At 34.8% G+C, this 65,604-nt stretch overlaps 3 protein-coding genes across 3 annotated transcripts; all 3 read left to right on the top strand.

Annotated features, from left to right (window-relative positions):
• The first annotated feature begins 13,559 nt into the window (after positions 1-13,559).
• On the top strand, positions 13,560-20,126 carry LOC110093188 (transcription factor bHLH68-like). The gene is made up of 7 exons (XM_020818000.2): positions 13,560-14,019; positions 14,563-14,863; positions 14,966-15,046; positions 15,544-15,609; positions 16,031-16,096; positions 16,685-16,735; positions 19,529-20,126. The coding sequence occupies exons 1-7, from the start codon at positions 13,820-13,822 to the stop codon at positions 19,658-19,660; spliced, it is 897 nt and encodes a 298-aa protein (XP_020673659.1). The 5' UTR covers positions 13,560-13,819; the 3' UTR covers positions 19,661-20,126.
• A 14,425-nt stretch (positions 20,127-34,551) lies between these two features.
• On the top strand, positions 34,552-44,627 carry LOC110093198 (putative E3 ubiquitin-protein ligase LIN-1). Its single transcript, XM_020818013.2, has 15 exons — positions 34,552-35,362; positions 35,582-35,818; positions 35,934-36,013; positions 36,199-37,350; positions 37,642-37,786; positions 38,239-38,496; positions 40,298-40,604; positions 40,988-41,112; positions 41,206-41,325; positions 42,257-42,388; positions 42,464-42,586; positions 42,822-42,932; positions 43,198-43,344; positions 43,872-44,114; positions 44,190-44,627. The coding sequence occupies exons 1-15, from the start codon at positions 34,637-34,639 to the stop codon at positions 44,205-44,207; spliced, it is 3,924 nt and encodes a 1,307-aa protein (XP_020673672.1). The 5' UTR covers positions 34,552-34,636; the 3' UTR covers positions 44,208-44,627.
• Positions 44,628-50,738: 6,111 nt separating this feature from the next.
• Positions 50,739-59,274, top strand: LOC110093189. The gene is made up of 3 exons (XM_020818002.2): positions 50,739-51,232; positions 57,838-58,150; positions 58,387-59,274. Exons 1-3 carry the CDS (start codon positions 50,791-50,793, stop codon positions 59,042-59,044), a joined length of 1,413 nt encoding a protein of 470 aa, XP_020673661.1. The 5' UTR covers positions 50,739-50,790; the 3' UTR covers positions 59,045-59,274.
• The last annotated feature ends 6,330 nt before the right edge of the window (positions 59,275-65,604 follow it).

Here is a 65,604-nt window from a genome sequence, read left to right as displayed (position 1 = left end):
GTGAAATGTTTTAAGACATGTGATAATAGTTTATTTAATTTAGGCATTGTTTGAGATAACTTTTGACAGCTATTTTTTCGATGCTTTCAATGAATTTTTATACGAAAAAGTTGTTTTAAGAAGCAGTAAAAAAATTGTTCAAAACAAAACTTCAATGTAACGAGAGGCTTAAGTTTTAGTTTGAAAATGAAGTTTACTACTAGTGTCATTCCCCTTTTGCTTCATTCTCTCTAATGGGTCATTGGTGACATTTATTGTGGTTGAGCAAAGTTCGATAGAAGAATCCTCAATGTAATACTATAATCCTTATGCCTTGTGATTTTGTATAAGCCAAATTCAAAGAGGCAAATAGTTTTAACACAAACTTGAGTATTTTCTTCTACAATCCTCAGTACAATTTTTATCAAAGTGGTATTAGAGTAAAAGTAATTGTGAGAAGACAAGTACCTCATCTCATATGAAGAGCTATTAGAAATGTCTTACATGTGAAAAGATTATTTGGCTCCTAAGACATTTGAGAGGTGGTAGAATTTTTTTTTTTTTTGGATAAAACTCACTATGGAGCCTGTCCATTAATAATAATAAAATAAGATTACATGTCCTTTAAAGATCGAATGCTCTCTACAGCCAAAAAATTACAATAATTCAAAATAAAAAAAACTCAGAGAGTCAATGCGATTCTATCTATTACAAGGAAAAATAAAAACTATATTATATCTCAAGATGATGCAACATTATCAATAATATAAAAGGACTCCTTCAAGAAAAGCTGAAAGAAGAATATGAATGCACTATTGTTCATCTAAGAAGCCTTAGATGTAGCAAATTTTATGAGAAAGTGGCTGGTGCAACCACTTCAAAGCAAGAATGAGAGATACTCAAAATGACCTACAAATTAAGGCTTAGAAATATTATAGAAGATTCAACTTCAAACACTTTGACTAGGTTTAAAGAACTCCAAATGAAGAAGGCTAAGAACATGTAGAAATATTTCATAAGAGTCTTAATTGTGGCTAATCAAATATAAAGATATAGAGGAAATTTAGAGGATATTCAATTGATATAAAAAAATAAAAATCTATGCTCAATTAATAACAAATTTAAACACATTTTAATAGTTATTAAAAAACCAAAAGACTTGGAGTGTTTACATTGATGATTCATAGGAACTTTGATGAGATATAAGAAACGACATAATAAAAAAAGCAAGATATTATTGACAAACTTTCCAATCAAAGCTCACATTGAAGAATGACAAGAAAGAGTACAAAATCAAGGAGAACTCGAGCACTTACTTTGTCTACGGGTGTCGTCATGCTCATGGTCTTGACTAAATAAGAGGTCGAGTATATGATTATAGTTGAAAGCTCAAGCAATGAAGATCGAAAGAAAGAGCCAAAATATCAAAGGAATAAGAAATCTCATGTTTATAAGAAAGTAAGTCATTATTCTTTTGATTGTTATTATAACAAGAATAGCTAAGAAAGAGCTAACTTGATTAAGAATCTTTCTTGTTGCTAACTTTTAAAGAAGAAGACAATGAAAAGTAAAATAATTTGTATTTATATACTAGAAGCACTAATTATGTACGTGTGGCTATAAAATTATGTTTATGGAAATGAAGGAAATAAAGAGCCAATTTTACTGGTGGATCCCCAAAAATTTTTATGAAGAAAAAAGATAAAAACCCTCCTTAAAGATGGAATTCATCAATTTATTTTGATAGTTATTATTTGACGGGTATGAAGAGTGACACTTTAAGGTTAGGACAATTATTTGAAATAGATAATGATATCCACGTGAAAGATAAGAAGCTCATTATAATAAAATACTTAAATGATTTAATTGTTTGAGATGAAATGATAAATAATAGAATACTTATTCAAAATATAAGAAATATTATAATAAAGTGTTTAAAAGGTTGCATTCATTTTATCTTTGACATATGAGATTTGGCCATCTAAATTTTGGAGGCCACAAAAATCTGTCAAGGAATAAGTTGGTGCATGGCATTAAGCATTTTGTAAATGAAGATTTAAGGCAAAGATGCTACTTCGACTAGTCTACATTAATATATGTTGACTGATTGCCCTAGAATTTTTTTGGAAAACATAATTTTTTTTTCAGTTTTATAAATGATTATTCAAGGAAGAGTTGAGCCTATTTTTTAAATAAAAAATTAAAAGTTTTTATGTTCAAGAAAAATCATGGAGAAAGAAAGTGGCTACATGATAAAAATCAATATGATTTGATTGGAGTGGCGATTGGGTTTACTTTCAAAGCATTTGAAGAATATTATTAAGGTTATGGTATTTGATGTCAGCTAATAGCACTATGTTTACTCCAGTAAAATGGAGCTATGAAAAGAAAAAATGCACTATCCTTAATAGGGAGTGAAGTATGATCAAGAGTAAAAATTTGTCAAAAGAATTTTGGGATGAGACAATCATGTGTATTATTTAAACCTTCAACTAATGTTCATCTTCAAGTCTGAAAGATAAGACACACATCAAGAAACGTGGGTAGGGGGAAAGTCAAATATCTCTCATTTATAGCTGTTTGGAAGTATTATATACGCACATTTTATTGAATAAAGAATAACCAAGCTAAATGATAAAAGCTCCTCATATTTATCAGGTACAAATCTAAAAATTATTTGACCATAACACTTTTTAAATTTATATTTAGTAGATATGTACACTTCAATAAATATAAAGCTTGGAGTTGGCAAAATGATAATGAAATCATTCAAGATAAATTGCAACTAAGCATGGAGCCACAAGATCCTTTGGCCTGTGGTGGTGTTTTTCCTGGGGCTTGGGTGGGTGTTGAGGTTTTGTATGGGTTTTTTTTCTTGGTATTTGATGTGTTCCGGGCTGCTCTATTCTAGGGTTGTTTTGTGGTTTCTTGGGTTATCATTTCTACATGGATGGTGGTGAGGTTTGCTCTAGTTGCTATTGTTATGTTTTTCTGGGAGTTGGGTTGGTGCTCTTGTACGTTGCGATTGGTTTTATCTTTTGGATATGTGGGTGTTCCTTTTTCTTATGTTACTTTCTTTTTATCTATTTTACTTTTCTTACAGTGAATTTATTGCATGTATTATCATTGGTACTTTTTTGGGACTAATCGAGGATCTAAGCTTTGGCTTTATTTTGGGGGTTAGCTCCTTGTCATCCTCCTTTCGGTTTTCTTCTATTTTGTATTTAATAGGGATCTTAGACTCATTAGAATTTTTTTCTTTTGCTTGTAGCACTCTGAGCATTCCTTGTTTTTGATCCCTTTAAGGACTTGTAACCTTTTTTTCTATTTTAACGTGTAGGAACTATATCGGGTTTTAATTAAAAAAAAAAAGCAAGTTGCTTTGGCACCTTCTCCATTTTCCAGCTCCTCACTACCTCCTTTTGTAGACAATCAAATTCAAAGAAAAACAATAAGGTTAAGTGAGGTTTATGAACTGATGAAGACATTGGAATTTCAAGAATCCATAAAATATAAAAAGTAAAAAAATGCAAAAATGATGAAGACATCAAGCATGAGGTTGAAGAAAAGCTAAACAAAGCATTTTTAGAAGACAAGTACTAGTTTCATTTCATTTCATTCCACACACATATTTCCTTTACATTAGAGATATATATAAAACATAGTAGTTATGAGTTGTTTTCAATATAGGTGTTGGAAAAAGAGAATATATATCGACTATAGTAGTGGGTAGTGGAGTTCTGCTGCAAAGAGTAGTGGAGTTATGGTTGCAAGTGTATCTGAGTTGTGCATGTATTAGTGGATAGCTTATCACCACCCAACAAATTAAGGATAAAAAATCTAGAGCGTTAATTTGTTGTGAAGTTGTTAAAAGTGAGGAGTTGGTAGATTCTTTGTAAGGATGTCAGCAGGCTGATCGTCTAAGTGAATGTGATAAACCCAAGTTTCTTTAGACTTGATTCAGTATTGAATGAAATGGAAGTCTATTTCTGTGATGCCACAAAATCTAATTTGAAAAAGTTATTTCTTTTAATCTTTTAATAAACAACTACTAGAGCTATCTAATACCATATGTCACTAATAAATAGTAAAATATATTCTATAATTTAAAACATCATATACATGTTTATATTCATTATCAAAAATCATATACACTACTCAGGATTTATACAATCAAATCATAATTATTCTATCATTAGTATAAAGAATAACTAGAATAAAAAGAGACGAAACCTAAAGAATCATGATCATCTCACACTCCTACTCCCTTGCTATGGCCTGAAATCACATATAATGAGTTTAAAAAGCATATAAAGTCACCATGACATATAACGATTGAATTCAAAGTATGTTAAAGGAGTAATATGCATGTCAACAGTTAAATCATAGTAGTTATATTTATATGATCATTGAATCAATGCAAAATAATAAAATTCATGTGCAGTAGTAGTAGAATCTATAAATAATAAAATATTATAATATAAAAGCCAGTAAAATAGAAAACCAATACGAGTGTCAAATCTACAAAATAATCATCTTATCCATAATATCGATCAGTATAGAAATTGTATAAAGCATCAAATTAAAATATCAGTAAAGACTGTCGAAATCTTGTTATCAGAATATATACATACTATCTAGTTATTCTATATCACGTGCTTAGTATATCACATGCTTACTATCAGTACAGTGAATCAATAGTATCAATATCTATATCAGTAATAGTAACAATCCAGTGGCAGTAGTAGTAAAATAATGAAATAATAATAAATCCGTACAATAATAATAAATTCATATAATAATAAAAATAATACCTCAAAACATGCATTTCAGTAGTCACACTAAACAAGTAAAAAGTCATGGCTATCACGGTATTTTTTAGTATTAGTAAACCGCTGGCTTAGTAAATAAAGTCGTCACTCTTTTTCCATTAAAAAATAGAGTAAATATTCCTTATAGTGAGTTGAGCAAATATCTCAACTGGCCCGACTAACAAAAATTACATCACGGCCTCCAAATTCGAGCTTCTCTTTATCTCTCTCTTACATTTTCTTTCACATTTTCTTAAACATTTTTCTGATGCCAAAAATGAGTGAAAAGGTTTTTAAAGGCTTTGAGTGACTTAAGATATTTTTGATAAAATAATAATTTATTATTATATAATTAATTTAATTAATTTTCTTTTGTATAAAATTCAAATAAATTATTTTTGGACTTAAAAAGTATAAAAAAATATCCATAAAATAAATTATTATTTTTTAAATATTGATGAAATTGATTTGTAAAACGGATACACGACGGTCCCAAAATTCTCACTTGTATCAACATGTAGGAATTTCTTAAGAATTTTTATCAGTGTCCAAAAATTATGAAAAAATTCATGTAAATAAAATATTACAATCAAAATACTATAGCTAGCAAAGACAATTTATAATTTGGAGTTATAATAACTCCAGAAAAAAAAATTATCAAAGTCAAAATATGGGTTATTACAATTTTGATGTGTTTGGTGCCAACTTGAAAAGCTGGGTTGTTCGTATGAGTAATGGAGGAGATGTTGTCACAGTGTAGTTGTGTTGCTGCTAAGGGAGGTATGTGGAAATCATAAATTAAGTAAATGTTGAAGCCACATGATATTGAAAGTTGTTGCTGCTAGGGATTTGCATTCAGCCTTTGTTGATGACTTTGTGATGGTGGAATGTTTCTTGACTTTCCATGAAACTAAGGTATTTCCAAGGTAAGAGAAGAATATAGAGATTGACTTGCGATCAATTAGGTCAAAGGCCCTTATTGATGGTGCCTTTAAGTATCAAAGGAGGTGTTTCATCATCTAAAAATGTTTGTTAAGAGGATGGTGCATAAACTGATAAAAATTGGTAGTGACGAAAGCTATATCAGGGAGAGTAATGGTGAGGTATTGGAGAGAGCGAGCAATGGTCATATAGAGTACTGGATTGATGAATATATGATCACCGTTGACTATGAAAGGTGGTTTCATAGAAGATGGTGATGCAAAAGTTTTATAGTTTTCTAAGCTGGATTTATAAAGGAATTATGTGGCATACTTTGACTAATTGAGAATATATGAGGTGGGGGTTTGGGTTATATGAATTCCAAGGAAGAGGGAAGGAAGACCAAGGCCTTTGAAAGAGAATTGTGTTTGGAGGGCGTGAATGAGAGATGTGATTTTGGATTGATGAGTATCGGTGATGAGGATATCATCTACATATAGAAGAAGGTAGATGATAGTGGTTGGAGTGGAGTGAATTAGCAATGAGGGGTCAGCTTTGCTAAACTAGAAAACAAATTGAAGAAGAAAGTCATATAAGGTTTGAAACCATTAACGATGTGTCTATTTGAGACCATAGCAGGCTTTGTGTAGTTTGTAGACATGTGTTGGGAGTAGAGGATTAATGAAGCCAGGAGGTTATTTCATGTAGATTATATCATGAAGTTTGCAGTGAAGAAATGCATTAGAGACATTTAGTTGACGAATTGGACAATTATTACATAGTGTGAGAGTGGGGAGTATACATAATGTGGGCCATTTTGGCAACTGTGCTAAAGGTTTCAGAGAAGTTTACACTAAGTTCTTGATTCAAGCCTTGAGCGATAAGGCGAGCTTTGATATAATTGATAAAACCATCCTGATGGAGTTTCGTTTTGTAGGTCCAGTGACAATTGATGATGGGATGATTGACGTGAGGTGGGACTAGAAACTAGGTGCCTTGATGCTGTAAGGAATCAAATCTATGGATATAGATTGTCTCCATTCAGGGATTTTGGAGGCTTGTGAGTAGCATGTAGGAGCGATGGTAGAGGAATTTTGAGTTGTTAGGGTGAAGATGTGTTTGGGTTTAAGGTTACTAGTTTTTAAGTTAGTTTGCATGGGGTGTGTGGAGATTGTTGGTGGTTGTTCTGGAGGGGAGACTTGGGAAATCGATGATGGATAACCATGTGTTGAGGTTGGTTGAAAGCAGGTTAGTTGAGAAGGATATGTATGGGAAGATGTTTGTATGGTGGGAGAGATAGTTGCGTTAGCATTAGTGTTTGAGTTACTGGAGATTGACGAAGGTGGAATGAGAAGAAGTTTGGACGAGGTGGTTGGTTGGGCTAGAAGAGAGGGTAATATCTGATATAGGAAGGATTGTTCATGAAATTTAACATGACAGGATAGGATGATTACCTGTGATGGAATTGTAGCAGCGATAACCAGCAATGGAGGTTGAGTAACATAGGAAATACATGGTGTGGATCGAGAGGAGAGTTTGTTGGTAGGTGGAATCCATAGAAAATTGAGGCGATCAAAGGTCCTGAGATGATTGTATTTGGGTAGTTGTTTGGCAAGGAGTTGATAAGGTGATTAATGGTTTGTGTTTTGGATGGGAGGCTATTGATGAGGTAATTGGAGGTCAGTAGAGCCTCTGTACACAAATGTGGTGGAAGATGGGCAGCATTTAGGAGAGTTCGGGTTGTTTTAAGGGTATATTTGTGTTTGTGTCCAGAGAAATCATTTTGTTCAAGAGTGTAAGGACATCTAAGTGGGTGGACAAAGCCTTTGTTTGTTAAGTATTATTAAAATTGGTGAGAGATGTATTCGCCACCATTGTCGGAGCAGAAAGTTTTCATTTTTTTTGTTGTAGAGATTTTCAACCATAATAGCAAATTGTGAAAATTTGCTAAAGGTTTCAAATTTATTATGCATAGGAAAAAGCCAACAAAATTTTGAGAATTCATTAATGAAAATTACATAGTAACAAAAACCATTGAGGGATGTTTTCAGAGATGGACCCCAAACATCACTATGTATTAGATATAACAGTTTAGAGGTACAAGAGGACTTAGAACTAAATGGTAGTTTGTGACATTTAGATACATTGCAAGAAGTACATAAAAAATGATGTGAATTGGTGGAGGAGATTTGTAGAGTTTTGGCCAACTTGTTGGTGACAAAATTGTGCGGGTGACCCAACCGTGCCAGCCATAGTTGGAGATTGGATAGTTGAGAGACGAAGGCCTTGGAGGAGGGTGATGAGCTTGTCGTTGGAATATGATAAAGTCCATTACTGCTGAACCCAAGATACAGTATGACATTTTCAGGGCATCTCTGATGACAAAGCCATGTAAATTAAAAGAAATGAAGTAATTGTTGTCATATGTAGGTTTGTAAATTGAAAGAAGATTTTGGGAGATTGCATGAAGAATGTTGTGAAGAGAAAGCTTACGATTAGGAAATGGAGTTCGTAGAAGAATGGTCCCTATATTGGAGATGGGAATAGTGGAGCCATTGTTGATAGTAATGGTCTATGTGCCATTGTATTTGGTTGGTTGTTGAATGTTGTTAATGTCTGAAGTCATGTGATCTGATGCAGCAGAGTCAAAGTACCAATCAGTTGATGGATGGTGATGGGAGAAGAGGGCTGGTGTTTCTTGGGAGGAAGGAGAATTATATTGATGATTACTGCAATGCCAACAAGTGACTGATATATGACCCAATTTCCTGCAAATTGCTCAAATTGGACGGGGTGATTATTGTGGAAGATTTCCTCTGTTAGATTGAAAGTTGGTATGAGAGTTTGAAGCTGATTGATTGTGAGTTTGAGTGTTTCACCCACACTAGAAATGGGACCTTTTTCCTCTGGTTGCTGTGAGTGTGATGGAAGAGGAATCATGTGCAGATAGCTTGAGATTTTCTAATGTAATATTTATCTCTTCACTGGAAAGTAGAGAATAAAATTCATCAAGAGAGATGGGGGTTAGTTTGGTGTGAATGACAGTTTTGAAGGATTGGTAGGGATGTAATAGGCCATTGAGGGTGTATAGTATGATGTCTTCCCAATCAATGTGTGAGCCGGCTGGTAAGATGTTGTCGACGAGTGATTTGAGGTTGAGAGGTATTGAGACATAGCGAGTTTCTTCATAGAGATGTTATGATTAATCTCATTTTTGAGCTGGATGACCTATAAGCGATTAGTGGGTTGTAGGTGTTTCTCCAATATTATCCAAATTTCATTGCAGGTTTGAAGATTTAGGATGTATGTATAGTAGAATCAAGGTGAAGATGGTGGAGTAGAGGGCGGCTGAAAGGTTTTGGTCAAGCATAATATAGTTGTTGTAAGTTGGGTTTGGTAGTAGTTTATTGTTGTTGGAGGACAAGAGTTTGGGTGGACAATAGAAAGTGCCGTCGAGGAATTCATCAAAGTTGTTCGCAATAAACATCTTGAGTATTTGAAGCTGCCATATAAGGTAGTTGTCGCTATAGAGCTGAACATGAACATTGCTTTTGAAAATGAACATGAAAAAATTGATAGAATAAGGTATAGAGGACTCGAACATGGTGGTAAGTGGATTTTGGGAGATAGTTGTGGCTGTATTGGAGTTGCTGGAAGATTATGTCATGGACCGTTGAAGTTGAAGAGCAATGTCGTTGGGCTATGTGGCTCTGATACCATGAAGAAAAGCTAAACATAGCATTTAATTTGAGAAGATAAGTAATAATTTCATTTCATTTCATTCCACACACATATTACCTTTATATTAGAGATATATATATAACAGAGTAGTTATGAGTTGTTTTTGATGTAGGTATTGACAGAAGGGAATATCGGCTGTAGTAGTGGATATTGGAGTTATACTGCATAGAGTAGTGGAGAGTTGGCTGCGAGCGTATTTGAGTTGCGTATCAATGATTAGCATATCAGAGGTCGCATATGAGCTCACAATTCCATCTCACTATGGGAAAACACGCGATTACCGACGGATTTTCCGGCGGATTAATTTGCGTCGGTAAATACGGCGTTTGTACCGGCGCATAGTGAGAAAGGAAAGTTTACGGCGTTTTTCCGGCGCATGGTACGCCGGAAAATTTCAGACGTCTAATGCGCCGGTCTAAACGTCGGAATATACCAGTATTTTACTGGTTTCGACGCACTTTACGGAGGAAATCGTCCGGCGCATTTACTGGTGGATAATAAGACGACGGTTTTAAACTCAACGACTTAAAACCGGTGCAAAATGTGCCGAAAATTTTTCCGGCGTCTTGGACGCCGGAAAATCTGCCGGCGAAAGCCCTATTTCCGAACCCGAGCCCCTCTGGCTTCTCATTTCATTCGTTCATTTCTCTCGCATCTCTGCTGTTTCCCTCGTCGCCCACCGTCGCTCACCGTAGATCGAGGTCGCCGAGCTCTGTTGATGGTCACCGGACGTCGCCGACGATCATAGCCTTCATCGCCGGCGAGAGCTCTGTTGACGGTCACCGACGTTAGATCTAAAGGATAAATATTTTTTTATGTAAATTAAGTGTACTAAATTAAAAAGAAGGCAAAGGGAGAAATTTATATATATATCGATGTTAATTATGCCTTCTTAATTAAATAGATCTATTAAATAAAAAATATATATCGAGTGACCTAAGAGATATATTAAAAAGGGTCATGAGTCAAAACATTATAAATTAAAAAATGAAAATGCTTTATATGACCTAAAGCAAAAACCAAGAGCATGGAATGCAAAGAGTAGTGATCCATACGTCAAGCAAATTGAGTATATTTAATGCTCATATGAAGATGCATAAAAATTAATATCACTTTTTTTTTTCCTTTTATGTAGTTTATCTTATCTTTACAAGTTATAAACCACTTATATTCAAAGAATTCAATCAAACCATATGCAAAAATTTGAATTGAGAGACTTATTTCATATTTTCTTGCGATAAAAGTGAAGCGAAGTAATGAAGATATCTCTATTTCATAAGAAGTCTATGTAAAGGAGGCTCTCATGAAACTTAAGATGTAGAATTGCAAATTAGTTTAAAAAGATGAAAGTAAGATGATTGATCCAAGCAATCAAAATTTTAATAAGAATGTAAGATATTTGAAATAAGTGGCCTAGAGATCAAGATAATAGAAAATGCACAAGTGATTTTGTATTTTTTTTTTATTCAAAGAAGTAATAAATAATTTCCTTGTCTGCTTGTTAGGTTAAATTTATTGATTCATCTTGTGTATGTCAATCACTACAGGAAAAATGGCTATTACCGGCGGTTCCAACCGGCGGTTTATGTACCGCCGGTGTTATCGGCGGTTAAACCGCCGTCTTTTAACGGCGGTCTGCCGGTATTTTTTATACGTTAAACCGCCGGTATTAACGGCGGTCAAAAAACCGCCGGCAAACCGCCGGATTCTAATATTAACCGGCGGTTTAACGGCGTCCTGGACCGCCGTTGATAAGTAATTTTGTACCGGCGGTTTGGACAGCCGAAAAACCGCTGGTTAGTGCCCTAAAACGACCAGGCCCGCAACTCACATTTCATTCTTTCTCGTTCTTTCTCTCTCGTTTCCCTCGCCTCCGCTCGCCTCCGCTCGTCCGAATGCGACCGACGAAGGTTCTCCGATCGCCGCCGACGAAACTTCTCTTTCCGCCGACCCAGATCCGACTGGCACTCCGACGTCCGACCTCGCTGACCCAGTCCGACCCCAAACCGACCGCCGACTTCAATTTTTCACCCTAGATTCCTATTTTAAGGTATATTTTATATTTTTTCTTTGATTATTTTTTCTCACTAGACATAAGCAAGTGTTAGAGTTATTTTGGATGATTTAGATAGTAATGCAAGAGGTAATGTTGTAATAATTTTGGTAGATCTAAATTTTTTTTAGGGTAGATCAAAATTGTTGATTGTGACATTTATTATAAGCCATTTAGTGTTAGATTTGCTTGCTATGATAAACAACTCTAACCTAGGTTAGAGGCAATTTCGGCGGCTACCGACGGTCACCGGCGGTTTAGATCGTCGGTTGTACCAATGGGTTGAACCGCCGGCGTTCGCCGGTAAAAGATCGGCGGTCTACCGGCGGTTTCAAAAACAAACGACGCCCAACTAAACCGCCGGAGAACCGTCGGTATATTGACCGCCGGTAAGCCGTCGGTCAAATAACCACCGGCGTCACGGCCGATAAACTGCCGATTCAAAATCTGGTTGTAACCGGCGGTGTAAGCCGCCGGAAAACCGCCGGTAAAAAACCACCGATACAAGTTTCCTACGCGATTTTTTTCGGCGGTCAGAAAACCGCCGTAAAGCCGCCGGTAAGGCAAAAAACCGCCGGTTAATATAGAGTAACCGTCGGAAAAAACCGCCTGATTTCGGTGTTTTTCCTGTAGTGAATAAATATAGCTAAGGAAGCTAATATATGAGATTTAACATTCTCCGAGTGATCGAAGCTACACAAGTCTATATAAATAATAAGTCAACAACCAAACTAGCGAAGAATCCAGTGAATCATAAAATAAGCTTGCATATTAGTGTTCATTATTAAAACGTAAAAAATCAGCTCGAGGAGAAAAGAAATTTGAATAGCGAATGTGAAAACTGGAGATGAACTTGCAGATACTTTTGCTTGAGCAATTCATAAAATGGAAGACAAATCTTAATATAATCAATGAAGTAGTTTTTTTTTTTTTAATTTAAAGGAGAGAATTTAAAATATAAACCAAAATTAATAAGTCAATATCTTTTGAGTATACAAAAATTTTATATGAATATTATTGTAGAAATCTTTAGAGCAATATTTCGTGTGGGACAACTTTTTTATTGCCTTCTAAAACAACTTTTCAGTATAAAAATTTTTTAGCTATATTTTTTTTTACTAGAAAGCTACTTTAGAAAGTATTAAGAAAGCCGCCCCAAACGAAGGAAGATTAATCCTTCATTTGCTAGAAAATTATAAATGGAAATATTCTAGAAATATCTAGAATAAATTAGATAGTATGAAGTAGCCATAAGTTGCATTTAGCTAGAAACCTTCACGTATAAGTAGAAATAGGCCTTAGAATTGACCATTTTATACATTTCAAAATAAAGAGCGAATAATTTTAATATGAATACAAGTACTTTCTTCCGCATAAAAATTCTATCAAATACTTGAGTTCATGTTGAAAAACTTCTATTTGAAGAGATGTAATCATAGGTGTGAAGATCTCTTATATAGAAGAGATTACTAAGAAACCTCATAATATTATATTTAGGTTTCTTTTGGGACAACTTTCTACCTGCTTTCTAAAACATCTTTTCATGAATACAAAAAAATTTTGAACTAAAACATTTTGTATTAAAAAGCAACTAATTCAGAAAGCAATACGAAAGTTATCTCAACCGAAACTTTAATTTCTCATCATATGGATGAAAAGTATATTGGTGTAAAAAGAAAGCAATTGACCCTCTCACTAATTTGCATTTGAATTGAAAAAGAAAGTTGATATGAGACCCAACTTTAATCTCAAATTTGGATATATCCTCCCAAACAATAAGTGCCACCATCCACCAAATAAACAATTATACCCTGGTGGAATTAACCTCCATGCTAGTCATAGCTTATTAGCTAGTAACTTCCAACCAAATTAATTACTACTTAGCACATCCACAAAACACTCCTTTTGGTCTGAAAACACTGCCATCAACTTTCTTGCCATGCTTTCTCATAAAGCAAAAGGGGAGATAAAAAACAAAAAATAAAAAAGAAATGAAAAGCAATGGAGAGAAAAATATAAAGAGGAACCGAAAAAATATTAAAGAAGGAGAGGAAGGGAAAGGAGACAAAAGTAAAGGACTCTCACTCCTCTTGTAAACTAGTCCTTTGCCTCTAAAGCTTTGTCTTCTCCCCCATACCACAGCCACAGAAGCAAAGGAAGCAATACCTTCAAAGACTGATCTAAGAGTGGTAGGAAAGAAAGAAAAACAACAAGAATAGATGGAAGAAAAATAGAGAGAGAAAGAGAGAGAGAGGAAGAAAGGGAGGCCTTAGGGTGGAATAGAGGTATATTTGAGAGTTCTTAGGTGCAGCAGATGATGGGAGGGTGTCCTACTTGGTGGAGCATGAGCAATTTGAGGAGAACTTCGTCTGATGAGGCCTCTCCACTTCTTCAGTGTCCTCTTCCTCCCTCCTTAGCCTTCTCACAGCAGCCTCATGAGCTTTCTAATTATATTCCTATGAGCTCTTGTTGTGAAGATCCTGAGCTTCCACAAACATGGAGTCAAGCGCTCATGTAATCTCTCTCTCTCTCTCTCTCTCTCTCTCTCTCACTATATATATATAGTGATTGTTTATTTGTTTCTTTATTTAGCTTCTACTAGATGTTATATGGATATTTCTTCTCTTAGTAGATTATGAATTGGTGCAAGTTAATGGAATTAATATGCTCCTACTCTCGAGAAGAAAAAATATATTACTGGTTTTCTTAATTGATCAAACAAAGCTATTACTTGATCAGACTAAATCTTACCTACGTGTGATCTCTAGTTTTAGGTAATTAGTTCATGGGGAAGTTTAAATTGAACTAGTAAAATAAATATTCATGATACTTTCATAGATACAAAATAGAGAAACAGAAAAAGAAAAGAGTTCATATATAGTCTCACTGTGGCTTTCCCTCTATACGTTTTTAATGAATTTGTTTTGGTGTATTCTCTTCAAAAAAGAAGAGCTGATTAGCCACCATAAATTTTTACTTATTTTAAGCATTTCCTCTGACAGAAGGAATAAACTTAGATTTATTTAATATAATTAATTGATAATTATCATCTTGCAGGGGAGGACTAGCTACTCAAGAGGAAAGGTATAGTTTAAGCACTCCTTTTCAAACCAAAAAAATGGAGAATTTAGAGAATCAGCTGATTTACCATTCACAAGGAGCTCAAGTTCAAGATCTGAAGCAAGAGAACTCTGAAGATTCTGGTTATGCCTTCAGCCATGTAAGCTCAAGCTCTTGGGGTCCGATTGTAACAGTATCTCCTAGATCTTGTGATACTTCAAGCTTCAGCAGAAATATGCTGAACTTCTCTAACAAAAAGACAGACAGAAAGCATCAACTAACTGATCACTTTTCAGAGGTTAGATAGATTAAAGAGAGGATTAAACATCTTAATCTCTTAAGAAAGCTGAGTTTAATATAGTTATCATTCTGAATCATTAATATTCTTTGGATTCTGAAGAGCAATAGCACAGAAAATGGAGGAGTTTTGAAGAAGGCAAGGATTCAAGGGTCCTCATTATCACAGCCAAGTACTTTAAAGGTTTCTAATTCTTGAAGTCTACACTCCCTTCTCTATTTTATGAGTGCTGACAAAAGTTAGAAGCCGTTTATAACTATAATTTAAGATAATTTATTGCGGTTTAAGATAATAATCAAAATTATTATTTTTCTCAACACAAAATTTTGACTGAATTGTAATTTTTATAAAATTTCTATATTTATTAAATTTCCTGTCCTTCGATGATGACTGGATTTTATTTTTTTTTGGTGATCCTCTACACTACAGTCATCTTAATAATTATAGAACTGTTGCTGGATAACTGATATTGAATCCAATTTTCTTACAGATTCAGCCATATTAATCACTCAACACAAACGCTAAGAAAATAATAATAATACTAATATTTTTTGTCATTAAGAACAAATCGTTTCTTTTACTTTGATTCTTTGAAATATATGTATATATAGCTCTTCTTTATTATTTTTCTATATTGGTTTTTGCCTCTCAGTAAAAAATGTTTATTTTTGCTTTCACAGGTTAGGAAGGAAAAGCTAGGGGATAGAATAACAGCCCTTCACCAATTGGTTTCCCCATTTGGAAAGGTGTGAGGCTGTGAGCAATACTTTTTTAAGTGTTTTTCTAGATGTGTAAAAGCATATTAATTATTCTATACGGATGTTGAACGTCGTTCGGAGTTCAATCAGAATATGTAATGTCATCCCTTGCTAGATACCACGGCTCGGTATTGCTGGCGTGACGCATTATGGTTGGTCTCCGGACATCATTCTATATCCGATATCCGCACAGAAAATTTCTCGTAAAAGCAACTCTAGACTCACAGTATCTACACTGTTACAAATTTACTTTACTAATTAATGAAATTAACCTTCAGCATTTACACATTTAACCGTACTTTCACTTATATGTTCATATTTGATTAATTATTCTATATCTACCTTCTTCTACATTTCCATTTCCTATTCAAGAATAAAGAAATCTGACTTGGGCTACCTCCTTTTGCAGACTGACACAGCTTCTGTACTGCTTGAAGCCTTCGGCTACATTAGATTCCTTCAGAGTCAAATTGAGGTCGTCCAACACCCCCACCCCCCTCTCTCTCTCTCTCTTTTTCAAATGTTCTTCTGCTAATAATCTTTAACATGAACCTAATGATCAATAGTTAGTGCGAAGATCAGCCTGTAGGAAGATTGTAACCTATAATATATTACTGTAATTTCTTCATTAGAGAGGTTTCTTTCGTCAAGTAAAGATATAAATGTGGATAGAGTTGAGTTCATTGTGATCATATTTTGAAAATGACAAAGAAAATCCCACAGTTAAAACACCATTAATACTACAGGAACATGGAACTCACATATTCAAAGAGAACACAACAAGTACCAAGTACTCTCTTTCTCTCTCTTTCTCTCTCTTTCTCTCTACTTTTAAAGTATGGTGTTTCTGAAAGCTGAAGTGAAAGAAAAGGAGGCTAGCTAGATTGATTTCAGAGCACGCAATTAAAGTTATGGGATGGGCACAGATTTATGTTTTGATTCATGTGGCATCTTTTTTTTTTGTTTTGTTTTTTTGTTGTCTAGTGTTGTCATGTTTTATAGATATTATTATCCTATGCTTCTTTACACTGCATTCCATCACTTTTTTCGTCTATTTTTGTAGGCTCTCAGCTCCCCGTACTTGGCAAGAGGATCAGGCAACATGAGGCAGCCTGTAAGTTCCTCTCACTCTCTCTCCCTCTCATATAAAATGTTGAGAGATAAATCTTAAAGTATATGGCTCTGAATCATAATTCTCCAATAATCATTAAGCTCAAATCCTTTTCACTCTCTCTTACTTTTTTTCTCTATTTTTTTTTGTTTGGGCAAGAAATTTAGTTGGCAAGTTGTGAATAAATGTGCATAAGGCATACAGATCGATACAATAGTGTTATTAGTTATCAGATATGGTAATTAATGAAACTTAGGTTTCGTTTGGGACAACTTTATTACTGCTTCGTAAAGCAGCTTTTTAGTACAATAATAAAAAAATTTATACTAGAAAGCTGTTTTAAGAAGCAAAAAGAAAGTCATCCCAAACAAAATCTTAGGCTTCGGTTTGCACTAGAAAACTGTTTTAAGAAGCAGTAAGAAAGCCATCCCAAATGAAGCCTTAGATTTTGTTTGTCCCTACTTTTTATTGCTTCTTGAAGTAATTTTCAAGTAGAAACATTTTAATTTTTGTACTAGAAAGCTGCTTTAAGAAACATTAAGAGAAGCCTTAGTTGCATGTATTTTAGTATCTAGCAAGATGGAGAAAGGTGATATGTATTTAAAGAGTAATTAATCATAAACTCCTCAAATAAATTAACATATAAAAGTTAATGATTGTTTGAATATTTATGTGATTTTTTTAAAATTAAAAAATAATAATTAGATGTAGATATTGAATGTTGAAATCATGATGCCTAAAAATAACAATTTCAAATTTTAATGTACTTAATTTGTTTTAAGTATGAAAATTTATTAGCATTTTAAGAATGTCTTGGTCAAGTATTGGCTCCATATGGCTTTAGAAAGAAGAGGAGAATGCTTAAGAATCTTAGGATTGGTTTGGGATAATTTTCTCGTTGCTTAATTCGCTTTTCAGATAGCTATCATAATTTTGTTTGTCTACTATGCACTTTCTTGTAGTTTTTTCACTAATTTTCAAAATTTTCTATTGTGAAAAACTGTTGTTTACTGCAGAGTAGCTACCATAACAACTTCACATCAAACTTAATAAAAATCTACAACTGTCGCAAATAGATCATTTGTTTGTCTTTTTTTTCTCCAATTGGCTAGTCAAAAAGGTGAAATTATTATGTGCGGATATGGACACTGTTCCGGGTCTAATTAGAGCTCACTACATCACGTACCCCTTTGTTGTGTACTGCGGCTGTGTACCCGCTGTATACCAGGTGACGTGGCATGCTCTAATTCGCCTCGGAACATTTCGGTGTCCATACAAAATAATTTCTCGTAAAAGATAGCCTATAACATCGACTTTACATAAATTGCTTTGCCAATGAAAGTTATGTGCAGTAGACATTCTTATTATTTTACTAAATTTTTTTAAAAAACTAATCTTTATTCATATTATTTTCAACAATTAGGACTCTAAATACTTTTGTTAGGTGCAATTTTTAATAAAGCGTTATTATTATGCATGTCATAAAAATTTTATTACATTTTGTAAAAGATTTGCTAAGAGAAACCTTTTAGCTAAACTTTTTTTTTTTTATCATTCCTGCTTTATTTTTAATAAAATATAATTATTATCAGTGTAATAAAAAGTTTGGAAACATTTTAGATTTTTTACCAAAGGGTTTGCTTTTTTGCACACTTTATGAAAAATTTTGATAAATTTTGATTTTATGTCATACTTTTTTGAAAAAAGATCTGGAAATAGGTTAAAATTCTTTTTAAAAAATTTTTAGCACTCCTATACTTCTTTTAGGGCTTTCTTTAAAGCAGAAAGGCACCAAAATCACTTTACAGCGATTAGGGACTCTTCAGTGAAGGCCACAAAATTTAAAAGAATTGCATCTTCATGTGCTAATAATTGCTTCCTTTTGCTTCCTGATTAAATATTATGAAATGGATATCTAAGTCTTTGTTTGGGACAGCTTTTTTATTGTTTTTAGCAATATTTTTCAGTTAAAAAATTTATTGAAAGCAACGAAAAATAATGACCGAATGCTATTCCAAACGAAGCCTAAGTTGACCACAATGTATGTGGATAGTGTCACATAAATCATTATTATAATGAGCAATCATCAAAGTTTTTAGATCCGGATCGAACATTAAACCGCCGGAAGGAAAGAATCAAGATTCAAAGGTTCAACATGAATCTTACTAGATTACTAGAAGTTCAATCATGATGATGTAAATATTATTAAAATTAATCAAAATAATTTAAATAAAGTAATATTCTTAGTAATGCTGATAAGTGATAACATAAATATAAATAATATATATCATTAAACATATGTAACATATAAAGGAGTCAAACAACTAAATTCAAACTAACAATTTTGGACTATATAATATTTCTCATATCATATATATAACATATTAACACTATAAAAACATGACGTTTTCTCAGCAGTTCATAGCGGTAGTTTATAAACTGTTGTTATAGATAGATATATACATTAGTTTTAATCGCTATTAAAATATCTCAAATATTCATAACTTTAGCAGCCAATTAATAGTGGCGATCTTAAAAGCTGCTGCTATAGGATAAATATATTTCCCCCGTTGTATTGTGATGCCCTAGCCTCCGATCTCGCCCTAGCCCGTCATCCCAATCCCTCTCTATCATGCTCTCGATCACTCCCTCTCTCTCATTGTTCGTACGAGAGCTCAAGGCGATCAGCATTCGGCTTTGGGAAGTCGGTTGTAGGTGTTTAAACCGCTGTAGCATGTCCTAAAAAGTGCTGCAAAAGCCTGATTTATCGTAGTGTAATCACTTGCATTATTACAGGATGGAAATGATGAACAAAAGAAGGATCTGAGGAGTAGGGGACTGTGCCTGGTTCCAGTTTCTTGCACAGTGCACGTTGAGAGCAACAATGGTGCAGATTATTGGGCTTCATCACTACGTGGGAGCTATTGATGTAGGAGATTATTATAAGCATCCTTGAGATATTTAGAGCTTGATACAATTGTGAATATATATAGCATCATTAGCAGCCAATCTTATAAGGAAAGAACAAGGCTGATTGCTCATGATGCTATATATGCACAAAGTAAACAGATCAAGAAGTGTGCTAAGTGAAGTTTTAAAGAGTATTGGAGGGTAATGAATTGCTGATTTAGGCTTGATCAATTGGGACGGTTTTCATATTGCTTCTTAAAGCAGCTTTTTAGGGCAAAAATTAAGAGAGCTGCTTTAAGAAGCAGTAAAAAGCCGTCCCAAACGACGTTTTAGTCTTGATTTGATGATATGTGCTTTTATATTGGTTGGTAATAGAGGACAGTTTCCTTAATTTGTACACTATTTAGTTTAGAATTAACATTTTCTGGTCTATTTCATTCAGTTTTAATTAATATGTAAGTAATATTATGATGGCTTAAGGGTTTGTTTGGGATTGTTTTCTCTTTGTTTTGTTTTTTAGATAGCAACCATAATTTCGTTTAATGTTTCGTTTGGGACGACTTTCTTTCTGCTTCTTAAAGCAGCTTTTTAGTAAAAAGCGGCTTTCTAGTGACAAAATTTTTTAGTTTTGATTACTAAAAAACTACTTTAAGAAGCAGAAAGAAAGTTGTCCCAAACGAAGCCTAAATATTGCTTTCTCGTCGCTTTTCTAAAATTTCTAGAATGAAAAGATATTTTTTTGTAGCAATAGTAACTAAGTTGATTTCCTCATAGCAACTTCACAACCAATTTTATAAAACATTATAGTTGTCCCAAACAAGCCGTACGTTAGGATCAAGTGAAAATTGGATAGATTTTTTTTTTTAATTTTAGATTGTATTTTTACATACAAATTTGTTAACTTAGATTAAGCTCACAAATACAATTGACATTCCACAACATTCAAGAATGTGATAATTTTTAATGGTAATAATTATTTTTTTTTCAAAAATGTAAATCTCTTTAAAAAAATTGCATAGGCCTTCTATGTTTGGCCATTAATATTCCAGTCATTTTATGTGCAGCTTAGATGAAATAAACATATATAACAAATGTCTTGTATATTTTTCCAAAAATATATGAGAAAATTATACTAATTATATTTGTAGATTTATCTCAGAAATAAGTTCTTTTACAAACTTAATATTTCACAATAAAATCTTATCAAAAAAATTTTCTAACAAGTATGATGGTAATGAAAAATGAGATAAAATGTTTTTAGTTCGATAATGCTCAGAAGAGCGATAAAAAAGAAAAAAAAAACTTAAAGCCTAAAATCACATCTAAGTAAAAGTAAAAAAGAAAAATCTAAGCAAAATCATGGGCTGTCACGAGCCATCACTCAAAAAAAGGCGATCAATATTATCTTCCATCTAAAAAACTAATCTACCAAAGGTTAAAGAGGTTCAATACACCATCAAAAAGAAACAAGCAAGATAACATCAATAGCTGCAAAAGCCCACGACAGTAAAAGTGAAACAACATGACCATATATCAAACACGATCGGCAGCGGCAGAAAATGGCAACCAAGCCAATCAAACCCAAAGGCAAGAGCCTTCATCCGAACATGCAGGAAAAGACAAGACTCCAAAGAACATGAATAACAAACATACAACAATTTGGACCACATTCAATTAAAAAATAACATGAACTTTTGGACTAAATTACCTCTCTTGTTTATTAAATGGCAAATAGAGAGAAGCAGAAAGTGGGAATTGAAGAAGCCAATTTTGTTAATCCATTAAATATATTAATTGCTTAAAATATATTACTAAGTCTTAGAAATTTTTTTTTTTAATGTATATATTGAAATCAAATTTCTTTAGGCCTTAAATTAAATAATTTTAGTTCGAAAAATGAAAAAAATTTATCACAAAGAATATGGGTTTTAAACCTCTAAAATATATTAATCTTAGGTTGAAAATTAATATTTAGATTATTATTCTAATAGTTCAATAAGTAAAGCCAATCTTGTAAGTGTAAAATGAATTGTCTATTATGTTGCTATTACTCCTTCGTTTTGTAGGGTTGAATCTCAAATATGAATTCAAAAAGCTGTAGCAAGTTCTGTCTTAAATGGAAAGATGTGGCAATGGAAAAAATGAAGGAGTAGAAGATAGAGAGTAAGAAGAGAGAAATCAGTGGAGAACTGTAACTATTGCTGTATATATCAACATAGATTTACAAAGTGGTTGTATATAAGCTATTAAGAAGATACAAATTGTTAGAGATGAGGGGTTGAGATGAAATATTCTCTCTACTATGCATGGAGCGTAGAAGGCACTGAGGCGGCGGCGTCAAGATACAGAGATAGTGGAGAGGAATGTAAATGCCCATAGATGAGCTTGCTAACATTCATGACTAAAACAAAAAAGATATGGGCTTAAGGCTGATCTTTGATGTAATCCAATTGAAATAAGGAAATATTTGGTCAAACTACCTTGCATTTGAACACAAACAATAACTCCTACATACATACCTGTTGCGTCCTGGAGTATTCTCGGCGGTAGAGAAATATATAGTTTAACGTCTTAACATTGTACGAAGATATAACACACAAGCAGATAAAAGAGAGGGTGTAGCGTTCTTAAGAGATACCAGAGTTTTTACGTGGAAACCCCTAAAAAAGGGGGAAAAACCACGAGGCCTGACACAGTTTGAATGAATCCACTATAATTTGAAGTTGATTACAAATGAGGCTCTTCTTAGGGAGAAGGCCTTGGCTTGATGTTACAAATGTACGTCATATAGAGCGCATTACATGGTGGGAGTTACAATAATCAACATAGACATACTTATTTGGTTGGAAGGGCCATTATCGGTGATGGAGGTCGGAAGGACCATAGTCGGTAAGAGACAGAGGTCAGAAAGATCATTGTCTGACAAAGTAAGTTTGAATGACAGTAGTCGGCAGGAGACCGGGGTCAGAAAGACTGTTGTCTGGTGATGGAGGTCGGAAGGACCATTGTAGGTGACGGGGGTCAGAAGGATCGTAGTTGGCAAGAGACAGGGATCAGAAAGACCGTTGTCTGGCGATGTAGGTCGGAAGGACCATAGTTGGCAGGAGAAAGGGATCAGAAAGACTTTTGTCTGATGATGGAGTTTGGAAGGACCATTGTAGGCGACGGAAGTCGGAAGGACCGTAGTCGGCAGGAGATCGGGGTCAGAAAGATCGTAGTAGGAGGGCGGTACTTCGGGAGAACTCTCGGTGTCAAGTGGTGGCCCGGAAGAAGTTCGCGCGTCAGGTGGTGGCCCAGCAGAAGTCTGGGCCTCAGGTGGTGTCCTAGTGGAGCACATGGCCTGAAGTGGCGGTTCGGTGGAAGTGAGAGCCTCAAGTGGTGGTCCGGCGGAGCAACGACGTCAAGCAGCGGTCCGGCAAAGGTGAGGGCCTCAAGTGGTGGTTCGGTGGAGCAACGACATCAGGCGGTGGTCCGGCGGAGGTGAGGGCCTCAAGTGGTGGTCCGGCGGAGGTGAGGGCTTCAAGTGGTGGTCCGACGGAGCAACAGTGTCAGGCAGTGGTCCGGCGGAGTAACGACGTTAGGCGGTGGTCCAACGGAGGTGAGGGCCTCAAGTGGTGGTCCGGCAAAACTCCGACGGTGGTCTAGCGAAACTGCGGCGAAACTCCGACGGTGGTCCGGCGAAACTCCGGCGGTGGTCGAGGAGCTTCTTCCTTCTCTTCTCTTCTTCTCTTCTTGCTTCCCTCCTCCTCTCAAGAGACATAAGGGGTCTATTTATAGAATTTTTGGAGTGGCATGACCCATAAATAGGTGAGAGATCAAGGGCAAATTAATGGGGAGTGGGTGGATATACGGTCGATATTGAATCCCTTGATCATGCATTGTTCGTCAGGCATTTGAAGGCCTTAATAATGTCAGAATTAGACGATCTTGGGCTCACTGGATTTGTCTCGTCGAGCCGCTCGATTAGACTATAAGCTCGTCAAGTTTGGAAAACGTTTGGTAACTCAAACAGTGGTACGAAGCTTCCAACAGCGCTTCGGGTCCTTAATTTGGACTCATTTGGGCTAGGGTTGAGTTGAATTTAGTGTCGATAGGTTCTTATTTTTGAGACGCTCAGTTTGACTATAAGTTTGCTAAATTCGGAGTTCAGGTGATCCCAGATTTAATCTTTGAAGTTTCCGGCTTGATTTTTGCATCAAGATTCGTGCCTGATCAAGATAATTTTTTTGACAACGTATCAATACCTATTGCAAATGCACTCAAATGTTATCATTTGAACACAAGTAATCTCTCTCTACCCTTATCAACAAGAAGAATACATCAACAAAAAGCATACACCATGTTACAACCTTTTAAAATGTCTAGTGAGAACATTCATGATTAAAATAAAAAATATAGGGGCTTAAGGCCATGTAATCCAATTGCAATAAGGAAATACTTAGTCAAACTACCTAGTATTTGAACACAAGGATTTTACCTATAGCAAAGAGGAGATCTGACGACTAGGGTAGAGGAGGTGGATGAGTCTGACGGCTGGAGAAGAAGTTTGGGGTGTGCAACTCAAGGAGACCAGAGAGGAGAACGGTTTGGCTTGGGGTCGAGATCTTCAGCCGAAGGGAGAATGTCGCGCCGAATTCCTGTGCATGAGGCGCGATCGCGAGAAGGGGCGAGCGTCTGAAGCAACGAGAGAAAATGCGAAGAAATGAGGAGGAAGGCTCGGGATGGGTAATTTTAGGTGTTTTTCCGGCAGTGTTCCAGCGGTTTAGACCGCCGAAAACTAAATACTTAATACAGGCGGTCTTAGCCACCGCTTCAGGCACCGGTATTAAGTTAAACCGACGCCACAGCCCGCGGTTATTAAACCGCCGCTAATTCCGGCGACGGTTTATTAAAAACCGTCGGTTAAATTGCTGATTTATATAATACCGGCGGCTATAAGACCGTCGATAATAGCTGAATTTCCTGTAGTGTTTATATTTATTTTGTATTTCCTTGCATGCAATTCGTTAGCTTATATTGATGATGATCTGATTATAAATTATGAATATTAACTATTAATTAAATTGTAAGAAAAACAATAAATGAATAAATGAAAAAAGATGAAATTCTTCCACTTTAGATCTCGGGACGTGATATTGTGTATTTATAATACATTCAAAATGGATGAATTTCAAATTCAAGCCAAAATTAACTTGCTTTTGAAATGCAGTTGTCTAAACACCCTAATTTCAAAACCTTGCATTTACTTTACAGTTAAAATGTTGTTAATTGAACACCTCTTTATTTCTACTTCACAAAAGCTAGTCTAATTAGCTCTTCCTTAGCCTCCAATGTATAGGGGTGTAAATGATCAGTCGTGCCGAGCTCGAGCCCACCTTAGCTTGAGCTTGATCAATTTGTCAAGTTTAAGTTTATGCTCGAGCTTAATTCTACGAGTTTGAGTTTGCTCAGGAGCTAACTTATTAGTTATAAAAGAGATAAAATAAATTTGTTTTAAGTAGCTAGTTATTGTGGCAAATTAATAAAAATAATGAGAAGTTAGAAGACAAATAATAAAAAACCACTTAATATAAGTAAGTCAAATATAATTTTTAAATAATTTAAATAACTCATTACTTAACTTTCAAATTTAGTATATTTAAGTGTATTTAATATTAACATTTTTAAATGAGCCGACTCACAGAGTTATCTACGATAAACTCAGATTTGTTAGCTAATTATTAAATTCGGTTCATAAGCTATTTATCAAGGCGAGCCGAAATAGCTCATAAATCCGCTCGACTCATTTACACCCTGATGTACTGTAAAGAAGCTAAAATATACATTAATTTCGACAATTATAAACCATATAAACAGACAATAAATATCACAAAACTAATATATTTTCTGACAAAACCTTCCATCATCTTATTTTATTTTAGTAAATTCTTACATCAACTGTTTAATTAAAACTCACGGAGGGACCTACGCATTAATTAAGGGTAAATAATACAAAGTCCTTAAAAGATCCTCGCATTCCCTACTGCTCATAATAAAAAATTTATTTAAATATTATATAAATAAATATTAATCAACCTTAAAATAAGCATCATCACTTTCTCATATGATTTGATGTAAAATGTCTTCCTGTTAAAAAAGTAAGAGGAAAAAAACGTAATTCTAAGAAGAAGTGAATTGATGCTGTCTATTCTTCTTTTCAATGGTGCTCTTTTCTATTGCTTGCGGTCTGCTTTGCCGATGGTTTTTTGATGGCTGCAGGTTTTTTTTCTGGGCAATGATGACGAGGCTTCGTTGCCACTTGGGCCTCGCTTGTTGGCAACCTTTATGGTCCTTTTGCGGTTTGGGGAATTGCGGCTTTGTCTTAGTTTGCTGCCTCCAATGGAGGGCCCATGCTTGGCTTGGGTTGGGTATGCGTTGCCTCCTGAGTCTGGTTCTCTTCATTTGTTTAGTTTGTATTTTGGCTCACACTTTGTGTGTGGCTTGGTTTTTGGCTCCTTAGGATTCTTTATACTTCTCTTTTGCAGTTTTGGGAGCATTAGCGAGCCCTTTGGTTGTGTTGAACTTGTTTCTTTTTCTTGAATAATTAAAAAAGAAAAGGTTTGATGTCATATATGCTTCATGTTATTAGAGACTCCATGGTTAAATAAGGCATTGATGTTTCAGATATGGTTCATGTTATTTCATTGCCTTTCTCTCCTATTTATAAAGATGTTCATATTGGTGGAGGTACGGGATTGAGCATTTTGATGACCCTATGGATCATTCTGATTGGATTGGTTGTTTATCTGATGGAAATTGCAATGTTGGGAGGTCTGTTGCTAACTCCTTTATTAACTTGTGGGATGAATGTGATTTAAATGTGGTTAAGGTGGATCATAAGGGATTCTTTTTAACCTCTGGCAAGAAAGGGAAGAAAAATAGTCGTAAACATGTCAATTTCAAACTTAATAGCGGTTATTAATTCCTCTTGAACCATTGTGGGCTGATTATGGTTTTTTTTGTTTTGTTTTTGGTGTTCTATTGTTATATGTGTTGTTTTTGGCTTTGCTGTGGTTGGCTATGCAATTGTATCCTTCTTTTTTAGCCAGGGTTATGATGAGGTGGCTTTCAGCTTTCTCTCTGGCGATCTTGGCTTGTTGGCAACCATTAGTGGGGCTTACTCCTTTTCTGATTAGTGATCTTTATTTCAGATGTGGGAGGATGATGTTCCATATGCGCTTTCATCTGTGTGGGTTGTTTGCTTCCTCATCTGGATGGTTCTTGCCTGGCTTATGTGAAGTTGTAGGAAGTCTTTTTTGTTATTATTGAGCCTGACTGACTTATTCGTCCTCTTCACTGTTTGTTTTCTCTTTTTGGATTATTGTTGTCTTGTACTTTTTTGATTTGTCCTTATTTGGACTTGTTTATATCTTCATTTTTATGGTATGAAATAAAATTGGGTTTAAAGGAAAAAAAAAAGGTTGATGTCAACATATAATACTAAATAATATTATATTATAATATATTTAAAATAAAAAACTTTGTCTTATAATATATTAAATAAAAACTAACACTTTAATGGTATGGCTTTTGTGTGATGCAAATTCTTTAAGTCATTAAGCTAATTAGTGACACAGTGATACTATAAATCTGAATTGACATATTATAACTTATTATTTGAACGCTTCTGTATGTCAAAATCTATAAGGGAAGACAAAAGAATGTAAATAAGAAGGTATTGAGAAGCTTCGCCATTTGTCTTCAAAGCTTAATGCCTAATGAAAAAGTCAGCCTCTTGTTTGAGAAACACTTGCATGAGCTGGTGCTGAGCTAATGTAAGAGATTTTGTCTCAGTATTATTTATTATTATTATTAAACATGAAAATAGGGTGTCAAAATGGAACTTTTATTAGGTCCGGTGTAAGGACGTAGAGGAATGTCCGGTCGGAGGCAAAATCCCGCCAAAAAACTTGGTATTTGCTCGGTATTGCTAGGTATTATTTGATAATAATGAGGAATACCGCTCTATGAAGATCAATACCGAGCTATACCGAGCAATACCGAGTTTTTTCTAGGAAAAACTCGGTACAACTTTTGTATAACTCGGTATTGCTCGATATAGCTCGGTATAACTCGGTATTAGGTTTTCACGTGATGGTATTCCTCGTTTATTGTTTGGTATTGCTCGATATTTGCTCAGTATTTCTCATTTTTTGGCGCGATTTGGCCTCCGACCGGACGTTCCTCTACATCCGGTCGGAGGACGTAATAATTGTTCGTCAAAATGGGATAATGGGTCTAATTTGAGTCCGACTCGAAATTGACTTGACTTGAATCCAAACAATCCTATATGATAGACATGTTTAATAAATCGGTCAAAAGATGAACATGAGCTGACCCGCTGGCAACCTGAATGATCAAAATCTGACCCGATCATTTATTTTGATTTTTTTTATTACTTAATTATCAAATGTATAGTCTAGATTAATTTATCATTATTAAGAAGATCATACCAACAAACAAAATAATTAAAAAAAAAAAAAGTATTAGACATGACAAAGTTGGGCCGAGTCAATTTTTTTACACCCCTATATGAACCATTAAACTCAGAAATAATTAATTAGAAAAAATAGAATATTCTCAAGGAATTACTGATGGCATTAGAGAGAGAAGATTAGGTATGAAGAGTTCTATGGTAAATTAAAGAAGTGGAACAAATTTAATATGCATATAGAGTCTAAATGGTTGCAAACACATTTGTTGGTAAAGGCGCACAATTGCAAATTGTCCTCATTAGCACTTTGCATGCATTCACAAAAAGGTGGCATCTTTGAATTTGTATAATTTTTGCAATCATGGTCATTGTTATATTTGCATGTTGGACCTCTAACTTAATGGACTTTTTCATAATATTTTTTTTTATTAATTCTTAGGATTGATATATCATCAAAAAATTATCTTGATTGGACAATAATCTTGAGGCAAAATCAAATTGAAAATTTTCAAAATTAAATCTGGGACCATCCGAACTCCGATTTCAACAAACTTATAGTCGATCTGAACGTCTAAAAAATACGAACTGAACAACACCAAATTTGACTTAATCCGGGCCGAAATGGGTCCAAGTCAAAGGCCCAAAGCACATTTGGAAAGTTCAAATCATAAATTGGATGGTCAAAAGATTTCTAAGCGTGACATGCTTATAGTCGAATCAAGCGGCTCGACTAGAAGAATCCAACAAGCCCAAGACCGTTGAATTCTAATATCATTAAGATATTCAAATGCTCAATAAATGATCCAAGATCAAGGGGATCAACATAGGTCATTTATTCAAATCACTTCAAACTTATCTTTGATCTCCCTTCTATTTACTTGTCATGCCACTCTCAGAAAACTATAAATAGACCCCTCATTTCATGGAGGGGAGACCGAAGCAAGGAAGGGAAGGAAGAGAGAGAAACTAGAGTTTTCTTGCCACCATACTCCTCGACCACCCTTGAACTTCTGCCCGACCACCGACTGACATCGGACTTCCACTCGACCATCAAATGATGCAGGACTTTTGCTCGGCCATCGACTATCGTTGAACTTACTCCCGACCACCGATTATCATAGAACTTTCCCCCAACAACTGTCACCCGTCGATTACGATCCTTCTAACATGTGTCAACATACAACAATCTTTCTGACCACTGTCGTCTGCCGACTGAGGTCCCTTTGACCTCAGTCGATTACAATCCTTCTGACCTCCTTCGCTATACAATGATCTTTATTACCACTATAGTTTGCCGACTACGGTCCTTCCGACCTCCATCGTCATACAATGGTCTTTTTGACCATTATTGCCAGCCGACTATAGTCTTTTAGACCTCCATTTCCAAACTACACGCTTTTTTATCCCCATCGCATGCCGACTAAGGTCTTTTTGATCTCCATCGCCAAACAATTATCTTTTTTACCACTGTCGTCTGCCGACTACGATCCTTCAGATCTACATCACTAGACAACAATCTTTTTGACCATTAGCGTTCACCTACTATGGTCCTTCAAATCTACGTCGCCATACAACGGTCGTTCTAACCACTATTTCCCATGGTAGTAGAGGATTGATTGATAAGACTAGATAAGATATTTGATAGTATGTAGTGTTATTATATGTGTAATTTATAAATTAATAATTTTTCTATTAGATGGTGGGTAGAGTGCTGGTGGATGAGTAAATATGAAGAAAAATTTTAAGAGAGATTGAACTATTTTCTTAGTTGGCATGAGTTTTTTAAGACATTTTGAGACTAGTTTGTACCACATTCTACACATCAGTAGATATAGGAGATTTTTTAAGATTGGTTCAGGAGAACATAATAGTTATGCAATACGAGGCAAAATTTATCGTGTTAGCCAGATATGATCTATAATTGGTTAGCACTCTTAAGAATAATTTGCATAAGTTTTTGAGAGAACTCTAAGATAGTTTGAGATAGCCACTAGTCTAATATTATATCTCTAATTTCTCTAAGCTTGTAGAGAGAACTCATTTGATTGAGAATGATTTGATAGCTACGCAATAGTTGTGGACTACTAGTAGAAAAAGATTTGGTGGCAGGATTTTTGGTAGTGAATTTTCTGGAAAGAAGAGCATGTTTGGACCAAGAGAGTTTAGGAGAGGGGGGCATTATGTAGCAATTTATAGTAGTGGTAGCGTAGTTAGTTTTTATTCTATCAGTAGATCACATGTGGGTCATAGTTATGGAAGATGACATTATATGCAGCGTTATATGATGAATGGACAATATTTTCAATATGGTCAGATTAGACATAGAGTAGCTGAGTATCCATAGATTGGATTTTACTGATGATATGAGCCCAGATCTGAGAGTTTTATTAGGCCACTAGGGAGACCAAGTACTTTATACTCTTCTTGAGAGATCTTCTGGTAGAGGTAGTGATTCTGGTTATGTGGTAGGTTCTGTAGTGGGGAGACCATCTTGTATATAGTGGTCAGATAGTGCCTCGTAGTTCTGTTACGCTAGCTTTAATTCAGGCTGGCATTTATGATTAATAGGAGGCTCGAGATGCTCCATATATTATGACTAATATGACTTACATTTTTGGTTAGTCATGTCATATTTTATTTGATTATGGAGTTAGTAATTCATTTTTTAACATTATTTTGATTTACTACAATTGCATTCATTTTTACTATCTTTTTCTCTATATGTTACTTTATTGACTAGAAAGGGATGATAACTAGTAGGATTTGTTTATATTATATAGAGATATCTAACAAAAAATTGAGATCTAGTTTATTTTTTTACCCTTTTAGAGTTAGAAATTATTTTGGGTATGGATTGGTTGAGTCGCTATAAGACTCAAATTAATTATTTGAAGAAACGAGTCACCTTATTTCTGGGAAACGAGGGTATTTATTCATGGTGTTGAAGGAGTTTGTCACATCTGGTCTCTTTTATGAAAGTGAATGTATTGCAAAAAAAGAGTTGTAGGTTATTTTTGACATTATAAAGGGATAATATAATAATGTATGGATCTATTTCTGATATTCCAATAGTGTGAGAGTTTATCAATGTATTCCCTATTGAGTTAATCAATTTTCCTCCGAATAAGGATAATGAGTTTTGTATTGATGTATTTTTAGGTACAACCCTAATATTTAAAGCTTAGTATAGAAAGACACCCAAAAAACTTCAAGAGTTGAAGATGCAACTTTAGAAGTTGGTTGATATGAGATTTTTCCATCCTAGTGTGTCTTCATGGGGAACATTTATTTTGTTTGTAAAGAAAAAGGATGGTATGATGTATATGTATATTGATTATAAAGATTTAAATAAATTCACTATTAAGAATAAGTATACTCTGCTAAGAATTGATGATTTATTTGGTTATTTTGCAAGATCTATATTTTATAAGATCAATTTAAGATTTATATATTATCAGGTGAAGATAAGAGAGATTGATGTTATTAAGACTACTTTCAGTACTACATACGATATTATGAGTTCTTAGTCTTGCCATTTGGTATGACTAATGCACAATACATTTTTATGGATTTGATGTGCATGGTGTTCATAGATTTCTTAGATCAGTTTGTGATTGCCTTTATATAATATATTTTGGTTTCTTGAGCTTCTGAGAAGGATCATGCACATTTGAGGATCATTTTGGAGACTCTGAGACAGTATTAGTTATATGTTAAGTTCTTTAAGTGTGACTTATAGCTGAAGAGTATTTCTTTTTTGGGGTATGTAGTGAGTAGCATAAGTATTTTTGTAGATCCTCAAAAAGTTCAAGCATTTGTTGATTGATCGATGCCTACTATAGTATCTCAGGTATACAGTTTCTTGGGCATGAATAATTATTAAAGGAAGTTTGTGAAAAGATTCTCTCAAATTTCTACACATCTGATGAGACTGAATAAAGTCAGTTGTTTTTGTTTGGAGACCTGATTAAGGGGCTAGTTTCCAAAAACTAAAGAACTGTTTGAATTCTGCTCCAATTTTGACTCTTTCATATGACACGAATGAATTTCAGGTGTTCATTGATGCTTCTCTAAGAGGATTGGAATGTGTCTTGATGCAGCACGATAATGTTATATCTTAGGCCTCTAAGCAGTTGGAGCCATATGAAAGGAACTATCCAACACATAATTTGGAGATCTCGAATTATTTTTTCCTTGAAGATCTAGAGATATTATTTGTATGAAGTCAAGTGTGATATCTTTATTGTTCAACAAAGTTTAAAGTATATGTTTGAGACAAAGAAGTGGCTTGAGTTGATTAAATATTATGATTTGACCATTTAATATCATCCTGGAAAACCTAATGTTGCGAAAGATAGTATAAGCAGAAAATCTTCTAGACTATCATAAATTCAGCATACTTTTGATGATATATGATTCATGATATAGAAAAGCTACAATTGGAAATGATTTCTCATATTGATATAGATTTTTGTGTTTAGACTCGGATGATCATCCAACCCTCTTTACAAGAAATGATTCAAAAAATTTAAAGATCAGATGAAGAATATTTAAAGATGATTGATCAAATCAAATTGAGTAAGAAATATGAAATGTGAGTATCTAATTTTGGTATTATTTTTTATAGAAACAGATTGTGGGTACCGAGTTCTTTATAATTGATGTAAGAGATTCCGCGTGACGCTCATTATATAGGTTATACTATTCATCCAAAAAGCAATAAAATATTTAGTGATTTGGAATGTTTATTCTGGTGGCTTGGATTAAAGATGGATGTTTCATATTTTGTTTCTGAATATAAAGCCTATTAGTTAGTGAAAGCATAATATCAACAATGAGGAGGTTTTTAGTGGAAGTGGAAAGAGATTACGATGGATTTTGCTATGAGTTTTTCCAGGTCGAGACATGGACTTAATCCCATTTGGGTTATAATGAAGCGTATGACAAATTATGCTAATTTCATTCTGATTTGACAGTATCATTTAGTTGATCGGTTGACGTAGGTACGCATATGTACGTGAAATTATCCAATTGCATGGGATACCAAATATTATATTTTCTAGCATAGATAAAAGATTTACTTCCAAACTGTCGAGTAGCAAGGTTTGGGCACGAAATTACATTTTAAGTACAAATTTTTTTCTTAGATTGATGGACAGTCTGAGAGGGTTATACATGTACTAAAAGATCTTCTATGATTATGTGTTATAGATTTTGGTGGAAGTTGGGAAATCTCGTCCTTATGATCAAATTTGTTTATAATAATAGTTTTCAATTGAGCATATGTATGACCCCTTACGATGCTCTTTATGGTAGCAAATGTAGGACATCTTTATCATTCACAGAGGTGGGCGAAAGAAATTTGATTGGGTCAAGTTTAATTGATGATGTTATTGAAAATATTCGTTTGATTAAAGACAAACTAAAATTTGTTCAAGACAAAACATTATTTTGATGCTAAGCAACGAGCTATAGATTTTCTTATTGAAGATTTTGTATATGTGAAAATCAGGCTTATGGAGGGCATCAACAGGTTTGGCCAGAAAGGTAAGTTAAGTCCAAGGTATGTAAGACCTTTTGAAGTTATTAAAAGGATTGAAAATGCCAATTTAAGCTTTATATATAATTTAGATTAAATAAAAGGAAATGATAAAATAAATAATGGTGGATAACTGTCATGAGAATATTCACTGTATTTGCATCTTGTTTCTATTGAACCTAGATTTAAAGTAAAAAAGGCATGCTAAAATTACAAAAAGCAAAGAGTTTCATAAGAAAAATAGGAGCCATTAAATTTTACCAACAAAAATTTAAAATGACAAAAAAAACTAAAACACAAGGTATAGATTTCTCATATAGAAATACATTCATATGTGATAAACTATTATTATCATCCATATTTAGAAAAGAAAGAAACTCTCAACAATTTAATTATAATTCATAGATATATAAATTTATTAATTAATTTTTTTAAAAAAAGATATTACAACAACAACAACAACATCAAGCCTTTATCCCACTACGTGGGGTCGGCTACATGAATCCTTTTTCTCCATTGTGTTCTATTAAAAGTCAAATTCTCATTTAAACCTAATAAAGAATTATATCATATTATATTATATTGATAAGAATTATACTATACTTACTTAAAATTTATTGAATTTATTTTTAATTAATATAATATAATTTTTTTATAAATATAATATTAATTTTAAATAAATTTTAAATTTATGTTAATATAATTTATATTAAAATATGCTGATTTAATTTTTAAATAAATTAATTATGAAATGTTAGAGTATTTGTTTTTCCTTTAGTATTTATAATTTTTTCTAAAAAGTCCAATAATCAGATGCCATTTTCGTAATAATATCAAAAATCAGCCTTTATTCCATAGTATACAAAATTCTTCATCTCTGAGTCTCCGCCCTCAGTCCCCAAATCCTAAGGGACGGCCCCTTCTCTCTCTGTCCTCCCTCGCCGATTCCCCAACTACTCCAATCCCATCAGAACCCTGTATAATGACCTCCGTCACCGCCAGCTTCGTCCTCCGGCGCGCCACCGCCTTCCTCGAGGACGCCCTCTCCAACCTCGAGGTCCGCCGCCGCGCCCTTACAGCCGCCCGCCGCCGCCTCTCCTCCCCCGCTGATCCCTCTACCCTGCACGCCCTCTCCCTCCTCTCCGAAACCCTAGACCCCTCGGCAGCCGCCGCCACCTCTGCCGCCTATGCCGCCGCCGCCGCTGCCAATCCATCCTCCCTCTCCGCCCTCCTCCTCGCCATATCCCTCGCTCTCCGCCGCCGCCATGCCGACGCCGCACGCGCTCTCATCGACGTCTTCGTCCTCGATCCAGCAGCCGCCCGCGCCGACATCGCACCGGAGCTCTTCGAAGAGCTCTTCCTACCACACTTGTTCCCGGCGGTGCGATGGTTCGCGGAGCGGCGATCAAGGATTCTCTCATCGATGGAGGAAGGGAGGCCGGCGGCGGCAGCGATGACGTCGCTGTCGAGGATGAGTGACGGGCAGGCGGCTGATCTCCGGGAGCTCGAGAACACGTATGAGGGGGTGATGGATGAGAATTCCAAGGTTTATGCTGGGTACCTAAAGGAACTTCTGAAATCGGGGGATGGGATAAGTCCGCCGGAGTTGGTTCTCCCGACGGTTAATGGAGTGGAAGAGGACATCGACGAGATGAAGGATGAGACGATTGGTAGGGAGGAGATAGGATCGACAAATGAACACTTTAATGTGATGCTTCTCTTCATAGCTTCTTTATTTATTAATTTAGGAATCTTCCATCATTTTCTTTTTCTGATTATAGTTGGCTGATTACTCGAATTGATTTGGTTAGATTTAGATAGTTTGATTTTTATTATTTTTGTTGATAAACATTTGATGTAACTTGCAACTTCTTTTCCATCGATTAGCTTCTTCAAATTTACAGAGCCTTTGATTTCGTTGTGGCAGCCGATTTGGGCTGAAGCCGATAACTCTACAGATTTTTCTGATGGACAAATCAACAAAGGACAGTGCAGCTATACAAGGGCTCCATCCTTGTATCCTCAAAGAGTCCCTCCACAGATTTTCAGGCAACCTTCGACAAAAAGTATAGATAACAGAAGAAATATCATATCCGAAGTTGGCCAAGCATTTTCATCTGCTGAAAACTCTGATGAATCTTCTTCCGATCCTGAACCTGATATGGTAATCAAAATCTTGAAGCTGAAAATAAAATAATACTTATCTTTACTTTTCTGTGCTATCAATCTAGTTTCACGTGTTTTCTGGCCATTAAATTTCTTTCATTGTTTGTCTGCAGGAGGAAGATAAAAAGAAACCATCTTTCAAGCCCAAAATCGAATACCAGGGGCAGAAACAGACGTCTATGAACTCTACTTGGTATGTTAGGTCATTTGCCAAGTTTTACTCTCGTGATCCATGCGCCTGTTGTTATAGTGATTCAAGCATTTAGACTGTTAAGTTCACTTCGAATCTCTTTAAATGAGATTATGCTTTTGATCAGTGTAGTTTTGCAAAAAGAATTGAGTTTCATTCACTCTGACCTCTGTCTTGTCTTGTTTCAGCTCTATAGATCTTTCAATGATTGATGATGATAAATTTCTTGCTTCTAGCAACCAAGCTCCACCGAAGGATTTTGTGTGTCCCATAACCAGTAACTTATTTGATGACCCGGTAACATTGGAGACTGGACAAACATACGAGCGTAGAGCTATACAGGAATGGCTGGAGCGTGGGAATATGACATGCCCAATCACTCGGCAAAAGCTTCACAGTGCCAAATTGCCAAAAACAAATTTTGTGCTCAAAAGACTAATAGCTAGCTGGCGAGAAGAAAATGCTTATTCAATTGCAAGTCCTTCATTAAGGAGCCCTTCTCCAGAGATTACTCAACCAAATCCACCAAAGCGCTCACCTTCACCAACTAGTGTCATCACTCAAGCATGTGTTGATGGCACTACATGTGATCTACGGCTTGCCATTAATACCCTTTGTACATCCGACGTTTTGAGTGAAGCAGAGACGGCTGTCCTTCAGATAGAGCGCCTCTGGAGAGAAACTGGTGCAGAACCTCAATTGGTATCAGCACTTTCGAAACCTTCTGTGATTAATGGGTTTGTGGAGATATTATTTAACTCTATTGATCTGCAAGTTCTTAGAACATCAGTGTTCCTATTGTCTGAGCTGGCTTCAATGGATAAACTTGTTATTCAGACGCTGACTAGCGTTGATTCAGATGTGGAATGCATGGTTGCACTGTTCAAGAAAGGATTGTCAGAGGCTGTTGTGTTGATTTATTTGTTGCATCCTTCATGGGAAAGACTTCTAGAAATGGACATGGTTGAGGCCCTGCTAATGGTTTTGAAGAGCGAGGAAGATGATTCATCCAATTCATGTCTAAAGCCAAAGACTGCTTCTATTCTTCTTTTACAGCAGATTCTGGCAAGCGATGATAAAATTTCAACAGAAGTTGTTGATGCCATAATTTCTGAGGGAGTTTTTGAAAATATTATTCAGAGTTTGGCAGCTGATATGGAGGAGGTGAGGATGGCTGCAATCAGGATCATAGTGAGGTGCATGGAGGTTGATGGAAGTTGCCGGCACTTGATTGCTGGCAAAGCTAAACTGGAAATCATCTTAGAAAACTTTGCCACTGTTGGTGACATGGAACGGTTTGAGATTGTTCGCTTCCTTTTTGAATTGGTTAAATTAGACAGGTAATGTAAATTATTTTCTTTATGCTTCTTTTGAAGTAATCATTTTATTGGCTGTTCATCACATCAGCTTGTCAAAATTGCAGATTGTTTGACCTTAAGACTGCTTTTGGGATAGCTTTCTTACTGCTTTTTAAAATTATTTTATAATACAAAATTTTTTAATTTAAGAAAATTTTTATTAGAAAACTGCTTTAAGAACAGTAAGAAAGCCTTCCCAAATGAAGCCTAAATCTTATTGTTTTCCTAGTATGTATGATATGGTTGCTGATACAACTGTTTCCCTTTTTCAAGGAGGACGTATAATGAGAAGCTTCTGCACAGTATAAAAGATGGTGGTAAATTTAGCACAATGCATGCACTCGTTGTTTATTTACAGACAGCTCTACAGGATCAGTCTCCAATCATTGCCGGTCTTCTTCTTCAACTTGACATTTTGGTATTGGTCTTTTATCATGACCATCGTCCTCATCATCCTTATTACCATTGTCATCATCATCACCACCTTTTACCCTATCACCACTATTTGGAATCTAGTTAAAATTGGGACGTGCAAGTTAATTTTTGCATATATAGAGGCAGACACATGTCATACTGTATTTTATGTTGAAGGAACATAATCCTGTCAATTATCATGTTTTCAAAAAACTTTGTTTGTAATTATTTAGGCTTTATTTGGGACTGCTTTTTTACTGCTTCTTAAAGCAACTTTTTTACGGCTTTGTTTGGAACGTGCAAGTTAGATCCACTAGCATTTTTTTTATAAGCAGGTCTGTTTTTCTTTCAAGTAGATCATGACATTTGCGTAGTTAAGGAGATCATTCCATGCACGCATCATTGGACATGTTATTATTTGCGCTTTTCTCAAAGCTAACAGCTTGATTCTCATAGGTGGAGCCAAGAAAGTCAAGTATATACCGTGAAGAAGCCATAGATGCCCTCATCTCATGCCTCAGAAATCCAGACATTAACAATAGTCAACTTTTAGCTGCCGAGATAATTGTGTCACTTCAGGGAAGGTTTTCTTCCTCAGGAGAGTCTGTTACACGAGAGTCTCTTTTAAAACGTGCAGGGGTGAAAAAGAGGAACAGGCCAACAATGGGATCAGACCAGATTGACTATGTTCATGATAATTCTGAAGAAAAATTGGTTAGCCTTTTTTTTTTAACTAATAATTATGATAGTTATCATTTTTTTCTAATTATAGTTCAAATGCAAATATTGAACTTATTACACCATGGAGACCTCTGAAACCTTCTAATTTGCTAAATTAACCGTTATCTTAACTCTAAGATTCATTTGTCCTTTCTTTCTTTCATGTTCTTTTTTTTATTTGATTTTGCTTTTTGTTAATTTGAGTTAGAACTATGAAGTATGAGATCATCAGAGAAAAGGATTATTTCTAAACTTTTGTAGTCACAAGAATGATCCTGCTTTAGTGTTGCATTTTGTGGCTAGGAATTAAATATTGTTCTATTTGACAGCTTTTATGCAAAAATTCAGGAGATATAAGATCCAAAGCGTTGAAGAAACCAATTCTCATAGTTCAATCATAGGAGCCAACTCTGTTTGCTTGGAATGAACAAGTACTGGAGCACCAGCTTGCCCTCCCAATCCATCTATATGCTGTATAAGAAATACACATTAATGATTAAAATCTTCCGAAATGTTTAAAAATATCAAGTAAGAAATAAAAATTTGCAGAAATAAAGAAAAATTCTTGTGGCAAGCCTTGGCAATGATGAAGATGGACTAGCAGTCGTTAAAGACATCTCTATCACTCGATTTAGGCTGGATCTAGACTCTTTGACGGTTTCAACAGTAGCAAAAACATGAAGCGTGTTACACATGGAGATTGCCTCATTCAAAAAGAGTTAGATATGCTTGCAAAAAAAAAAAAAAAAAAGAGTGAACGAGTAAGATAAGTTAAAAATTAGAATCATTAGATCACATATAGTTTAATTTGTCTAGTGGATCAAATGGGGTTTCTCTTTAGGATTGTATTATGTCTGATAGATCTCTGTCAAAATAATTATTTTTTATAAATTTTTTGATGAAATAACAATATAAACCAAGGTTTCCAATTAAAAAAAAATTAACCTTTTCTACTTAAGTATACTTGTAAACTTCGTTGGTGGTTGAAAACTTGTCCAGCATAACTGGGTTAGACTTAGTTATAAATTTCGGTCATCTTCCATTTCATCAAGAAGCGCCTTTACATAAAGATTAGTTTGATGTGATTATACAGTCAATATTTCCCTTTATACTGTGCTTGCTTTCAAGGCTAACCCATATTCTATAGTCGAAAATGGTGTGAGAACCTTCGTGACCTGCAAGAACACAGAAAACAGAGAAAAGAAATAGAGAAATAGAGAAAGGAAGAACAGGGGAAGAAGAAGGTTGGAGGTAGGAGAAATAGCTTCAGCTTTCCGTATATCATTTTCTACCCGAATACTCCTCCTTTCTACTACATATATCCTCCTCTTCTATTAGAGAAATAACTATGAAAAGAAAATGCTGAGCTGGCCACTAGACTGGCATATAGCAGAAAAGAAACAGAGAATATTCTTAGTACTAAAGATAATTTGGGGAAGTGGAGGTCGTAGGTAGTTAGCGGTCAGATGTGATGTTCCGTGGGACCTGGATAACTCACATCAGAAAATACTTATCTACTTTAATTGTGGGGAAATATCAATATTTCTTATCAAGCCTGTATCATGTTTCATGTTTGAAATGCTAATCTCCTCTTTTCTAACATAAAAAAGGGTATGGAAGACATGGAACGAAGTTCAAAGTTGATCGGACTAATATTTTATGCATACCTTGATGCCCTGCTTTTCCTTTTTAGATCAATGCGTCTTCTACAATCTTTTCTTTTTTGCCTTTTGTTTTTTTGCCATTTAGGATTATTTCATTTTGTAAGAATATTGAGTCTCATTATGCAATGTAGGAAGACGATAAGGTTACCGATGACTGGGAAAGAAAAATGGCGTATGCCTTAGTCAGCCATGAATTTGGATTATTATTTGAGGCTTTAGCTGAAGGACTTAAGAGTGAACAGAGAGAGTTCTTCTCTGCTTGTCTTGTCTCTGCAAGTTGGCTGACTTACATGCTGTCCATTCTTCCTGATACTGGGCTGCGTGGTGCTGCTCGGGTTTGCTTGCTCAAACATTTTGTTTTGGTTTTCAAGTCAGCAAAAGATGCTGATGACAAAGCACTTGCTATGCTTGCCCTTAGCAGCTTCATGAATGACTCTGGTATGTCCTTTTAAATGATCGTAGAACACTCCTTAAATATTTAATATAATGCTTGTGAGGAAAGCAATATTGCAATATGTGTTATACTGACCACTATGAAGGCTTCGTTTGGGACAACTTTTTTGCTACTTCTTAAAGCAGCTTTCTAGTAAAAAAGGAAAATTTTTGTACTAAAAAGTTGCTTTGAGAAGCAATAAGAAAGCCGTCCCAAATGAAGCCAAAGTCCTCCCAATGCATGTAAAGTTATGCTATGGAGCCTTTGTTTTGTTGCTAAGCTGCTTTCAAAATCATGCTACGCTAATGAAAATTCATGGTATGCAAGCAATGATGTGCGATTGGTACTTTTAAGTATCTAATTTTGCTACATCATTCCCAATTTTCAGAGGGCATGCATGACCTTACTTTCCATATCAAGGATATAATAAAAACTCTCAGAGAGCTGAAAAAGTCTTATGTTTTGGCCAATGAAATGCTAAAACATTTATGTCGTGGGCAAGAATCATGCATGGTGAGTTTGATATACCTATTACCCATTTTCTGAGATGCTTTTAGAATAAAAAGTTATGGAACGTTTACAAAAATTCTCATCTATTTCTACCAGCTGGAGATGTGGAATCATCAAGTTTTGGCTCAGGTGGACTGTAGCATGCATGGGGAAGTCTTATCAATAGCTTATTTCAAGAATAGGATAATTTCAGGGCATTCGGACGGAACAGTTAAGGTAAAAGGTCCTGCTATTCAATTTGTCTTTCAATTCATCAAATGGTCGTTCAATTCCACTTATCTTTATTAATATGATTATTTTTTTAAGCAATGGAATTAGAAGAGCCTCAAATTGTAAATAACATAAATTATGCTAATTGCTTGTTAAAGTTAAAAAGTTAAAATATGCTTATTTAATCCCATAAAATTAACTTTGATCTATTATTTTTATTAGTTTGTTGAAGTATGTTTCCGTTCCAACAGAAATCCATGCAATCTTTGTGCTTTGTGATCTGTGCTTTGCACAGTTCTTTGACTAATATTTGATGTTGAAACCGAGTAAAATATTTTTGCTTTAGAAACGTTTATTATATTTTCTCTAACAGAATAATAGGGGAGTTTTTAACACAAAATATTTTGTTTCTTTCTTTCTAACTAGTAGTCACTTTGATGTTGAACTTGGATCTTTATCTCTAGTGTAAACCAAACAAATAATGAGAAGACAGCAGTGTTGTGTTGTACAACAAAGCCACATCTTTCGTACATGATTTTTTTTTGCATTTCTTTGTGCTTAGTCATTTTCGTATTTGAACATTAAATAGAAAACCGAATATGCCAAGTTGACCCCTTCAAATAATACTTGCTTCATGGAATGTTATTGAAGAATTTTACGAAACTAACATTTAATTTGTGTGTTTATTGGAACAAATGGCCTTCAAGTGTAAATTACATAACTCATGGAAGCTAAAACTCTTCCAGCAGCCTTGTTATGTTTGAAAGAGCTTGATACAACTTGTTTACTAACATAGATCTTGACTAGCCTAAGCTATATGCATTTTTTCCCTCTCTTTAAGCTCTCATGGTCCTTAGCGCTGTTTTGTCAAAAGAAAATTAAATAATCATGATTTGTTGTTCTCTAGAATTTGTACTGAAAAACAAAAGACCTATAGGTATGGGGTAGTGGAGAGAAACTTCTTCATCAGATCCAGGAAACTCGAGAACACACAAAAGCTGTCACCAGCCTAGCAGTTTTACAATCCGGAAAGAAACTCTTTAGTGGTTCGGTTGATAAATCTGTCAGAGTATGTACCAAATATTTTGTTTCAACTATCTCTTGAATCAAACACTTCCATTGAAGTCACATTATTCAAGTGCAGGTTTGGTCTTTGCATGATGGACGCATCAATTGCATGGAATTTCATGATACAAAAGATCAAGTTCATAGTCTCAATATTTCAAACAATATGGCCTGTTTCATTCCACAGGGAGCTGGTGTCAAGGTATCTGAATATTCCTATCCTTAAAAAATTTTCATATACTTTTTCTTAAAGGCTTCGTTTGGGACGACTTTCTTACCGCTTCTTAAAGTAGCTTTTTAGTATAAAAATTAAAATTTTTGTACTAGAAAGCTGCTTTAAGAAGCAGTAAGAAAGCCGTCCCAAACAAACCCTAAGTTTCATCATTTAAAACTTTCAATAAATTCTTCCAGTGCTAACTAGTTGTCCTGGCAATTAGGTACTTACATGGAATGGTGCTTCCAGGCTACTAAATCCAAACAAATCAGTGAAGTGCTTTTCTCTTGTTCAGGGAAAACTTTATTGTGGGTGCAGTGATAATAGTATCCAGGTATATATTCCTTTTCTACCAAGTGTTCTGATGTATTTTCATCACATTCCATGATTACTTAAAACTTGTTGAAATCATATTTTAAGCATCTTCTAGATTTTTTGGTGTTAATAGCTTATATAAAAAAAAATTCTGACCTTACAAAGGATGCACTTTGCTTTACTTCCTACTCTTCTATTGCTTTATATCAAATCGATTATGCTTTCCTATCTTCTTTTCCGAAATTCTTTATTAACTCTGTAGCTATCTCAATTCGGATTTGCAGGAAATAGATCTAGCCACAGGAACTTTAGGAACAATACAAATAGGTAGCAAGAAGTTGTTGGCAAAAGCTAATCCAATCAATGCATTACAAGTTCAGGATGGATTGCTCTATTCGGCTAGCAGCCCTTTGGATGGAGCAGCTGTTAAGGTAGCTTTTTAACTTGTGAGTTATATATATACAGGATGTGGCTTGAATTTTGGGATGCCTTGTAGGTTATAATTTGGGTTAATGGGTCGGATTCAATCCAATTATAGTTTTACACAAACCGACACACTTCTATTAAATAGATTAAAATCTCAACCTAAACTCAACCCAACCAAAAAATAACTTAAGTATATCGGGTTAGTGTCAACCGACTCAAACTGATACAATTATCCATTTCGAACATAATAACTCGAGAAAAGAAGAATTTTAAGGGAAAAAATAAAAAAAGAAGAAGAATCAAATGAATTAAGTTATTAATTTTTTGTTGACCCCAATCCTATTCTATTTTTCCGGATTATTTTAGCTATTGACCCAAATTCATTCTAAATCTCTTACGGGTTGAACAAAACTCAAAAAATTTTTTTTTGGTCAGATTCAATATTGACCTCTAAGGTGTCTTTCCCATTATAAATAGACAGAACTATTATTTTGAAAGATTGACTGATTTTACAACTTGAATGCCAATACAGATATGGAATGCTTCAAATTACAGTCCAATGGGTTCCTTGCCATCCATCCTTGAAGTAAGATGTATGACTATAAGCTCTGAATTGATATATTTGGGTTCTAAGAGCGGAGTAGTGGAGGTATGGTCCAAGGATAAGCTTTCAAGAATAGGAACTCTTCAAATTGGAAGCAATTGCAGGGTCCAGTGCATGACAGTCATCAACGATGAGCTTTTAGTGGTCGGAACATCTGATGGAAAGCTTCAGGTGAGTAATATATAACATATTGTCAAAGATGATAAAGCATGAGTGATGATACGATAGCATTTTCCTTTTTTGCAGGCCTGGGGACTAACATGAAAGATGCAGAATCACGATTAATTATTCTGTGCGGACGCCGAAAGTCGTCTGGAGACCAATCAAAATGTATCATGTCACCTCTTCGCTTAGTACCGCGGCTCGGTACTGCTCGGTACCGTGGCTCGGTACCGCTGATGTGACGCATTCTGGTTGGTCTCCGGACGGCGCCTACGTCTGGTCTCCGCACAGAATAATTTCTCACCACAGTATATTTATACAGAAGAATAAAATAAAAATAATTCTTTATTCATTAACTAACTTATGTTGTAAGTCATTGTTTTTTCTTGATTTTGTTATAAATGTATGCTTTGTTGTAATTATCGATTGGTTGGAGAACCACCTTTGTATACTAACTTGTGGAGGTATTTGTATTATGTATGATTACATTGGGGGCTTTATATATATGAGATTATTAATTTTCATCTCATGTAAGGTAAATTTTTGGAACCAAGCAAGATAGGAGTTGAATCCCTCACCTCACATATGTTGATATAAGGGGGAACACATTATAAGCTAATGCTCCTCTCTAATAGTTGAAAATTATTTTGGTGTGGAAATATTAAGTAATTAAATGAAACACCTGATGAATTTGTGCGCGGTTGCATTTGTTATGATTTGATCTGGTAAAAGTAATCTTTTGAATTTTAGTGTTTATCATCTCTTGCATGTATTTATGAGTGCTCTGTATGCTTGTGAGTATTTGAATCTGGTCTGAAGCGGTTTTTGATAGGGGCGTCAATTTTTGACACGATCCGAACCCGACCCAGAAAAATCCGAGTTAGGGTCAACCCGAACCCGTAACGGGTTGGGTTCAACAAATCAACCCGTTTTAAAAATCGAGTCGGGTTCGAGTTGACCCAACAACCCAAAATGACCCGAAAATGTCACGAAAACTCTTATTTGACCCGGAAACCAGAGATTGACCCGTGTTTGACCCGATACTGACCCGAAAATCAAAGATTGACCCGATTTTGACCTGAAAAACTAGCAATTTTATGTCAACTTCGAGTCATTCGTGTTGGGTCGGGTTGATTCGGACCCGAATCGGGTCATGATCAGGTCCGGAAACCTGACCCGTTTTTAAAAATGGGTCTGATTCGGGTTGACCTGAATAGTGCCGGGTCAGTTCTGGGTTTGACCCGAACCCGACCTGTTGACCCGAATTGACACCTCTAGTTTTTGAGGGATATGTGTGCATGTTTGAATAATTTGAAAAAAAAAATTTGGGGTGGTATAATGATGTGTTTTGATCTCTCTATCTTTTGGTTAAAATAATGTTGGTTTTATGGCGCTATGCTCCTTTAAGAGGAGTGCAACGATGCACAAGATCGGGTGCCATGGTGCTATATTAAAATGTTATATTAAAAGTATCATTTTTCATTCTTTTCTCTCTTAAGGTGACCAACTAGAGAGAGGATTGTAGTGATAGAAAGTTAGGATGTTGTTGAATATGGTCTATTTTTTATTGTTGGTTCATTTCTAAAAGTTGTTTGGCTCGAGATAGGTTATATTTTGTATATCTTAGTTTCAAAAATATGTTAATCTTGAAATTTTCTTATTTAATTTATAATTTTGTTAAGAAAAATTGGGATAACTGTGTAACCATAAAATTTTCATTGTATAATTTTCTTTATGTTGTAGATATGACAATTCTAAACATTTAGATATTTTTCGGAAAGTTTTTGCAGGATAGTTCAAAAAAAATATGCTATTTTATTTATCTATAAAATAACTTTGATCCCAAAAAATAATGTTGTAGTACAATGAAAATTTTAAAATAATACTCTGAACAATTCTTGGTAATCTCAGGGGTGTTAAAAATTGACACGACGCTGAAACCCGATTCTAACCAACAATCCACTCGTTATGATTTTTTAGGGCTTTGCATTTTTTTTTTGGTTATTTAGTTATTCTGTGAATGGATTTTTACATTTTGCATTTGTAGATCTTGTTAGCTGACATGGTTCTTTATGAATTTATACATGTAGTCTGTTGTTGTTTTAGCCTATTTAAGATGTTCACTAAAAATCTTAATTATGTAGCATTGCTGTTCATTGAAAATCCTATTTTATTTATCAGTGTTATTGCAACTAGTTGGCTTCTCTTAGATTGAGGCATCGAGCATACTAGGGATGACTTTCTTACTGTTTCTTAAAGCGATTTTTTAGTAAAAAATTTTTGTACTAGAAATCCACTTTAAGAATCAGGAAGAAAGTCATAACAAACGAAGCCTTAGTTTGGGACGGCTTTCTTCCTACTTTTTAAAACAATTTTTTAGAACAAAAATTTTAATTTTTGTACTAGAAAGCTGCTTTAATAAGCAGAAAGAAAACCGTCTCAAATGAAGCCTTAAGTCAATACAAACTGGCAACTTTGATGATAATATTTATTACACTTACATTTCATTAAATGATCAATGATTTGGAGGGAGAGCCACTTGAGTAGCTAAGCGTTTGTGATCTAAGTTATCTAAATCTATATAGGTTTTTTTTTTTTTTTTAATTTTGTACAATCATGGTTAGTTCTGTTTTATTGACCCTTTTCTGTTCTGTAGCCACATACCGTATTGTAAATGTTGTAAATATATCTTTGATGAAATGGAAAATAAAAAACTGAGGAATAAAGCTAATTTATTATGCTTACTAAAGTTAATTAGAAGCTCTGATGTATGTTTCAAATTTGGAAGAAATCTAAAAAACTCCCAAAATTTATATCTTGGACTGGTATGTCTCAATTCAACACATTATGACTTGTTTGCTTGTATGTCATATTAGTATTAGCCATCTTTTATTTTGCTTAAATTTTATATTAAAATGAGCTTGGTTATTAGTTTATTAAGCCTAGCTTTTAGTCCTTTTTTATTTATACTCCCTAATAAATAATCAAATTATATGATTTGACTAAAACTTGGTAGTTCATTTTTTTTTTTTGCTATAGATATTATATTAATAAAACAAAAAACAAAGGTTACATCAGCATAAAAAGAAAAGCTAACAGAATAAAAGACTAAACAACAGAGAGAATTAGAAGCTAAAAGCGAGCTCAGGAATTAGTCAAGGCTTCTAGCGTCCAGGACGTCCCGCACGGACCTGCCAGTAAGGCGTAGATAGCGTCCCAACGATCCATCCCGAAAATCCACACCTACAGTTGCCACCAGCAAAAACGACCGGGACGCGAGCCCCGACCACATCATTGCTCTTAGCCTCACGTAGCAGCAAATCGAACAGTAAAGCTAACAAATCCTGAGAAGAAACAGCAAGAAGAAACAAAATAACGAAACAAAAATTCATCTTCTGTGTCGACCTCTCCCCCAAAATTTTCCGCGAGTGCCAACATTTGAAGTACGCACAAGAGCAAAATCATGGTCGGACTCAAGAGTCTCCGAATCCGATTCAACATCTGACGAATCAACCAACCAATTACTCTGATTCCTAATATCCAAACCAGAGGAATTATCCACACAGTTAGCCATCACTTGGGTATCAACCTCACTTACAGGGACCACAACTAAACTGTTGGTAATCAAAATAACTTTTTCTCTACCCAGAGACGAAAACTCTTCTCAATTTCAGCCGGCACCACCGCAACAGGCATAAAACCATCAGAACCACCATCTGCATCCTTTAAAACTTGAACACCCCCATTAGAGTTCACAACACCCATAACTGGCGAGCCATCAGAATTCACCACATTCATCGCACCAGAAACCACCTCCGGCACCATCGTCGGAGAATCAGGGTCTCTAACAGCAGTCACAACCGGTAAAAGAGAAAAATCCAACTTCAGCCGTTACAAAAGACCCAGCCCCAACCTCAATAAGAGGTGAAACAGTAACCCCATACTTGGTAGTTCATATGATTAGTGATTATCTTCTTATTTATGCTATGGTTGAATAAGGATAAAGAGTATATAATTCTCACAATGGCGTGATAGAATGGATTATTTATGCAAGATAATTGATGATGCTAAAATATATTTACTTGGAGGCAACAATAGTTGGTGAATTTTGTTATTTGGATGAGATTTTAAGAGCCCTCCAATATAGTTATAAATATAGAAATTAATAAATATTAAACATTTATAAAATAGTATAAAATTGTGTAAGTAATTTATCATAATATAATTTGTTATGCTTAAATATATTAAATTAGCACTTAATCAAATAATTCAATTGTACAAAAGGCGCCATATAAAGTAAATTTATGATGTAGACTAATGACCAAACTTAGTGAAAGAGTTTAGGACTATAAAGCTTAATGTAAAGTCTTTTAAATATAGGGGATTTCAATTTTTGGATGATTGATTTGTTGAAAAGAAATATAGTATAAAATTTTAATGAATTCCTTTTACACATCCTTATTCATTTTTATGTATTTTAAATTTCCCTAGTTTTGGATGATTTCCATCTTCACCATGAGCTAATTGTGTCGTCCTTGCCTACTACCAAGTGCCAACAGTCGACTTCCCGGTGGCCATCACCATCGACGACCGCCGCTACCAACAGCCTCCGACCACCACAATCATTTGACTTTGCATTTATCCAAAAAACTTCAAACATTTCAAATACAATATATTCATTTTACATTTTTTTTTACTCTAGAGCACCTAGGATCCCGCTCTTAAGATTATAATAAGCTTTCTATGTTCACATTTTCCTGAATTTTGGAGTTGATTGAAAGCTTCATATTTTAATTTTGTTCTCACAATCCCAACAATTTTGAATGTACATGTACTATAACAAGTTCAAAATGAACAAAATCCTTAATACGAAAATCTTAAGAGATCAAGCAAAAGATATTAAAGATAATAAAAGTTTTAAGGAATTGATTTGGACGAGTACTTAGAAATATCTCTCAAAAAATTTTCAGTACTCTCTAACTCACTAAATTATCACATATGATTTAGGCTTCATTTGGGACGGCTTTTTTATTGCTTTCTAAAACGGAGTTTTAGTACAAATTTTTTTATTTTTGTATGATTAAAATTTAATTAACATACTTAACATAATTTAAGAAATAATAAAAATATTATAATATGCTTAATTTTTAAATTAGATGATTAATAAATTAATTAATATGTAAATCCATATAAAAGAAATACAGATAATATAATAAAAATTGAAAATTGCCTTAATTTTCTTGCAAATATGATTAGTAAATTAAGCACATAATCACAAAAACTAAAATAATAATTAAAATAAATTTTATATACAAGAAAATAAAGAAATAAAAAAATTTAATATAAGTCAACTAGATTAAGTACCCAAATTTTATATAATAATTTTTACATGTTTGAAACAAAAAATAAAAATATCAAATTAATTTATTAGAATGTTCATCATCCTTGAGTTCTTTAATAATGTTTACTACATTAATTTACATTAATTCAAAAGTGCAACTCACACAATAGACTAAGGGTTCGTTTGGGACGGCTTTCTTAGTATTTCTTAAAGTAATTTTTTAGTACAAACATTTTAAGAAACTGCTTTAAGAAGCAGTAAGAAAGCCGTCCTAAATGAAGGCTTCGTTTGGGACGGCTTTCTTACTGCTTTTTAAAGCAGTTTTTTAGTACAAAAATTGATTTTTTTCTATTAGAAAGCTGCTTTAAGAAGCAGTAAGAAAGCCATCCCAAACGAAACTGAAGCCTAAATCCATCTTAGAGCTTGATATCTTCACTTTAGTCTCCATAAATTCACCTTTAAACTTATCATCTAAATGAGCAAACATCCAAATAGCCATTGAAATCAACTCTTCACTTTGATGGTTGCTAGAATTGATGAACATTAAAAGAAAGTCGTTAAGTGGCTTTTACCTAAGATTTATTATCAATAAATCAAATAATGAGAAAAATAAGAGTATAAACTTGCATGTTGAAGCGCTTTAGCGCAAACTTATTTGCATTATTTAATGACAAAAAGATTAGTTGGATTAGAAAAGAGTTGTAACAAAACTTCTTCTTGATTGGCTTTTTTCATAAAAAATTTGAATTAAATAGAGCGGTTGAGCCGATTATGATTTTGATGAACAATCTAGTTCATATCTTGATCAATTTATCTCTATTTATTTTAATCAAGCAACTAAATATAAATAATTTAGACTAAATAAAGCTATTTAAATGTAAAAATTATCTTTAAATTCTTTAATTTATGAGCACTTTTATTAATATTAAATAATGCCAATTATAGCCTAGAATATATTTATGTGTATTTTAAATGATTATATGAATGCCATTTATGATTATAAAAAAGAGGTTGGTCTCTTAAATATAAAAGGTAGGAATTTAACTTTAAAATTTAAGAAGATATATATTATATATGTTCTATATTTTTATAAAATAATTATTAATATTTTGGTCATATGTGAAGATTTTTGTTATTTTATTTTAAAATATTTAAATAATTTTAACATTTATGATAGCGTTCAATGTTCAATCCTAGTTAAATCTTTTTTTTTTTTTCAATTTTATAAATTTACCATTAATTTAGAAAAAACTTCTCGCACGTGTGAGCCACTTTTCCTCATAAAACCCCAACCAAGAATGAAAAAATACCCCTTTCCTCGTCGCTCTTCGGGTTACAGCCGCCATGGATAGGATATCAAAGATGCGATCCCGTGAGTTGGACCTCGATGCTGCGCCGGAATCGGAGTCGGAGGCACTATCGCTTTCACCGTCACCGGCTCCGCGCATCGGCGCCAACCTCAGCAGCATGGTCGTCAAGCCTTCGGCAAGCGACGGCGGTGGGAGCGATCTCGATATCGGTTATGCCACTGATGAGGGCCAGCGTGGCTCCCCGCCGCCTCCGCGCCGAATTAATTCACCGCAAGATCCTCAACCCCGTGATTCTCCGTCGTCCGGCCGACGCCGCGTGGGCTTTTCGCCCATGCATCGCCGGAGGTCGCCTGATGGATTCCGCCCCCGCGTGTCTCAACCCGGTCCACACCATCGTGGATCTCCGCTTGATTTTCACCGACGCGGGTCCCCTCTGGCGTTCCATCCACGGTCTCAGAGATTCCGAAATGATCCAGGTGATTCATATATGCACAGCAAACCGTAGATTCGGGGTTTGAGTAATTAGTGTTTTGATTCATATATTGAAAGTTTTGATATGGTGGCTTCTTACTTCTTCGTGAAATTTGATCTCACTATCGTATATCGGGGGTTGAGTTTTTGACGACCCTGGTTTACCAATAATAGCAAAAAAGCATGGTATAAGCGATGATTTGGTCGTGCTACGTTACTTTGGTCATGGTTACTATCATGGCATGTTTCCTTCCAAAACATTTACTTAAGATGATGATTCAAGTATGTGAGCCTTCGTTTGCAGCTATTATTGATAACCTAAATGCAATTTTGGTATAATTTGTTGAACTTATGAATATTTTTTTGTGTTCCTATTCTTAAGGATTGCTGCTGCTTTTAGGCTTGTCTTTAAGTGGTGAAAGGTCAAGGATTTTAAGAGACGGAATTTGTTGATGGTTTTTTTTTTTTTTTTGCCCCTTTGTTTGTGTTGCATGGTAGAATGCATGTAAAGAGATGGGGTTATTACTAATTTAACAACGTAATGAAAGGAAACTCTATATTGCTGGTCATGTAGCCATGTAGAAAGAAAAATTTATAAACTTGATGCAGTTCTCTTATTAAAACTGTTTATATGTATTACTATCAAGAAGTAATATCTTAGCTGGTTCTCCAGCTCCCTATTGACTTCTACTCCTTACCCATTTTGATCAGTTAAATGTCTGCAGAAGTTTGTTTTTTTGTTTTTTTTTTATCATGAAAGTTCAACATCTTTCTTTAAATTTTCTTTTCCTTCATGTCAAGTTTCGGAAACTTAGATGTTTAAAAGTATTTATAATTTACTTTCTTATCTTGTTATCTATATATTGTGTACATGGGCAAGGATGTATTTTCTTGTAAACTAGCAAGTCTTTTTAAGCAGAATTTTATTGAAAAACCACAATAGAGTTGGAATGTTTCAATTTTCAGCAGGTATTTTTTTAGTGGAATGCATATTTATTGGACTTTGGATTCAATCGGAGTAATTGTTGATGACCTTTCATTTATTAATTAATTATATAAGTAATTTATTTTACTAATTAATATCAGGATATTATATTTTGTATGAAATTCATAAGAATATTCAATTCAATCATTCATCAACTCACATCAATGCCAAAATAGTCTTATATCAAACAAATACAATTCTTACAATATTTTAGCTGGCATTAAATCTCTGACCACCTCCAGACTTTGTAGCTCCACCAAGTAACTCAATCTTGCTCCCTATATCGCCTTTATCATGGTTTTGAGTGAAACCATGGTTCTATGCAGCTGGTATCTCCTCACAACACCGCCCTCTTCCTTCCATCCGAATCTCTATAGTCAAGGATATTCAGTCCACCTTTATCTTCCCTATCATATGCAATCACTTCATCCCTAGAATCACATCAATGCTCCCCAAATCCAAGGGAAGAAATCTCCCACTATCTATGTCTTGTAAGTGCCAACACCAACCTCTTGCAAATGCCCCTACTACTCTCCACCTTTCATATTTTCATCATGACTCCAAAGCTCTCTGTATCCACCAACTCCAATACCAACTGGTCCACGACCTAATTTGAGATGAAATTATGAGTAGCCCTGCTATCCACCAATAAAAATAAAAAAATGAAAAAAAGCCCTTCTATCCACCAAGACCACCCCTAGTCGGCCCCTGATATGTCCCATCATCTTGATGGTGTGATTTGGAATAAATCCCACCATTGAGTTAAGGGACACTTCTGCCATATCAAGGTGTATATATTCTCCTCTCTTTTCTGCTTCCTCACCCAACCCCTCACTGTTAGTCTCCTCCTCATCAAAAACCATAAGGACTTGGAGTGTGCGTCTTTGCACCAATGGCTAGGTGCATACTTCTCATCACATCAAAAGCACAAACCATTCATTATTGTGTCATGTACGTATGACTCTGTGAGGTGCTTGAAGTTGGCTCCGAGGCGAACTCCCCCACTCTTCTCCCTTGATGGCCCCTGCTAAAAAGATGTTGTCTGGGTCCTTGGTGCTAGTGTAGTTGAGGCAGTCTTGTAGGAACCTGCTATGATTATGCTCCTGATGGTCTTCTCCATCTGTCTCTGATCCTATGTTATCAGTGCTAGCTCCATCGTCTCGTTCAACCCCCTTGGTCTCAATAATTCGAGGTCTACCAGTATGTCTGGCTTCAAGCCCTTCATGAAAATTCTACATCACTGCCTCCAAAACCCCCCTCAACCGCCATGACAGTAACTAAAATCTCTCCCTATACTCTATGACGGTCCCCTCCTGAGTCAAGGCAAAAAAATTGCTCGTGTAGGTTTCCTGCCCGAGTGGCTCGAAAATGTTCCAACAAGCAATCTTTAAATTCCTCCCAAGATTTGATTAGATATCTAGCCTCCCTCCACTGGAACCAAGCTAGGGATTTCGCTTCCAAACACAACCTTGCGGCTGTAAGCGTCTCCTCTTCATTCAACCCATTAATAGCAAAATACCTCTCCAGCAGTACACCCATCCATAGGCATCCTCCTCTTTGAATATTGGCATCTTTAACTTCCTCACCCTAGTATCTCTAGTCCAACTTTCCCTCCCTCCAAAAGTTCCCCTGTGTCTCGAGGGTGGGAATCCCACCTTCCTATAGTGGTCGGCCACCATACAACCTCTTCCAAAAATTCCCTCTTAGTTGTACGGTTGTACCCTCATCCAGACCCCTATTTGCCCCTTCTCAAAACCCTAAGAGGTGGCTCTTGATGAAAGAAACTCTCCCAGTGAAACTCCTCTCTTCTGTTCTCCTTTCCCTTTCGATTAGGCCAAGAGAATTCGATCAAATCTTGATTAGGGTTAGTAATCAGAACTGCCGATGAAGTTTTTGATTGCATCTCTATGAGTTTCTTCATCATCTCCTCCAACCCTCCAAATCAGCTCTCTAGACGATTTTTTATGGTTGAAAATCTTCCTTTGATGGTTGAGAAATTCTCCTCATCTTGGATTTAATTTGCTCCATTTTGTCTTCTAGCGCATCCACTTTCTTTGCTGTCATCTCTCCAAAACCTCGCTCTGATCAATTTGATGCATCTTGGAAGTAAAAATAGCAAGTAGATTTGAAGAAAAATACATGAACACAAAGATAGGGGCTGATTTTTTATTTCTCCTTCAACAATAATACAAGATACAATTAATCTACTATTTGAGAGGTAGATTAACTCTCTCACAAGCCCTAGCCGCCGTTAGGAACCTTGGACAAACTCTAGAAATAAAATTCAACAGACAAAATATACTAACCTTAGATCAAACTCCTTAAATAGCCCTAATCATACAATAATGCCAATTAAACTCTTCCTAAATAAGTGAATAATTTCCTAAACATCTCTCCTTGATTCCTCCTCCTCACATACTAAATTACAACTTTGTAGGGCTCCACAAGGGGGGCCGAAACTCCCCTGGTTCCACCCAACCCTATGGCTAGTTCAACTCTTGCTAGACCGACCGGTTAGCTTGGTCCAAGCCGCCCCCCTCTCCTGCTGCTCTTGCCGTATCACATTGTTAGCCCTAATATATAATCAAGTAATCACATGTTGCTTTTTGTTTCTAAAGAGGATGTTCCATCTTGATTTTGCATTTGAGGGCTACATACTTGGTTGGTAACAACCACCGGAGGATAATAGATTCTCTTCTATTAAGAGGAACGTAGGTTGTTTTTTAGGTTCTTTTTGAACCATGCAAAATCTGAATGGAAAATCAAGACCTATCATTTAAACTGTCGTTAAAAGTAATAAGACATCAAATTTCATAAAGTTTAACAATAATTAAGTCCTGTGTTAAGCTCATGAAATGAGAAACCTATTAGTTGTTGCATGTAGTGTTACAATCAAGTCATGTTTTGATAAGTACTGAAAACTAATTAAACTTTATTTTCATGTACTTGCTATTTCTAGAATGACTTTAGTGATTTGGATTTAATGGAATGCTACAGGTGGTACTTTCGTGCATGGCGTTGCACACTCTTAATTTTTCATTAGATCATTTTAATTGTTATACTTTCATTAGTCGTCAAGTTTTGACTAAACTCATTTTTTAAAAAGTTTTAGATCATAAATGGATTATAAACAAATGCTATGTGGATCTGAATTTTTCAACGCACATCGTTATTTTTTAACCTCACCTACATGTGTAATGCCAATGCTTCCTTTTATAGGAGTACCATTACGCCCTTCTACTTCTAAGAAGACAACAAAAATCATCAAAGAACCTTACAAAGTTGAAAACTCTAGCATCCCCATGTTCACCTTGGTTTTATGAATCTTGTCTATCATTGAATATCATCTGCTAAATATTTCGTTTGTTGTAGAGTTAGTATTTTCCATCACTTTTAAAAGGAATTTTAGCTTTCATAGAATACTTATTGTCTCATGGAAACCTGTCATTGTAAAAATAATAGATATGTTTGAAACCGCCATTTAAGATTAGTTGTCTATTTGCATATAGATGGGCACAGTGTGAAATGTAAGTTTGAGTGAACAATATGCCAAAAGTGATATCTAAATTCTTCTAACAACTGAAGTTTAAAAGTTTGAATAACCTGAAAGAGAGACAAACAAATTTAAGTGAGTATATAACCAAAGAATAACTGTCTTATTGAAGGAGAATTAAAAGAAATATATAGGAGTTTAGGATGCTTAACAGATGTTTCCTTACAAATGCATTGGATTTAAATTAAGAGAAATAACAGTTTATTAGAATCTGTTCTTGAATATCATGCGTTGTATATCCCTGAATCTTATCCATGCTTGAACGTGTTTCAAGCTAGTTTTTGCCTCTTTTTTTTTTTAAGCTAGTTTTTGTCTCTTAACAGTGTGATTGCGATTAATAGGTTTCTCTAGTATAATGATAATTTTGCCGCTTATGCCTTGTGTTTTCGTACTTCCCTTGTTGCATTTATAACGTGTGTTCCACATTCACTTTTATTGTTTACACTCGGAATTTGATGCCTAGAGTTTAGGCCCTTTTTCCATGTTCACTAAATATCAAGTTCTGCAAGTTACAGAGTTTGTTAAATTGAGAATAAAGTTTTCCTGTTGTACTGTAACAGTTGCCAAGTTGCCTGGCTTGGGTCCAAGACCATTGTTAAGCAAGAAAGGATTTCATTAGGCATTTGTGTTTTTTTGGCAATTTGTATGTGATAAAATGTTATGACATCATGAAATAGGACAATGGTTGAGAACGATCTGGTTATGGATATTACTTGATATGCCCTTAGCTTTGCCATTGTACCCACAGCAAGGGATTAAGGACCTGCTTCTGCTGACAGTATGGCTTTCAATTTATGAAATGGTTTATAAAAAAGCGTTTACTTGGAATTATGGTGGGTCAAGAGTAGCCAATTACTTCATCTGCTGGTACTGTTGACATTGTTTAATGGGAGATTTCTGTAGGTGGGTTTGAACCTGTGATGGTGACACGACAGATTGATATTTTATTCATGGAGGTATCAAGGTTATTCTCCCATTCTAACTTTCAACAGGTTTGATCATCTACAGGGGCCTGATCACTGTTATCCCTGCTTACCGTTGCTTTATAAAGATAGATATTTCCTTGATAAGGAAAATAGATGTGAGGCTTATGGAGGAATATTAGGAAATTAATGGTTTTGTATCATCTGATTTTCTTGCGTTAGGGAAATTCTCTGCAGGGAGACCTTTGGTAAGTTTATCTTATGTGGATTTCAAGAGATTAACTTTACTGATGCATTTTATAGGCAATGACGGAAGTGTAAAATGAGGAAGTTGACTTTGGGTTGAAGTTTGAGGGTTTGGGTTGAAGTTGACTTTTCATATTGAATGAGGAACGAGGAGCCTCTTACTGACATGAACTTGATCTATCAGTATTCTTCTGATGGTTAAAGAAGGAACCTTTGGTGTGCAGGCAAGTTGCAGATTAGAAGTGTAAAATGCATTGTGTTCCTGTCTTCAAAATCATCTCATCTTTTTAGTAGCTTCTGCTTCTCCCACATATCGCCAGAGTTTGTTTGACAGAGCAAAGAAAGTGCTTCCTAATGGGTAGTAAATTTAATTATTAATGCCTAATTGGTAGTAACTTTTACCTGGAAATATAATTTGCTTGAACAAGAGATGTCTACAAGATGATTCCTCAGCTTTGGAGACTTTGAACACCCTCGCAGCTTGTCAGCTTGAACTGGTATCATTTCCGTAAGAAAATAAGTGGTAATTGGCATTTCAATTTGGGTTTGCTAAGAAGATGAACATATTTTTAATTGAAGAGCTGATGATGCCTTTTTGGGGCCTTGTTGGTCATGGAATGTGAAGATTCTATTTAACGAGACTGCATGGAATATGGTGGGTTAACCAGTTTTAGATCAATTAATTGAGGAAGTTCTGTTTCCCAGCTTGTGAGCGTGATAGAGATTCTAACACCACTGGTTTATAACATATTTAAGAATTGAAATAGTTCTACGTATCTTGTTGTCAGTGGAACGTTGGCGAGGATTTCGGCTATTGTCATATCAAGAGGCAGTCTCTAACTGTTTGTATTTGGCTTTTACCACTATATGTATATGATACTTATTTTTCTTTTGTTTTCATAGGGTATATGCAACGTCCGGGTTCTATTTCACCTCCGCGCAGGCTAAGAGGGGATGATGGTTATTATGAACCAGATTTTGGGCACCCTCGTGGTCCACGCTCCGGTCGTGGACGTGGAGTACGAGGGAGAGGAGGCGGCAGGTTTCGAGACATCTCGCCTCCTGCTTTTGGCAGTGGCAGGGGTGGCAGACCATATGCTAGAGAGTACCATTCATCTGCACATATAATATCGTCGCCGTCTGAAGGACAGTTTGTCCATAGAAATGATCCAAACTTGTCACCAAGGGAAGGTGACTGGATATGCCGGAACCCATCGTAAGTCTACTAATAAAAATAAATAAGGCTTCGTTTGAGACGGCTTTCTTACTGTTTTTTAAAGCAGGTTTTTAGTACAAAAATTTTAAGCATTAGTAAGAATATCGTCCCAAATGAATCCTAAATTACCGAAACTCTCAAATGTGCTTTGTTTCAGGCATTCCTATTTGATGGTTGTCATATGCTTTTCTATTTCGCTCATTTGTCTCAGCAGGCATCTTATTTTCACTGTGCAGCTGTGGGAATCTGAATTTTGCGCGACGAACTTACTGTAACAACTGTGATAAGTATCGATATGATGAACCATATGGAACTAGCCGGAGCCCTCGTAAGGGCTATGTTAGCCCTCCTCCGCACCGCAGCTTTTCACCCAAGTTACCAGTTTCACCCATCGATCGTGGTCCACGAAGAGATTTCAATGCATACAGATCACCACCGCCGCCGCCACGAGGTTGGGACTCAGATGATCCAAGAGAATTCAACACAAACTTAATTCCTCCCCGGCGTGGAGGAAAATTTCTTGACCCTGTTAGGAGAGGTAGGCCTGATTTCCACAAGGACAGTTTCAGGGAAAGAGGCAGGTCTGATTGGCCTGCTAATGGAGATTACGACCGTCGCGATCGGAATGCATTCATCCCTGAAAGCAGAGCGAATCGCCTCCCTCTTTCTCCCCATGATCATTGGATTCGAGATACAAGAGACAGGAGTCGATCGCCGCCGCTGCCGCCTGTTGGCGGTCGATTGTCCAGGGGTTCATTTGTCGGTCGTAATCGCATTGACCGCCGCTATGATGAGCCATATGTCAGAAACGGGCAACCTGATGACTTAGACATGGCTCATGGTAGAGGTTATAGGCACGGCGGTGGCCGGGGGAGGAGCCCTGATGTATTTTAGATTGCATCATAAGTAAAACTTCTGTTTAGCAAATGATCTTTTGAGAGTTTGCAGATCCTTTGTAGAGTATCAGAATGCTCCTGCAAGAACCATAGATAGCTGGAATGTTAGCATGCTTGATTAAGTTTTGCCTGTTTCTGAAGCTTTGTGTCAATGAGTAAGATGACTAATTATTTGAAGGTCGGTGGCTTTGTGATCTATGCATTTCTTATCTGCTGTGTTCCTATTTCTATATACTGCATTATTTTATGTTACGACTGTTATCTAGCTGCTTCTTAAGAGTTTCTGTAAGATTGATATTGTAGGTTATTAGTTCTTCATTCAATGTTCAATACTTACTATATATATTTTAATTATTTTTCATAATCACTTTATTATATAGAAGAGATAATTTTGCTTTGATTTATTGTTGAACAGGAACATATCTATTGAATGAGTTCTATTAAGGGTAATAAAGCCTGTCAAGAAAAATAACAATAAATGATAGCTTGAATAAATATATCAATATTTTGGCATTCTTATTAACTGCTTTGAAGATTTTTTTTTTTTTTGGGACATTTGTGTTAATTAAGTTAAATTTATACTCATTACAAACACAAATTTTAAATTCAAAATTTTTTAATTGATAATTAAAGCTCTCAACTAATATTACGTGCAGACATTGTGCGAAGATCTATGTCTGGTATCTAATAAAAATATGATGAGTGGATTAGTGCATGATTGAGTATTATTGTGTATTGTTGTGTATTAGCTGTGTATTGCTGAATAATAATTAGTACACAACAATACATAGCTAATAAATATCAATACACATGAAGTATTGATGTTTATTAGTGTGTATTAACTTTGTATTACTATGTACTAGTTAATACATATTAATGCATAGTAATATACAATTAATACATATCAATATATTAGTCAACATATTATATTTTTATTGGAGTTCAAAGATAGCTCTATATTTTATTCACTTAATAATTTTTTTAAGTAATAGACTAAAATGAGCTGCATTTTTGAAGAAATTGAATATCAATATCAACTGAAAAGAATTTTACATTGCCACTGGCGGAATCACGTTAAGGTTAGGGGGGGTAATTGCCCCTCTTTAAAAAATAAATTTTATTTTTTATAGGAAAGAAAAAAAAAATTTTCCCCTCCTAAAAAATTACTTTTGCCTCCGGATGCAATAATTTGCCCTGACTTGAAGCCTTATGAAGAATTTTTCCATTCCTATGAGTGCATCTTTATTATTGGGATGCGGCCAACAGAAGCATTTGTTTCCCGCTTTGGTGTTCTGAGAGAGTGATGTGGAATATTGCGTCACATCAGCACTCTGTACATGGTGGAATTATTTGCAAAATATTGTCTTATTTTATTATATAATAAATATTTTTTTTTTTGTTGTCGGTTATGAAGCATTCATTTTGATTTATTTCTTTTTTAAAATTATTTGATATGCTGAATTCTAATAAATATTTGTCATATATTTTAATATTTAGTATTTAAGAAGAAGGAAAAATGATGTGAGGAGAAAATACTTAATTCTTACTAATCATAAGATTATTAAGGTTTAGTTTGGAAATTTTTTTTATTTTTTTCTAAAGCAAATTTTTAATATAAATTTTTTTAATTAAAAAATATTATATTTGAAAGTTCCTTTAAAAGGTAATTAAAAAACAATCATAAATCAGCCCTACTATAGCACTGAGACTTACTTTATAATGACATTCAAATCATCATACAAATTTTATATGAGTTCAAGAAGTCACAAGTCTTAAATTGACTAAAGTGTTCATTGAAGTTAAAATTGTTGAGCGTCAAATCTCATCAACTCTTGACCAAAGAAAAAAATTTATACATCTAGAATTCAACATGCTAAAATTTTCGCTTTTTCAAGACTACTTGCTTATTCAAAGAAACTATCAAGTCGTTCAAGTGCTCTTGCTAGAAGAATTCATCATATTGAATTCTCCATCAAACTACTAACTTTCTAGAGTTAACATGATTGTTTGACATGCGAATCAACTATATTTTTCCTAATCGAAACATATTTGATCAGATATCTATCTTATTGGAGATAGCGGGTGTCAGTATACGAGTCAATGATGGGCATCTGTGATAGTATTGATGATGGACATAGTCTTCTTGAAGATGGTGTGTATCAATGTTGATGATGATTATGGTATGGATCTCAATGGCTACGATAAGCATTAGCTTTAGTGTTGATGGTGGGCATCAGCTTTGAAGCCAACAATAATAATCTATCTTGTTGCTAATCATGAGCATTAACATTATTGATAATGGCAAGCATCACACTTGTTGATGACAATGGGTGTCGAGATTGTTGACAACGGTGGGCGTAAAATTAATCTAAGAAACAATATTGATGATGCATGGTGGTAAAGATGGTTATTTACCTAGTTGACAGTGGCATGAGTCATTATTATTGGTGATAGCTTGCATTATTATCCATGGAGGGCATCAATGATGTTGAAGCTTTTGAGTATCGATGATGGTATTGATGGTGAGCAATAGCTTAGTTACTAACAAGCAGGGTCATCATTATTGACGATGGTGGGCATCAACATTTTGCTATTGCAAATAGTTAATAATATTAGAGATGATGGGTTTATGCATGGGTTGTAAATGATGGAGGGAATAGCCTTTGTGGAAAAGTTGGTCATTTGCATGGACTTCAACGACAAGCTTCAACTTAGTATGTGACAATAGAAGTCTTTAAAGATGGCGATGACATGCATTAGCCTTAGTGGCAATGGTAAGTGTTTCCTTTGTCATTGACAATAGATGTCGGTGATGTTAATGACAATAGGCTTTAATCTTGTTAAAAAAGGTATGCATCAATCTTATAAGTATTAGCAAGTGCAAGTATTATTGGTTGTGCTAAGCGACGACCTTGATAATTTTGGCAAGTGTCAATGATGAACGTCATAAGTTAGCATATAGAGTTCTTATATTATTTGAGTCTCAAAATTCTATCTTATAGAATCTTTTTGGGTCATCATAATGGTCTGCTCAATTAGTCGCAGAGCCTACTAATAAAATTCAAGATTCATTCCTGTCAAATTGATCAAAAATCAAGGCACTTTATTGAATAATCAAAATTGATCCCCCTTAATCATGCAGTGTATTTTTGACATCATAGTGTTTTCATTATTTTGGAATTAACTAATCTTGAGCTTGCTAGATTTCATCTCGTTAAGCCGCCTTTTCGTCTATAAGCATGCAATTACTAGGAGGGCATATAATCATCCAAATTCTATTGAGAAGTTTTCAATTACACTTTAAGTGCTTAATTTATGTCCAATTGGAGTCAGATTAAGGTATTTTTAGCATTATCGGGCTTTTCTCATTGAGATGATCGTTTTGACTATAAATTTATTAAAAATAGAGTTCATATGATATTTTATAGAATTTCAAGGTATTTAATAGGGAAATTTTACTTTATATGCCCCATAATATCTCAAATTGGAGTAATACATTTATTTCTCAAAAAAATATGTCAAAATTTTTTATTCGAACTAAAATACCTCCTAATATACTTATATCTTGATGTATATGAGGGATATAGCTACTATCAAGACTAACAAATTAAGTAATCTTGAGCTCTTAGTGATAATATGGAATCTAAGAAGATCTAAGAGATTAAAGAAATCTCAAAAGTTTAAAAATATGCATATTCACCAATTTGTTATAGGGTTCAGACAGCTACAAAAAAGATACACCTAAAAGTAAAAATAGTGAAAAGTATAATGTGATTTTATTATAGATGATAATGAACATGTGGCATAATTGATTGATCTCCATGTGTATCTCTGCCTCCAATACAACCATCTATTCCATGGCAAGTCCCTTGTACAAGTCTTCATAAGTGAGTGTCTTGGGCAACTCCTCATGATAGGTGTATGAGGTGAGTCTGTAAAGGTGAATTGTCTAGATGCAGTGGTAAGTCCATAATGATACAACTTAACCTTTAAAAGACAAGTCATCTTGAATGAAAATGATTGCGGGCTGAGAATTTCCTTAGCCCGGGAAATCATAATTACAGGCTTCCTAGGTTTGTAATTCTTATAGTTAGATGAGGGATTTAAGCAAAAGAAGAGTGCCCTTAGTTGTGGAGAGTAATCGTGTATGAATGGCTCATATCAAAATGTGTAACGTCCCAAAATCTAATTTGAAAGAATTCTTTTTTTTTATCTTTTATTATACAACAATCAGAGACATCTATTTTCATTCATCAGTAGTAAACTGTAGAAACAAATTTTATAATTTAAAACATCAATATACAAATATATTTATTGATCACAAAAATTATGTACACTACTCTCGATCTATATAATCATAACATATCTATCATGCCCTAAATATAAAAGAATAACTAAAATAACAAGAACTTAAACCTGAAGGATCATGATCAATCTCACACTCATTCTCTTGCTCTAGCCTTAAATCATTTATTCACATATGATGAGCTCAAGAGTCCAACAAGTAACCAAATGCTACAAATGAACCCAAAGTATGATAAATGAGCAAAATGCATGTCAACAATCAAATAATAATAATAATATTTATATAATCATGAATCAGTGCGAAAATAATAAAGCTCACATGCAGTAGCAATATAATATGTAAAAAATAAAGTAATACGATATGGAAGCCAGTAAAATAGTATATTGAGAAAATCATTAAATCTGTGCATGTGTCGAACCAATAAAGTAGTTATCGTATCAACACTATCAATCAATAAATTAATCATATATAGCGGTGAAAATAAAACATTAGTAAAGAACTGTCTAACTCAGACCAATATAATAAAAATCATATAACTATGTATGCATGCTATCCAATATGTGACATGCTCAGTATATTCAGTATCAGTACAATGAATCAGCAGTATCAAACAGTATCGTTGTCCAATTGGTAACGATAAAATCAGTGGTAGAACCAATAAAATAATACTGTAACAATAAATCAGTGCAACATAATGAATCATTTTAATAATAAGAATAATGCCTCAATAACATAAATTTCAATAACCACATTAAATAAGAAAGAAATTGTGATGTCCCATAATCTAATTTATTTAAAGAAAAGCCCGTCGACCCATCATCATGTATAGATCAATCAATCTTTAACCAACGGGTCAACTAATTTTTATTTATTTATTTCACACATATTATTATCATAATATTATAACAGTAATCTCAATCACATATCCGCATTCATTTCTAATATATTGCAGGAGATAATGTGCAATTGAACTTAATTCAAAAAATAGTAAACTGCCATAACGGTAGACAACAAAAATCATACATAGTAAAAATTTCTATTTTTAGAATTTAATCAAATTACCAAATATTGCATCAAAATAATATTATAAATCATTAAATGAATACTCAAAATATTCATAATCTCAATCTCTATAACATATAAAAAGTTACGATGTGAAAGTTTTATCAATACAAAATTATTCTCATTTTTTGGAAACAAAAATATAAATTTGATCGAAAAAAGTATCAAAAACACAAAATCCTTGAAATCATAAATTGGATAAAGATTCCTTACAGTGAGACGAGCAAAACTCCAAAAATGCTTGACTGACAAAAATCGCTCTGTGTATTTTAAATATGGGATTTTCTTTTCTCTCTCCTTGTGGGCTCCGAAAATTCGGCCCCGGCCTCCTCGCCGTGCGATTTCTTTTTTATTTGGGCGAGGGGGAGTTTTAACAAATAAGTTCTGAGGTAAATTTTGGAAGGCAGATGGGTTTGTAGATAAGACACTACCCAGAGATTTCGCCCTCATTTTGTGAGGACTTTTTGATCTGAGTTCTGGTTTCCTATAGGCGCAAGCCCCTATAGTTAATTACCCTTCTGGATCACGAGAGAGAACTTTCGATTAAGGCTAGTCATTGATCAGATACGTGTGGGTCTCCGAAAGGATTCTGCTCGTGTAATTCGAATGCAAAGGGTACGATCACACTATCCCGTAGGACAAAATGGTCGTAGACCTTTACAATCGACATAAGCAGGCCAATGGAAGAGCAGATGGAGTTATAGATACAATTAGCCATGGAGGATAGCGGCTTTCACCTACCAACCTCGATGGATAATAATATCTATAACCCAAAAGTTTACGAGATTTCCCCCATTCGATACATCAGCTCGAATGGGGTTTATTTGATTGTGGGGATCGATTTCCTACGGGCGCAAGCCCCCGTAGTTAATTACATCTTAGACCTCGATCTAAGAAAACTCTCGATTAAGGATGTTGGATTATTCACTTCTTGATTTGGTGCACAGATAAAGTTCCTAAGTTCTATTCCAAATAGTCTCTTCTATTTACCCTTAGTGATGATTAGACATTTTTGAATGGATAAAGATATGATTAAAATTTTGAGTTTAGAAGATCAAAAGCCGGATTACTACCCTAAGAGAAACGACAGACTCAAAATACAGATGAAAGGAGACAAACTGAGGGGTGTACAACCTGGACTTATGCTTGCCTGGAGTGAGCTGCCAGCTAACATCCTAAACACAAACAAA

Source organism: Dendrobium catenatum, unplaced genomic scaffold (genome assembly GCF_001605985.2).
Source record: "Dendrobium catenatum unplaced genomic scaffold, ASM160598v2 fragScaff_scaffold_1328, whole genome shotgun sequence".
NCBI classification, from domain to species: Eukaryota; Viridiplantae; Streptophyta; class Magnoliopsida; order Asparagales; family Orchidaceae; genus Dendrobium; species Dendrobium catenatum.
This window is presented reverse-complemented; position numbering and strand designations above follow the sequence as displayed.

Excerpts from the sequence above, each read along its gene's own strand:
- LOC110093188 (XM_020818000.2), top strand. The coding sequence starts at position 13,820 with ATGATGGGAGGGTGTCCTACTTGGTGGAGCATGAGCAATTTGAGGAGA. Across the intron at positions 14,020-14,562 it reads ACATGGAGTCAAGCGCTCAT|GGGAGGACTAGCTACTCAAG; the intron begins GTAATCTCTCTC and ends ATCATCTTGCAG. Across the intron at positions 15,047-15,543 it reads CACAGCCAAGTACTTTAAAG|GTTAGGAAGGAAAAGCTAGG; the intron begins GTTTCTAATTCT and ends TTGCTTTCACAG.
- LOC110093198 (XM_020818013.2), top strand. The coding sequence starts at position 34,637 with ATGACCTCCGTCACCGCCAGCTTCGTCCTCCGGCGCGCCACCGCCTTC. Across the intron at positions 35,819-35,933 it reads CCGATCCTGAACCTGATATG|GAGGAAGATAAAAAGAAACC; the intron begins GTAATCAAAATC and ends GTTTGTCTGCAG. Across the intron at positions 41,113-41,205 it reads GTGGGCAAGAATCATGCATG|CTGGAGATGTGGAATCATCA; the intron begins GTGAGTTTGATA and ends TATTTCTACCAG.
- LOC110093189 (XM_020818002.2), top strand. The coding sequence starts at position 50,791 with ATGGATAGGATATCAAAGATGCGATCCCGTGAGTTGGACCTCGATGCT. Across the intron at positions 51,233-57,837 it reads GAGATTCCGAAATGATCCAG|GGTATATGCAACGTCCGGGT; the intron begins GTGATTCATATA and ends TTGTTTTCATAG. Across the intron at positions 58,151-58,386 it reads TGGATATGCCGGAACCCATC|CTGTGGGAATCTGAATTTTG; the intron begins GTAAGTCTACTA and ends TTCACTGTGCAG.